This window comes from Pinus tabuliformis, chromosome 4_1 (genome assembly GCF_031772625.1).
Source record: "Pinus tabuliformis cultivar Carrire ecotype Pingquan chromosome 4_1, CPIR1, whole genome shotgun sequence".
Taxonomy (NCBI): domain Eukaryota; kingdom Viridiplantae; phylum Streptophyta; class Pinopsida; order Pinales; family Pinaceae; genus Pinus; species Pinus tabuliformis.
Genome location: NC_142303.1, coordinates 495,661,241 through 495,733,329, shown reverse-complemented (window position 1 = coordinate 495,733,329; position 72,089 = coordinate 495,661,241). Strand labels below are relative to the sequence as shown.

Here is a 72,089-nt window from a genome sequence, read left to right as displayed (position 1 = left end):
CTTTGTGTCGGCAGATGTTTCATCACTTCATCTTGCATCTCATTTATAATAAAAGGAGGGTGTTTTTAATGTGGTTGGAGAATAAAGACATTTTTTTTAGACATAAATAAATAGGTATTTCTAGTCTTAAGGTATTATTTGAGAGAAGATAGTAATACCTATATAATCATATTGCACCCTAAAAGAGTAAATTAGGTTGTATGTTGATGTTTTGCAAATGGGTTGTCCTATAATAGCCTGTGAGGATGAAATGAAATTCAATAGACATCAAGATTGCATATTCTTCTTCATTTGGTCTTCACATCACCAGGAAAGAATCTAATCATTGTCATCCCCAAGGTGGTAGAATCACAAAGTTTTGAATCTAAACTGAAATGTATACTTAGAATGAAATTGGAGATTATCTATTTACATGTATAGGCATTGTTTTAGTTTTAGATAACCCTTTTATGGGAGAAAGAAAAAAGATTTATGTGAATTGAATGGTACTTTTCTAGGAACTATTAGCTTGTAATTGTAATTAATATAATATTCTCTATTTCAAAATTAAGAAACTCATTGAGATATTTTGATGGCATCTAGATGCACACACCAAACATGTGACTTCCACTATCTATTTATTTAATTTTAATTTTTTATTTTAAATATAGTCTATATAATATAATTTTTTCATAAGTTATTTTTCTCCTCGCAAGGTAGGGATAAGGGATTTGAATGTGGTCTATAATTTCTTATATTCACAGGAAGGTTTGGTTGGTTTATAAAAGACAAGATAATGGACTATTAATTAAGGGAAGATATATTTATTATGTCATTGATAACATTTCTTATATTTAAGAGCTGAGTTTTGGGAGGAGTTATTACTTTAAAAGTCAAAGATATATTGGGAATGTTTTTGTTAGCCTCCCTGGATAAAAAAGTGAAGAAGATTTTTTAGGGCCTTTGAAGATGGTCTGTAGATTCTTGTTTTCACAAGAAGGTTTGGTTGGTTTATAAAAGATAGGATAATGGACTATCAATTAAGGGAGGACATGGTGTTTCCTTCATCTATGACATTGCTCACATAAGATTTTATTTATGGAATGAATTATTGTTTAAACTATCTGAGATATATTTGGAAGGCTATTGTTAGTCTCCTAGGCTATAGAAGAGAAGAAGATTTCCTAACACATGAGAATATGAGTAGATCTTGATTAGAGTGGGAATTTAGATATCACATTGAACCTAAAGTTATTATATCATACATGGTTCCAAGTAATTTATAATGAAAACCGAAGTTGCTAGGGTAAAGGTACATAGGAGAAGGTGTGAGTACAAATACTAGTAGTCTAGTTTTTGAAAGAAGCGATGAGTATGTCAGTGCCAGTGGTAAATATAAAAAATATTATATATACAATAATATCTAGTAAAAAAGAATTGAAATTGTAAATGGACAAAGATCGTGTTTAATTTTTGGATTCAAATCATTGTAGAATCAAGTCATTCCAGTGTGTATTCATCTATTGACATTAATGATTCAAGATTGAGCATTGAGATTACATTTCTTTCAAGACATAGTGTGGATATGATGAATAGAAAATTATGGAACTGAGATGTGAAGGGATTGAATTATTTCATGGATATCAATTTCGTACAATAAATGAAAGGGAACAATGGCTTACATCTCTTTTTTTCTGTTGGTCTCTTCCTTGCATACATAACCAAACCAAAAATGTAAAGTGAGGATAAAATTAATGTTTAAAGGTATTATAAAAGGGGGAAATAGCTACTCATTTTAGGGGTTTTTAAATGTTCCCACCCTAAATGCAACCTTATTGATACTTTTTAATTATTTAAAACATTTATATTTTCATGTTAAGATTAGTGCTTAAAAATCCAACCAAATTGGAATTGAAACTAACCAGTTTTACCCTAAAATCTGAGTGGGTGAACTAATGCTTGAACTAATTTAATGATAGGTTGTGTAGTCAACTAGCTAGTTAGTTATAGAACTAGTGAGTGTGACTGGTTCCTCTATGAACTAGTTTGGGTTGACCCGTGGCAAGAAAACTGGTTCAATAATAAAAAATACTTTTTGGTTCATGTATTTATTGGTAAATTGAGTTACTAGTTGATCCTAATGTAATTCTGATCTGATTCTGTTATGACCCTTTTCCAATTTTGAGTACAATTTTGAGTTTTAAGCAATAGGTTAAAATTGGTGATGCGCCCAGAATTTGGGTATGTTTATGAATATGAGTAGGGGAGGGAGGTGTACACAAATGTATTGCTAGGTACAGTGAGGTACGACATAGATATGGGTATGAATAATCCAAGCCCTAGGGTATGTGTTTTCATGTTACACAAATGAAAATATACCCTCTATGTGTAGGCTCTACTTCAAACATGCAATCTCTCTAAGGATTGCTTAAAAAAGAAAATCAATTCAAGGAAAAGCAATAAAAAAACATGGATGAAAATTTCAAAGAAAATAAAGTGGGAGGATGTAAGTAAGAAATAAAAGAGATGATCTTAGGTATTGATGGAGGCAAAAAGGATGGACCTAAACCATCCTCACAAACTATTAATTAATTTTTTAATAGCTACAAGTTCATCGGATATTTGATGAACCCATATCCATTGGATATTCAATGTAAATATTGGACTAATATCCAATGAGAATTCTATTCAATATTCAATGCAAAGTTTTGTCAATTATCTGATGAATTTCTGTCGGATTATCCAACGTTCTCTATTAGAAATTTGATTGAATTGTCTGACGGATGCCCAACACACTTTTGACAAACATTTATTAGATATATCATAATTATGTGTTGAAAATAATGATTGATTTCGAAGAGGATATCCAATGAAGGGGTGTTGGATATCCGATGACAACGTGTTCATCAGATTATCTCATAAAATTTCACCGTTGAAACTCTGAGCTATGTTTTTTCAAAGTACCTACATAATTTTTTCAAAAAAATAACAGATTATCATCGCATTTTAGTGCATCAGGTAATAGTGCATTGAAGTAAAAATATAAAAAATAAACTTAACTACGCTTAAACCTATTCTACTCTACAAGGATGACTATAACTAACCAAAATTAAACTTCGAATGATGTCATCCATGTGGATGTAAACCCAAATACATATATACATATAAAGTTACAAAAATAAATTATAAAAGAAAGAGACTAAGCAAGTTCAAGTAAGCTCAAAAATTTATTTATTAACAAAATGATTTAAAATAGGACCCTGAAATGTCAAAATCAAAACAAATGTAAACAAATATTATAACCATCATTCAAAATATAAAGGAGAAATTATATCCTTGGGGATAAGTTGAATTGTAAATTTGAACTCTTTCCCCTATTAAACCTTTCAATAATTTTTCATATAAATATGCCCTTTCATTAGGATGAATTAATTTTATCATTACATGAGATGTTGGCCTTCATGGATTGTTGGAAATAATACTGGGGGGGGGGAGCGGGGGGGTGGTGGGTGGGTGAATCAGTATTTACAATATATAACTTTTTCATTTCCATATTTTGATTTATATACGCTATTTCAATGAAGGTAACTTGTGTGTACACGCAACTGTATTTAAAGCAACCAGCATATATACCGAAAACTTATGATTCAGTTAATTCATCATATGTTGATCTTTAATCAGTGCATCAATACTTCATTAACCATATAAACAGTAACCAGGTGCAGTAATAATAGAACAAACCATCACACATAAGAAACACACATGAACACCAAGATTTAAGGTGAAAACCCAATGCAGGACAAAAACCACCTGTTGTTGTCTTCTTTTAATATAAGAAAAACTTGTTTACAATCTTGTACTGGTGCAGACTCATACCAGTACATAGGCACCCACCTGCAAAAGGCTACAACCTTCTCTCGTTCTCCAGCTTCTACTACAAGGGAGCTACAACACCCTAGTTTTTGTAAAAGATGATATGTTTACTAGTACATAGGCACCGATCTATAGAAGACTATAACCTTCTTTCTTCCTCCAGGGACCATGTTTCATAAATTTTCATACTGGATACTCCTAGAGTACAAAATCACAATATGAAGGCCACGTATCATCCAATTTTCATACTAGACCCATCAACAACATTGAAGCTCAAAATCAATCACCGTTGCAATACAACCATGAAATACATCCGCATTAACCAATCATTGAAACTCAATCATCAATCTCGAAATCACCCACAACTGAATCACTGAAAGCCCATCATCACTGAAGCAAATCACAATCAACCAATCTGAACATTCATAATACTGTCATCAAAACACAGTCACTAGAACATAGAGTAGAACCTAGAACTCTGCAACAACCACTAGAACCAACTGCAAATTTAAATATCATATTTCATAATGTATACACTACTTTGATTAGCCAAAATAGTGTGTATACACACTTTTACCAAAGCGAACCAGCGTACAGATATGAAAATATTAAATCATAACTTTGCAGCTATTCTAGACATTAGTCATACCCAGATCCTAACATTTATAGAATAAAACATGAGTGAGTAATTCAGATCTAGACTATACATGGTCAAACCACATAATGATAATTCATTTAAGGCCTCAATATCTCCATCCATCATTAGATCTTATCCGTCGTCAACCGCTAAGGTTCATCCTTAGTTCACATCAAGAAAAGCACCATAAGCCCATAACCTACATACTTGATCTCACACTTCATCAGATATTCAATAATTGCACACATGACCTAATGATCTTCTCATCCTTATATAGTTTTAGGCTTTTCCTCAGTACCTTGGACCAAAACCACTTAGGATCAATACCTTGGACAATATACCTAGGGTCAATACTTTGGACCAATACCTTCGATCAAAATACCTTGGACCAAATACCTCAGACCAAAAACTTGGTTTTCCAACATGTACGTGCTTTTCCTTCTGTGAAAGTGCTTGTATATGTTATACGCTCCTTTTGTTCAATTAACCCACGTGTATACGCTCCTTGGACAAAGTGAACCTTCATATACCTCTATTTCTTCATTCTTTGGAGTCTAGTCTATAATCCTTTATTGTTGTACTATGAACTATAATCTAAGTGAGTTTCCATCAAGGACAACACCTATATCATAATGCCAACAATCTCCCCCTTTGGACTGGATGGCAACAACAACACCAAGACACTCTCCCGCTTTGACATCAAGGGCAAAGGTTGGACCAAGATATCCTCCCCCTTTGATATACATTATGTTGTCCATGCTCCCCTTGAGTACATGATGAATTCTCTGATTGAGCTCCTACTGAGATGCGCTGAAACTATTCATGCTCCCCCTGATCACATAAAGAGTCTGCAAAAATATTCTCTAAGAGAATGAAATGACTCTATAACTCAACTATGTGAGTATGACCTTCCTATCACCAATGACTCATACATACATTCATCTCCCAACCAAGTCGGGATATACCAACTTTGACTTATCCACCAAACCAAGTGGGGATATACCAATTGTTTATACATTACTGAAATAGAAATTATTATGTCATCCTTCCCATGCATAGTGGGGTTACTAATTAGGTGTTTTCATAACATTTACATCAAATGATGAAATTTATAACAAGGACCAACAATCTAAACAAGACCATGATAGTCATCAGCAACTATCATACACCATGTATGATATGCACGATAAGCATCTGTCAACAACATCCAGACATGTAACCTGTATATGTCCATCATTAGTTCCGAAGACATGACAAAGTAAATATCATCAACCTGTGACTAAGTATGTCGTATATAGATATCAACTCATCCTCTTGATCCCATCAAGTTCAACTTGCCTCGTTTTCTTAGTAGAAAGAGCCTTATCATAACCTTCCATGAATAAACTAATCATATGTCATATCTCTAAGAAGTAACACAAAATCATTCACATCATATCATACATGCAAAGACCATAGTCATCACATCATCATCAAGAACTACATGATCTTTCACAAGAACCCTTAATATATCAACCATGTATCATCACTAAGGAACATCCCACATCTGATAAGCATAACATATGTGAGTATTAACATATCATCATAAGGTAAGAACTCATCATCATTATGTGTCTAAGTAAGCCATGTCTTCAAATATCCATGTCTTCAAATAGTTATGTCTTCATGTGACCTACAATAACACCATTCTCTTTGCCAACCAACAATATTTATCAATATTCAACTTAAGTAATCATCCATGTATCCAACATACTATATATCCGTCAAATAGATATCAATATGTATCTATCTTTCTTGATATTATCAACAGCAACAGTCCTCAACCATGTGAGAGCCAAGAACAATGGGAATCCTGCATCACAACTGCACCATATGAACTTGATGCATCTTTGAAGGCGTGATGACAGCAACATAAAAGAAATGAGTGGCATATCATCAAATAATGAAGTTGTGTACTCAAGCTTTGTACTTCTCCTTGTTCTTATGAAGATCACCATGTAAGAAACATATATGTACTATATGCATCATCAAAAAGTCATTCACAATCATCCATAAATCTGATCTGAATACCAACTATGTGACCTCAAGTATCATCTAAGATTTTATCATGGGCAACTCATAACCATAACGTAGCAAGATGTATCATTTAGCCACATAATCATCATCATCATTGATTAGGTACCAGAGACTTCTAAACATAATGCAAACAATGATTTATTAGAAGCATAGCATGTTCTCCTCCTGAACCTATTCCACCTGTTCACTATCAGATCTGATCATTGCATATATCTGTAAGAAGTATGAAGGCATCATCATCAATCAGATATACATCAAGTTATCAACAACTTGTGAGGATCAAAAGCACTTCTAAATAACATCCACATACTGTAGTCATCTATCATCACGACATAAAAGATAACTGATAATTGTTTGAATAATATCAAATCAGTTTTTCTGAGTCTGTCCCACTGCATTTTTCCTCAAACCAATATATATGCAACTATGTAGCTTCAAACTCACGTATAGACGTTACTTGTATTCATGGAACTTGTGTATGAGAGCTAGAACATTGAAGCTTCACACTTTCAGCTCCCCCTAAGTTTGTTATGTCTGTACACTGTGCCATGCCACATTTTTCTGATGGTACTCCCTTCTTCTTCCATATCTTCGATGATGATGTTTTCTCCTTTTGGTATGGTGTCCGAAATTTTCTCCTACATTCCTTTGCTATATGTCCAAACTTGTTACATGCATAACATCTTACATGTTTCATATTTCTTTTATAGTATTCAATGCCTTTGTGACCAAACATATTGCAAGAAAAACAATATCCCTTAAAGTACCTAGAAGCTGATGATCTTTCTATGTGATGGTCTTCAACCATTCTACTTTTGCATCTTGCTGCAACATATCCAATATTATGACATATAAAACATTCAACATTATTCATCGGAGGAAATAACTAACTATCACTTCCACAGTTAGGAGTAAAAGATTTTCTTTGAAGACTTCCTTTGCTTGGTTGTTGATGGGGTTGACCTCTAATCTCCTTGTTGACCATTTCAGATTTTGTATTAGAGTTCCTTGACTAGCTTGTGAGCTAGATTCACTTTCAACTGATTCATGAAAACCAAGACCAAATTCGATGGAAGGAGACCTTTGACTACTAATAATATCATCCAAAATCTTAGTACTATCTTGAAATCGTAAAAGCTTACCATTTTCTTCTAATTTACCTTTTAGTATATTTACCTCAACCTGATATTGCTCTTCCTTTTCAAGATACTGCTTCTTCATGATTTCTTCAGCTTTTCTTCCTTCTTCCACTTGTTTCCTTAATTCAAGAACTTCATTCTCTTGTTCTTTAACATCTTGGAGTAGTTCTTCATCCTGCTTCTTTGATTTTTCAAGATCTTCTTTTAGAGAGAGGATCTTAGCTTCAAGACCTTCATAGTAACTGGATCTATCTTTAAGTTTCTTGATTATTGTGCTTCTTTTATTCACTTCATTTCTTAATGATCTCACTTCATCCTGCATCTTTTGACATTGATCTTCCTTTTCCTTGTACGGCTCCCTTACTTTGTTTCCTTCCTCCAGTTGAGCTTTTAGTCTAGTATCTTCTTCTTTGGAGGCACACTCCCTTTTGTCCAATAGATCTTGTTAATCTCTAATTTTGTTTGTGATTTTTTTAAGTTTTGCCTCTATTTGATATCTTTCTCTTTCACCCATAAGAGAAAATTCAGTAGTTTCGATGTCACTTTCATCATCTTCAAATGGATAGAGAAATGTATCACCAGAGGATAATAAATTCATACCTGATGGTTCTTTTCCTTGTTCATCTTCATTCTAAGGTGATTCTGAATCTAAATAGTTGCTTCCACATAATCCCCAATTGACTCTCCTATTGTCATAGTTCCTTTGAGATGCCTTCTTCTTTTGAGGTGCTTTCTTCTTTCCCATTGTTTATACGGATCTCCTTCAAGCGATCAAGATTTTGCCAAAGGACCTGCTCTGCTACCAATTGTTGGAAATAATACTGAGAGGGGGGGGGGGGTGAATCAATATTAGTCAAATCAATAATATTTTTCTTTTCATACGCAAATTTATATAGGCTACTTTAATGAAGGTAACTCACATGTACACACAACTGTATTTAAGGCAACCAACGTATATCTAGCAAACTTATGATTCAGTTAATTCATCATATGTTGATCTTTAATCAGTGCATTAATTCTTCATTAACCATATAAATAGTAGCCATGTGCAGTAATAATAGAACAAACCATCACACATAAGAAACACACATGAACACCAAGATTTAAGGTGGAAACCCAATGTGACACAAAAACCACCTGTTGCTGTCTTCTTTTAATATAATAAAAACCTGTTTACAATCTTGTACTGGTGCAAACTCATACTAGTACACAGATACCCACCTGCAGAAGGCTACAACCTTCTCTCTTTCTCTAGCTTCTATTGCAAAGGGGCTACAACCCCCTAGCTCTTGTACTAGCCGATATGTTTACTAGTACATAGGCACCAACCTACAGAAGGCTATGACCTTCTTTCTTCCTACAGGGACCACATTTCATAAATTTTGCTACTGGTTACTCCTGGAGCACAACATCACAATCTGAAGGCCACGTTTCATCCAATTTTCATACTGGACCCATCAACAACATTGAATCTCAAAATCAATCCCCACTGCAATACAACCATCAAATACATTTGCATTAACCAATCATTGAAACTCAATCATCAATCTCTGAATCACCCACAACTGAATCACTGATAGCCCATCATCACTAAAGAAAATCACAATCAACCAATCTGAACATTCAGAATACTGTCATCAAAACACAGTCACTAGAACACAGAGCAGAACCCAAAACTCTGCAACAACCACTAGAACCAACTGCAAATTTAAATATCATATTTCATAATATATATGATACTTCGATGAGCCGAACCAACATGTATACGTTCTTTTACCAAAGTGAACCAGCGTATAGATCTGCAAATATTAACTCATAACTTTGCAGCTATTTTAGACATAAGTCATACCAAGATCATAACATTTATAGAATAAGACATGTGTCAGTAATTCACATCTAGACTATACATGGTCAAACCACATAATGATAATTCATTTTAGGCCTTAATATCTCGATCCATCATTAGATCTTATCCCTCATCAACATCTAAGGTTCATCCTTAGCTTAGATCAAGCAAAGCACCCTAAGCCCATAACCTGCATACTTAATGTCACACTTTATCAGATATTCAATACTTGCACACCTGGCGTAGTGATCTTCTCCTCCTTATATAGTTTTAGGCTTTTTCTCAATCCTTTGGACCAAAACCACTTAGGACCAATACCTTGGACCAAATACCTCAGATCAAATACCTTGGATCAAAATACCTTGGACCAAACATCTCGGACCAAAAACTTGGTTTTACAACATGTACGTGCTTTTCCTTCTATGAAACTCTGTGTATATGTTATACACTCCTTTTGTTATGTTAACCCGTGTGTATACACTCCTTGGACAAAGTGAACTTGTGTATACCTCTCTTTCTTCATTCTTTGGAGTGTGGTCTATAATCCTTTACTGATGTACTGTGAACTGTCATCTAAGTGAGTTACCATCAAGGAAAACACCTATATGATATTTCCAACATGATTTATTTGAAGCAAATAACATAAAGAGATATAAAATATAAAAATAAAATTCTTAAGCTAAATTCAGGGTTATGATATCAATGTTAACATCTTCATCAATTTAGTTACATCAATTTGTTCTCTTAAAATGATTCTTGCTTCACAATCTAAAAAATTAATCACACTAAGACTTTCATAAATAAGTCCTTATAATTCTTTGATAAAAATAAAAAGTGAAAGTTAGGACTTAGAAAGAGATATTTAACGAATGTAATTATGAGAAAGATAATAAATAACTAAGAGAGATTAATAGTTAAATTTAACTTCTCTAAAAACATCCTGATGATGTTTCATCTTTAGCTTGATACATCATTATCAAGAATGTCATTTGTATATGGAAAAAGAAAATAAGAAATTGACACAATACCAATGTTCCTTATTATCTTGAAATTAATATTCCAAATGATCAAGAGTTGAAATGATTCCAAAACCACCACTTCATATTTCTCATTTACAAATTTTATATCACTAATTGTCATCTCCTCATAAGAATATATAGTGCAGCTATCTACATATGAGAAGCATCAAACATAATAAGATATAAATAGTAATGGCTATTGGAAACCAGTGAAAGATGAGTATTATCCAATGAAAGAAATATCCTTTCCTAAATCATTATTATTTGTCAATGCATCATTGAAAAAAATTGATCTAGAAAACACATTAACATAATGAACCTTGTCAAAGTCAAGTTTACCTTCTCCTAAACAAGATATTTTTTTTAATATCATGTACATTTGAAATAACCTCTTTTTCTAACTAAATATTGTTGTCCGTGTGGTCTCTTAATACATTGGAATTCAAAAGGGTATCTATGTCAAGATTCTTATTCCTCGATAGTTAAAGAGGATAAAAGGATGTCGTCAAAGTTTTCTAAATAAGAAGGTCTGATAAACATATTGAAGTGACAATCATTAGAGAGGTTCATGACTATAAATTCAAAATTTTTATCTCCACTTACTATAATTAAAACAAAAAAATATTATTCTAAATTAGAATATTGATTACAAGAGAATGATTTTGTGTCAAAATTTTCCTAAGTGACTATCAAATCTTCAAAATGGTGACAACTTCCTTGATTCTTTAGGGAGAGGTTCCTCCTCCATTTTTCCCTCTAATATATGGATAAACGTGAATGATGAGAGCCTAAGGTAGCCACTCGTTGGAACCAAAGTGTCTCATAATCCATATGGATTAATATCCACAACTAGTTCTTGTAGAGGGATCTAAACAAACAAGTAGCTAAAACATTATGTGTAAGACATCTCTTTTTTATCAATAGGAAATATAGGTGGAGAAATAAGATAGGAACTCTCTTGTGAAGTACATATGACTTCATCATCAAAAAAAAAATATGATATTAAATCAACATTTTTTAACCAATCTTGCTCGAAAGAAAAAGAATTAAGATGTAAGAAATGTACAACAATCTGAATCATAGAAAGTTTATCAATTGAAGAAAATCTATGAAAAGTCGATAAAAGTATTTAGTCTATTCATCTTATCCTTTTTGAATATCTTGAATGTGTTCTAAACATATAACAAGATAGGTCATACCCACATATTTACAAAAAATATATTAAAACATAAACATGTTGAAACTATTAAAAACAAGAGTAACTAATATACTCATAAACCTATTCTATGTTATACTTTTTGAAAATGAATGAGGTGAAATCATAGTGTCAGTGTAGCCATTCAAGTGATTCTAAATCTGCAATCACATGTACATAGAACATCATAAACATAAACAGGAGTAATTTCAAACAATATGAAGAATTTTAAATATGTACATCTATATCAAGCATATTCAAGAAGAAGCCCTTCTTATTTATAGAAAAGCTTACACTAAAATACTCTTCTAACCATGCCTTTATCATATCCTGATATGTACAAGGGAAGAGATCAAAAGATGAAACATATGTAAGTAAATTATGAATAATTTGATAGAGCTTAGCAAGATCATGAAGCAAGAGTGCCTCGTTCCTTTTATAAGTCTCCAAAAAATTGCACTTTAACCAACTAACTAGTGGAAAATCCATAGAATCATATAATGTAAATAAAATGTCATACTTGTTCAATCCAAATTGTTAGATATAGAATGACAATTACTAGCATCATTTGATTGATTAAAAGTTTCAAGCACTAGATAATAAAATTTTCTCAACTAAATATAAGTGTAAATGAATCAACATAAAACATTATATTGAAAGATTGATCCATAAAATTTCCTTCCTCCCATATCTAAAATTTAAAACCAAATTTAAAACCAAAAGAGAAAATAGAAGTATGGTTCTTTTTACAAATTCCCTTATGTTTATCTCTCAAATTTGAAGAAATTTGGGAGTTAATTTGACTCATTTTCCATAATGGATCATCTTCCACTAACATATAAACGTGTAAGTAGCACTAATATAATTATTAATTAAGTGTTTATTTACAAAATATATAATACTTCCCAGAAGAGAAGGAAATTGTTTCAAAAAAATGGTTTAAAACAAGTATACAATGAAATTATTGAAATCAACATCTTAGGACACTTTCAATGAATTCCAAAGAGAAAAAAAATGCCATCATAACATAGAGTTGTAATCCTAGATTTGTGCTTATGTAAACATGATTTTATTAAATGTAAAATGATGAGAATTTATTATATCTAAATCAAGATGAGATATCACTTTGCAAGTTATGGGATTCAATGTTATCAACATAAGGATAATTATCATTTTTTTTTTCCCGCAGATTAGGAGAAATATTTGAATTTTCAAAATTATCAAATAGATAAGCAATATGCACAGTATTGATATGAACGAAATTATCTTTGATAGCTTCATAATCCTGAAATAAGTTGAAAGAAAACCTCATAATTTCATTCATTCACGACAATTACCTTTTTGCTAAAATCTGAACTAGTCAAAATAGGAATTTTAACACGAATGTGAAGAGAATCATTATTATATGAATATAATTTGGATAACAAATCCTAATACATAAAATAATGACTTCGAGAATCATTCTTATATGAATGTAATTTGGAAAAAAAATCTTAATACAAAAAATAATGACTTCGAGAGAATAAATTATTTTCACCACAATGAAATGAAACATCTTCCAAGATTATTAAATGAATTCTGATTAAAATATAGGTAGGTTGATAAAAGAATGGTAACTAGTTCTAAATTAGCTTCAGAAGAAGAAACATTATTGTCCTGTCCATTAGTTATATCTCGTGTTGGATCATCTTTAATATTGATTTCTATTGAACTTTTTTTTTCTCACAACCAACATTAAGAGGAGTTTCAAGAACATTTTTAGGGATGACATTTGAATACATGGAGTCATTTTATAATTTTTGAAAATGTGTAAAATATACACCTAATGTGTGTGGTTGAGGAAAAGTTTCAACATCATTAAGAGTTTCAACAACATTTTTAGGGATGACATTTGAATACATGGAGTCATTTTATAATTTTTAAAAATATGTAAAATATACACCTAATGTGTGTGGTGGAGGAAGAGTTTCAACATCATTCGTTTTTCAAGATTAACTAATGTTGTAATGTATTTATTACTATGCATATTTTAAGACATATATATCCTAAATTTATCATTACTTTTGTCATCATGTGTATTAATACAATGAACATGAGCACAAAATCATTTTATAAAAAACAATTTACAAGGTAAATCTTTAAAATAAAATATGCAACAAAGTAAGATAAATTTAGAATAAAATTTATTAACAGGTTCATTTTCTTGCATGTACAAATTATTCTTTTATAAACACATTTCATCATAATTATAATTATGATGAGCAATAAGAAAAACTTCCATGAATTGGTTCTATGAATGAATATATTTTATCAGTAATTCTTTTAACCATTTCTTAATTATTGCTTGAAAATTAAGAGTGAATAACTTTCATATCCATCATTATTAGATATTCCAAAAGTTTTACATTTACTAATAAAATGAAAAATATGATCAATAGTAGAAATTCTACTCTTACCATCAAATATTAATTTTGACAAGGAATCAACTATATTTTTGGGAATGCTTACAATAGTTTCGCATGATCTAAAATCATGTTCTAAAGCAAAGATTTGGATAGGAGACATGAGTAGTTAAATACATTCAAAATGAAAAACTTCATAGGGTCATTTTGGTTCAATCCCTCCTTCTAGCACCAATTGTTGACAAGTGATGAAATTCCAACTTCAATAGGGAGTTAACACCTGATCAGGGTCCCATTTAGACCCCAGTTCATTTGAGTTATGGGTGCCCAGTAAAATATAGGACCAATATTTTGTACTAATCTAGCTTAAAAATGCATAGATAAACATTAATCTGAAAAGGGAAATATATCACCTAACACTAATCTAATCTTATCTTATTATCCTAAATATTTACAAGTAGTTATTACTTAATCTAATCCTAACTACAGTATTTGATAGGTTATTTAGACCCCTATTCATTTGAGTTGTGGGTACTCAGTAAAATATAGGCCCAATTTTTTGTACTAATCTAGCCTAAAAATGCATAGATAAAGATTAATCTAAAAATGCATAGATAAACATTAATCTAATCTAATCTTATTGTCCTAAATATTTACAAGTAACCATTACTTAATCTAATCCTAACTACAGTATTTGACAGATTTTATATAACGAACAGTAGGATTGGAAAGATTACCAAAATGAAGACATGTAAGAGTTCTGTAGTTTTTTGGGATAAAAATCTTTTTGACATATGTGGGCTTAGTCATCCACCTGAAAAGTGATGGCTCAGTCATCCACCTGAAAAGTGTGGCTCTTGAAAAAGCTTAACATATTATATTTTCATGTTTATTTTTAGATTTATTTGGAACCAATGTCATCTAATTTTGTAAATTAAACTATCTCAAAAACAAGATAAAGTCTTGACACTAACCAAGTGAATATTCATTTCAATAGATGAATATATTAAAGGTTTATAAATAATACAACAATCTTTAAATAATTCAATAAACGATAGATAAATATCATTTTAAAGAAAAGACACAATGTGGGCCAAGATTTAGTTTTACGGAGAAATTCAATAAATATGAACTCATGTAAACAAAAAAAATAAAAGTGTATAAGAAATTATTTTACTTATACTGCATGGCATAGAGAAATGTTGCCGAATGACTCTCGGGGCTTCCAAAAATTAACCTCAACCTCTCATAAAACATATCAATCTTGATTAAGATACCATATTCTCAACCTATAATTCATTCTACAGACCTCTTAATTATAATCATACAGTTCAATTCAAAAATAGAAATATGTTTCATGATAGCTTCATGAATATTTGTTTTATGGTTTTTTGGGAGTTGGGGAATCATATTTCTCCATTTGAAATTCTAATCCGCAAATTTTGAAAATCAAGCTAGTAATTATCCTCCAAAATATATGCAAAAATATTAATGAAATTACCATTAAAATATATATCAAAATACAAAGCAAAATCCATATCTAAAATATTCAAAACTAATCTCTCTAAGAAAAACTCAATTCTTGTAAATTAGAAGCAAACCAAAACTCTAAGCCAAAATGTTTTTTTCTGTTGCAATTATAATAAATAGACAACATTATGATAAGATAAAATCAACAAAATTTTTTGAAATCAAGCATTATTTCCAAAAAATAATTTGGAAATATTGGTTTGATAAGATTTCGTAGCCCTTTATTTGTTGATTTTTGGGATGGTTGTCTTGTATATATATTGAAGTGAATGTTTCCCTATTTTTCTCTTCAATCTCCTCTTTCCAATGAGATATCATGGGCCTAATTTCTTGTACCATAGCTTGAGATATGTCCTCCAAAAATCAACAAATTATTAACCATTCATCAATTCATGGATAACTTTCATATATTGATTTAAATGCCAAAAGAGTTATACAACATGCAAAAGGTAGAATACAGTTCAAGTGTTTGTATAATTTATTGGGTTTTTCATATTGTATATTAAAGTAGAAAAGGATGCAACGGAGGGACGTATGAGTCATATTTTAACATGGAACACATTACTTTACACTTAATTAAAATAATATAAAACAAACCTTTGTGTTAAAAAAATGAAATGACATGACATACTTAAAAAGTAATGATTAAACTTTATTAAGACGAAATAAACCAACTCCCATATAACTAATAAAAGTAAATAACATATGGATTCATTTTTAAACTTTATTAAAACTAAACAAACCTTTGTGTTAAAAAAATGAAATGACATGAGACATACTTAAAAAGTAATGATTAAACTTTATTAAGACGAAATAAACCAACTCTCATAACAAAAATATAATAAAATCAACTCCTATATAACCATGTATAACCATAATAACAAATAAACCAACTCACATATAACTAATAAAAGTAAATAACATATGGATTCATTTTTAAACTTTATTAAAACTAAATAAACCAACTTGAAATGATTAAACTTTATTAAAACTAAATAAACCAACTCGCATAATAAAAATATAATAAAATCAACTCCGATATAACCATATATAACCATAATAATAAATAAACCAACTCCCATATAACTAATAAAAATAAATAACATATGGATTCATAATTTAGAACTGCCATATAACCATAATAATAAAGTTTAAAACTAAATAAACCAACTCCCATAATAAAAATATAATAAAATCAACTCCTATACAACCATATATAACCATAATAATAAATAAACCAACTCCCATATAACCATAATAATAAATAAATCAACTCCCATATAAGCATAATAAAAATAAATAACATAGCGATTCATAAGTTATAATGCATAACAAATATATATGATTAAACCAACTTGTTCTAGACTTTTAGACCAGATTAGAATTAAAATTAATAACAATAAATCAAACCAAATTGTTTTTAGTCTTTCGAACCGGATTAGAATTAAAAATAATAACAATAAATCGAGCCAACTTGTTCTAGACTTTCGAACCATATTAGAATTAAAAATATTAACAATAAATCAAACCAACTTGTTTCTAGACTTTCGAACTGGATTAGAATTAAAAATAATAACAATAAATCAAGCCAACTTGTTCTAGACTCTTGAACTAGATTAGAATTAAAAATAATAACAATAAATCAAACCAAATTGTTTCTAGACTTTCGAACCGGATTAGAATTAAAAATAATAACAATAAATCGAACCAACTTGATTCTAGACTTTCGAATTGGATTAGAATTTAAAATAATAGCAATAAATTGAACCAACTAGTTTCTAGAGTTTTGAACCGCATTAGAATTAAAAATAATAACAATAAATCGAACAAACTTGTTCTAGACTTTCGAACCAGATTAGAATTAAAAATAATAACAATAAATCAAACCAACTTGTTTCTAGACTTTCGAAATGGATTAGAATTAAAAATAATAACAATAAATCGAACCAACTTGTTCTAGACTTTCGAACCAAATTAGAATTAAAAGTAATAACAATAAACGAGATTAGAATTAAAAACAATAACAATAATGTGGATGTGGATGTGGGAACAATAAAGTAAATAATAACAATCAATAAATGGATCCATAAATTCAAAATTAAGTAATGATTAAACCTTATTAACCCTCATATAACCATAATAAAAATAAATAACATTTGGAGTCAGAAGCATAATGCATATCATTAAACCAAGTTGTTCTAGACTTTATAGCCGGATTAAAATTAAAAATAATAAAAATAAACCGAAATAAAATTAAAAATAATAAAAATAGATAAATGGATCCATAAATCTAGGATTTGATAGAATCTAAGGAAATAATAACAATAAATAAATGGATCCATAAATGTAGGATTTGATAGAATTTAAGGAGCAAAAAGATATAAAAATGAGGTTTTCCATGTGTTATCGATGCCATGTCATATGTCATATACCATATAGGGTGAAATGGCACACCATCAACCCATGTTAGTAATGCCACATCAACATGGCATGCAAGCTATTATGTGTCATGTCACCTCATCAAATGAGTGTAAAAATGCAAAAATTCAAATGATCTTAACTTTTTCCTTTAGGATTCGAAATGAGGCAAGCTTTATATCATTGTAAAGGTGTCAATGAGCTGGAAATGATGAAAATATAAAAATTGGAAGATTAAATGAATAAGAAATCACTCAAAATAGGGAACCAAATGCAAACTAAGATATTTCCAAAATTTTATATGGGGCCCTTTTATTTTTGATAAAAATTAAGGGGAGTATTAAGGCCTCAAAAAGAGTAAAGAGAGATAAAGATAGAGGAGGGATAACAAGGGGGGGAGGGAGAAGCGGCTGAGGACAGAGAGAGGTGGGCGAGAGTGAGAGAGGGATGGGAAGAGGGGAGGGGGAGAGATGTAGAGTGAGAAGGTAGAGAGAGATAGGTGAAGAATGGAAGAGGGGAGAGTGCATGGAAAGGAAAGATAAGAAGAGTAGGGGTGAGTACTAGTTTGTACATTGAAATGAATGCATTAGAAATTGACACATATGCTAAAATCAGTACATGTAAAAATTAACATGTACACTGAAATCAATGCATTAGAAATTGAATAGAAGTTCACACACACACACACATTTATTTAAATGTACATGTCAATTTCAACATGTCTTTCCATAATATGCACTACTAAAATTACCTTTTAATTTTGAAGGAAAGAACAATTTGGTTCCTATATGGTGGGTTTACCATAGACAACTTTATTTAAAATCAACATATAGTGTTTTGTTTCCATTTGGGAAGGCTCTAAGTACTTTATTATTTTTGGTTTTTTGTTCACTAAACTACTGCTAGCTCTCCTAGCTCTCTGTGATCATATTACACAAAGTTTCTCTTACTCCTATAGTCTATTTGATCATGTAAGTATGTACATTTTCTATATTAATAGGTTTAAAAATGACCATATTTAGACATATACATAATGCATAATTTTGATCATAACTGTACTAAAAACTAAAAAACACAGATTGTCATTGATCTTTCTCCATACTCTATACTTTGAACCAATTAAAGAAAGTGAGAAAATTTCAAATGGTTGAATTTATCTTAGACATACACATATACATAATTGCACCAAGAGACGCTCTACAACCCACTGTGAGGGAGATGTTGTCACATAATGTTATATTTTAAAATAATAAAGTAATACTTATATTAACGAATTGAAAAATACTAATAAAAAAATCAATGTCAGGTATAAATAAAATCCTTCAATTTCCACCTTAAATTTACATCAAACTTTGCATAGACAAATAAAATAATTGAAAATAAAAAGAAAAATTTACTTTTTAGTATATGAGAGATATATGTAATCTCTTAACTACTATATGGAATTTGACATGTAACATTTTGAAAAGTATTACTAATAAAAATAATTCTCTCTCTCTATGTATATAGAGAGAGATGTAACACTGTTAATAAGTTCTTTCTTCCTATGATAGAGAATAATAATTCCTTTGAAACAGAAAATTCTATATATGATACAAAACATGTGAAAATTAAAAAATTCTTGTAATTAAAGCCTTTTATTGTTCTGTTGTTCAAAACCACCATATATCCATGTTGACCCATATATATGAAGAGCCCATAGGAATCAAATCTCTCAAAGGTACAAATATTTCCTCAAGTTTCACACTAAAAAAGAGATTTATGTCTTGAGACATTTGATCCCTCTCAACAGTTGGTAGATCAGAAGTTAAAATGGATCTATGGTTGTATGGATCATTTATAAAAAAATTGGCAATCACCCATGACTAAAACTAGGCTAAATCCATCTTAAGCTTGGATATATAGGGTGGAGATCAAATCTGTAGAGGTACAAATCTTTCATCAAGCTTTGCACTAAAAAAACGAATTTACACCTAAAATTTTTTAATCAAAAGCTAGATTAACTTAAATTACATAACCCCTGTCCATAAAAATTTAAAAAACACGATCATTTGTTTTGCATCTCTTTATAACTAGATCTGACATTAACACAAATATAATTTATAATTAAATTATATTTTAAATATATATATATAATAAAAAAATAAATTTGTAATTAAAAAAATAAATTTCTATACACATGTTTTATATTTTTCTATTGACTATATTGAAAGAAATTTTACACAGAAAAATCGCATCTAATTACATAAAAATAATAACTAAAATTAAAAAACATAATTTCAAAATAAAAAAAAACTCCAAAAGTTAGATTTGAATTTCTTTAAGTTAATCACAGTGAAAAAATAAAAAGTTTATATCTCAATCACGAGGAAAAAAGGCAAAGTAGTGGATTGCACTCTCATGGAGATTCCTTACAAAACAATGGATGGCATCTTCATGGACCATCATTATTGAGTATTCAGTCATTGAAGTTGAAGAATTAAAAATGCCTCTCTTTGAGATAAGTTATGACACAGAATAAAGGGAGAAGAATACGTAAGTACTCAGAATTGTTCTTTGTCTTTTAGTCTAAGAAAAGTTCTGGATGCTTTTGTCAAGTTCTTCGTGACTTCGAAGCTTTTACTCTGGGACCATTATGTTACTATCGTGGCCTACATAACAATTCAACCACAAAACAATGCAGAATATTCCCACATAACCCGAAGAAACGCCGGTGCATATTACATGGGGGTATTTTACATTTCAAAGGCGAGTGCTCCAATGAAATTTCGAAGGAATCGAGGCTTTGTTAGACACAATATTCCGTAAAGGTGAAGGCGGTTTCAATTAACTATAAAATAATATACATATCAATGAAACCAATGTGGCGGCGAATTCAATGACCGCAAGTAACACAATAACTTCGCCTGAATTTACAACCTTTAAAAGAATATGACCGCAAAACGCCCTGGGGTTCTCTAGCTGAATGAGGAAAGATGGAGTTAGTGCACATCGTTAAACAGAGTGAGAACCATGAAGTGTGCTTATATTTTTCCACACTTTTGGGTATATATATATATATATATATATATATACACTATGTTTTTAGTCGAATGTATATATGCATTGTGCATGGGTTCTCTGGATCAATTCAAGACAAAACAACCAAACCCTAATTTGTTTTGGCTATTTCTGTAGTTTTTTCATTCCTTTCACATGTTTTATATTTGCGGATATTTTCAGTTTATGGGGAGCTCCCTTTATACGTAATATATATTGGTGTTGCACGTTTTTTAATAAATTAATAGGGTTTTGAATTGGAAATTTCTAGAAGCATAGGAAAGCAAAGATTCTTGTGCACATGTGTGACAATCACGACCACTTTTTCTTATGCGGTTCGAGGTCGTGCGACATTTTTTTCATTCTTGCATCGACTTGACAGTAGGATCATGTCAAATGTCTCTTGCTTTAAAAGAATAAAGGGTACTTATAGTTTCTAATGTTTGGCTGGAACACTAAAAGATGGCGCAAGTTGTGAGGATTAGTTGTCAGGATAAAAATGTCATAAGTTGTCATGTCGGATTGTTACATTGAACCTGGCATGAGTAGGTATTGATATTGTCTGGCCCATCTTTTTAGCTTTTCTACACATATTCATATATGTACATGAGCTTCTAGTTTTTATGGCAATTATTGCTGAGCGTCTTATCAACTTTTTATAATCTAAATCTTATTTAACATATCAATTCATTCATAAATAAAAGAATTTTAACTTTATCCTTTTTTGGATCAGAATCATGGATGTTTTTGTTGCTTTTCCTTATTTTCTTTCCATTTTCATTCATTTCTAGTTTAGAGAATTATTTTATTCATCCAATCTTATTCACATTTATTTTATTCTTATGTTATTTTTCATTTTTTTCATTTTTAGGACAATTTCATATCTCAAGTGGCATCTAATTTTCTTATTTATAATTTTAGAATGATTAATTTTTGTATGTTTTTATTGATTCATTTTTTTCAAAAGTAACTATATTTTTTTTCATCTCCATTTAGTATAATTTTGTTTTAATTTTTTTTTTTCTTTTCTATATATTTCAATACAAATATTAAGAATTTATTTTTTAGATAGATTTTTGGTTAGGTTTATAGTTTCTAAAAAAAGTATTATTTTTCAACATCTTCCTATTAAGTGTTTCTTTTAGAAATTAGACTCTACCAAGTATGGATATGCATAACATAATGTGTACTTAAATGCTATATTCATATTCCAATTTTTATTTCCATGTAATAATCAACTAACTTCTAGTAGGTATTCTTTCAATATATAAGCTTACAAAGCTTGTTACATGTCTTTCACCAAATACTATAAATAATAATTAAAATATCCTAAATCATTTGAAATGGATTCTATGAAACAAGGGCATAAAAAGTTTAAAGGAAAATTGAGGATCTTAACCTATGATGGAGTTAAGGCAAGAAAATTTGTGGATATGTTAAAAGAAAAAAAATATCTTATAAACATACACAAACACATTCCAAGAGCCAAGGATTGAACTAAGATGTGTTCCATATCATTCATATAATCCGATTCCTTATAAAATAATCATGACAACATACATGAATATATGTTTCTTCCAATATGAGAGGCACAAATCAACACATTCCAAGAACCATGGAATAAACTAAAAGATGTGTTCTTGATGTAGGAGCATTCAACCCAACAAAATCATTTTATTTTAGTAGACATAGGGGGTCTTGTGTTTTAAGGAATTTGGTTTCCTAAGTATTGACTTAATTTGAATATTTAGGCTTATGAGTGATTTTAATGATCATATGAATTAATTAGATATTAAGAGGCATATTTGTAAATGTTCTCGAATGTATGATAACATGAGAGGATAAGGATTAGTTAGGGACTACTTTGAGGAAACTGTTGAGCAACTGAAAATTAACTAAGGAACAGTTCCTCAACTGTAAAGAAACTCCTTCTAATGTATTGAAAATGAAAAAAGAGAGAGGTTGGATAGATTAGCTAGCCAGCCAGCCAGTCAGGGAGAGTGTGATTGTAAGCCTACGAGCAAGAGAGGAAGAGGCCAATGATATTGAAGATCAAGCCTGAGAGACAGAGTCTCAATATGTAACCATTTGTTTGATATTTAGATTTAGAGAATTCGATCCTGAGTGTAAGTGTGTGATTTTTAGTGTTGAATGATGTAATTAGAGATATGTATAGTTTATGTATACAGGCAGAGTCGAGGCAGAGAAAAATGGAGAAGAACGAGACAGAGGATTGAAATGGAACTTTGAATCATTCAAAGGACCAAAGTAATGTCCTGGAATGATAATGGTTAAAGAAACCCATAGAGGAAAGCTCAGGAGGGAGTTGCGCAGCAGGAGAGCGAAAGGACGAGAACTTTTTGAAGAAACTCAAACCATAAAGGGAAATTGAAGAAATAGTGTAAAAACATAATTAAACAAAGTAGCAGAGAAGTGAAGTATGGTTGCACATCAGTCGTTGGATCTTTAAGATCAACAGTCGAGATCAAATCAGAACCAAAAGGTCACATCATAGTCATCCAAAGGGGAGAATGAACCCTGAGCAAAGAAAAGAGCGATTTGCGATTTGGCAGCTAGACCCGAAACCTTATCAAACATAACCGATAATCTTATCAGGTCCGTGAGGCATATTGGATTAGCAATTTCAAGTGGAATATGTCAGACAGTGGATACGCCGATACACCAATAGCGATAAAGCACCGATCGATGATCGGAGGTCGGGGCGATCGGAGCAGCGCTGTAGAGTAGTTGGAAGTTGCGAACCCAATGGAGTGATAGTGGTGGGTGTATAATATTTGAGATCCACTATATGTGTTCAAAGCGAGTTTTGTGTGTGTTCTATGTATTTGCATTAAAGTGTTGTGTCAATCCTTTTAAGGCTAAAACATATATTATCGTTTCGATAGTCGCATATCAAAGGGAAAGGGGTGATGATATATATATATATATATGTATATATATATATATGTATATATATATATATATATATATGTATATATATATATATATATATATATGTATGTATATATATATATATATATATATATATATATATATATATATATATATATATATATATATCTATATATGTGGTGTGCCCACAGAGGAGAGATCCCCGATTGCGATAAAGGTAACCTCGGGATTTGTGCAAAGACCGTACTAAAGTGGAAAGGTTTGTGTTGTGAGCATTTCCTTTGTAATAGTTTATCAGGAAATGGCGTTGATGGAAGGTTTTATGTGTTAATTATATATAACCAATGTTAAGATAGGAAAAGGTTATATATATGCGGGTAAAGGGATAACGAAGGCTATGAGGAGGTTTAAAGTCCTGATAGGAGGTTTAAGCAGGGTGATTGAGTTTCGATATAAAGGAATTGATTAATAGGGCCTTAATCATTGATGGTTATAGATTTGACTCATTATAGAGTTAAATTCCTGGGATAGATATGTTTATGCATATAACATGGATACTGTGGGTATACGCAGGGGTAACCCTACGTCATTTTGGTATCAAAGAAAGTTAGCTCTTTGAGAAAACTTAGAACAGAGTTATGTCTTAAGATGTTTATGCAGGCAAGGGAGATCAAATTTTAATCTAAAAAACAGTAAGCACATAGAAGGTGATGTGTAGTAGAACTTGCAGATGCAAGAAGACAGAGAACAATCCATTCAAAGTGAAAGAGAATGGTGGAAGAAGATCATGCATAGATCTTGAAGGTGAGATGACATGTTTTGTTTTAAATTGATTTGAAGATTGGAGAATGTGTGTTTTACACCAATACACATGTAACAACATAAAAATATGAGAAGGTTGCAGTAATCTAGAGCAAGGAGTAACCAATTGATTCAAGAGGAAAGAACTAGAGAAATACTAATAGACTGAGCTAAGAGGAGAGAAGCTTAGTGGGGCATATGTAGCAAGGAAGAGACTTGTTACTGTAGAGGTATTGTTGCAGATCACAAAGGCAATTCCACAAAGGATGTGGGTAGAATTGCTAAAAGATGAAGAAGGCTGGTAAGAGTTTTTGAGTGAAAGAAGAGGTGTTTAGAACCTAGTATTTTATGGTGATTGAAGTACAAGAGAACAATTGTGTTCATGGAAGAGGTAGATGATTTGAATCCTAGAAGGAGCAAAGAGAAGTACTCAAAGGAGGTTCCAGAGATAGAGAAACAAGTACTTGCCAAAAGACCAAGTACAGACGGAAGCTTGGTGAGGTAGGTTGCAACAAGGAGGCCTTGTTGTTGCAAAGGCTTTAATACAAATCATAGTGAATGAATGAGGAACTTATAGATGTGGAGAAGAGGATGACTACTGATAGTCATAGCAAAGGTTCTGAGGAAGGCCACAATGGAAGAAATATGAAGACAGAGAATACCAAGGCAAATGGCAAGAGGATGAGTCAAGAGGAAATTGACAAGGAAATTGTTGAGTTAAATGAACAACTCAATATATTGAGGATGATGCTTGAGGAAAACCAAAGACTAGGTTGGGACTTGAGGAAAAAGGTAGTGAAATGGCATAAGTTGCAGAGGAGACTACAACAGAAACAAGTGATGAGCTTGGTGGAAGAACTCAGGGAGGTTGAGTTGGAAATGGAAGAATCCATTTGTGAACAGAATAGGGTGAAGTTTTGGGTGAAAAAGTAGATATCATTAATGATTTTCTGAACTATTGGACAGACCAATAGGAGGATGTAAAACCTTGTATTGTTGAATCTAATAATTTTGATGTGATTACAGATTTTACAAAGGAGGATGAGCAATACTTTGAAGCTATCAAAAGTATGGAAGAGCATCTTTTAGAAGATGAAAAACCTAAAGCAAAGAAGGATGGAGAATGTCTCTTAAATGAGAAGAATAGTGAATTATTATGGCAGAAAGAATTTAGTAATGCATTGACGTTTAAAGCTATGACAACATATGAATACTTTCTTGTGAAAGGAGGAGGAATCATAAGTAATGATGAAGTACTTATGAAGTGTCACAGAGAAATTGAGTTGTTGGAGTATTTACTAGGAAATTCAGAGTATGACTGTGATTGCAGAGGAAGGAGTTCACTACATTGAACAAAGATAGGAAGACATCATTGGAGCAGATGATATGGAGGAGAGACTAGCTGACAGTCCCATGAATTATATTGAGAATTCAAGACACAACACTGATGTGCTGATATAGGAGGAAGAATTAGAGCAGAAAACTAAGTTGTTGCCAAAGGAAGAAGAGGCAATGAGGCCTTATGTTTTTGATTTTAACAATTGTTTTGTGAGTGCAGGTATAGTTGTAGATGCCAGAGGAAATTTGGCACAGATGAGTAGCCAAATAAAAATGAAAGAAGAAGATTCTATGGAAGAATTTAATCCATGGAATAGAGAGGTTCAACTGTTGGAGAGAATGCTGGAAAGTAGGAATTCAGTGCATACAAAGATAACTATGAAGGAGGGTAAGGATGAAAGGGAGGCATCAAAAACAAGAAAGGAACAATTAAGGAACTAGGAACTACATGGTGGAAGTAACCAACAACAATTTGAAGAGTTACTGGACAACAACGACAACCTAAGGTAGAGATAAAGAAGAAAAAGTAAGTGGCAAAGTATGGACCAGCCAAAAGATGTGCTGGAAAAATAAATTGAAGAATTGTGGCAGCTGATGATGAAATAGGCCATAAGGAGAAAGTTGATGACAGTAGGAAGGATGATCAGTCAGAGTATGAACCTAATTGATAAGGAGAGGAAGATGGAACAAAGGACAACATGCATACAACAACAGCGAAGTCGTGAAGCATTTGGGCAGTTGCAAACTAAAGTTTGGTACCCTGGAGGTTTTTTTCTAACAACATATGTAGACACATGATCAGGAGATCATGATTATTTTCTACCTTGGGAGTCTGATGCATGAGCATTCAGCCCAACAATATCATTGTATTTTAGTAGACATAGGGGGTCTTGTGTTTTAATTAAGTTGGTTTCCTAAGTATTGAATTAATGTGAATATTTAGGCTTATGAGTGATTTTAATGAGATTAGGAATTAATTAGATATTAAGAGGCATATTTTTAAATGTTCTCGAAAGTAGGATAACATGAGAGGATTAGGATTAGTTAGGGACTAGTTTGAAGAAATTGTTGAGCAATTGAAAAGTAACTGAGGTACAATTCCTCAACTGTAAAGAAACTTCTTCTAATGTATTGAAAAGGAAAAAAGAGAGAGGTTGGATAGGTTAGCTAGCCAGCCATCCAGCTAGGGAGAGTGTGATTGTAAGCCTATGGGCAAGAGAGGAAGAGGCCACTGATATTGAAGATCAGGCCTGAGAGACAGAGTCTCAATATGTAACCATTTGTTTTATATTTAGATACAGAGAATTCGATCCTGAGTGTAAGTGTGTGTTTTTTAGTATTGAATGATGTAATCAGAGATATGCATAGTTTATGTATGCAGGCAGAGTCGAGGCGGAGCACAGTGGAGAAGAACGAGACAGAGGATTGAAATGGATCTTTGAATCCATTCGAAGGACCAAAGTAAAGTCCTGGAATGATAGTGGTTAAAGAAACCCACAGAGGAAAGCTTAGGAGGGAGTCACGTAGCAGGAGAGCAGAAGGATGAGAACTTTTTGAAGAAACCCAAACCACAAAGGGAAATTGAAGAAATAGCGTAAAAACATAAGTAAACAGAGTAGCGGAGAAGTGAAGTATGGTTGCACAACAGCCGTTGGATCTTTAAGATCAACGGTCGAGATCAAATCGGAACCAGAAGGTCACATCGCAATCATCCAAAGGGAAGAATGAACATTGGACAAAGGAAAGAGTGATTTTCAATTTGGTAGCTGGACCCGAAACCTTATCAAATGTAATCGATAATCTTATCAGGTCCGTAAGGCATATCGAATCAATGGTTTCAAGTGGAAGAGGTTGGAAAGTGGATACGTCGATACACCGATAACGATAAAGCGCCGATTGGCGATCGGAGGTTGGGGCGACTCGAGCAGCATTGTAGAATAGCTGGAAGGTGCGGACCCGATGGAGTGATAATGGAAAGTGTATAATATTTGAGATCTGCTATATGTGTTCGAAGCGGGTTTCCTATGTGTTCCATGTATTAGCGTTAAAGTGTTGTGTCGAGTCTTTTAAGGATAAAACATATATTATTGTTCTGATAGTCGCATATTGGAGGGAAATGGGTGATGATATATATATATCTATATATATATCTATATATGGTCTGCCACAGAGGAGCAATCCCCGATTGCGATAAAGTAAACCTCGAGATCCGTGCAAAGACCGTAATAAAGTGGAAATGTTTTTTTTGCGAGTATTTCCTTTGTAATGTTTTATAAGGAAACAGTGCTGATGGAAGGTTTTACGTGTTAATTATATATAAGCAATGTTAAGAAAGGAAAAGGTTATATATATGCGGGTAAAGGGATAATGAAGCCTATCAGGAGGTTTAAAGTCATCATATGATGTTTAAGTGGGGTGATTGGGTTCCGATATAAAGGAATTGATCAATAGGGCCTTAACCATTGATGGTTGTAGATTTGACTCCTTAGAGAGTTAAATTCCGGGGACATATGTGTTTATGCATATAACATGCATATTGTGGGTATACGCAAGGGTAACCCTGCATCAGTTCTAAATCATTCACGAATCAAATTCCTTGATAAAATAACCAAAACAACAAGGATGAATATATGCTTCTTCTAATATAAGAGACTTCTTGTTATTTATCTAAGTTTACACTATGAGACTATACTTTTGATCCTTGATATTAGTTCATGATCTTGGTAGAATATATTTACATCATATTAAATGAGGTAAGTTAGACATATTCCATAAGTAAATACAATTATTACACTTTTCATTCTTTTTTACATTCTTACTTCATCCAATTTCCCACCCTTCATCCCATTCTCATGTCTATGATTTGCTACATACGGATGTGCAACAGACTAAGGATGGATGGGTGTGTTGGAATAGGAATAAAAAAGAGGATGAACCTTAGTTAAGAGGTCAAACAATAAAAAAATATATAATAGAACCTTTATTTATATTTCCCCATTTAAATGTACATCTGTGGAGGAATAACAACGAAATATATTTTTGGAGCATATTGTGAGAAATTTTGAAGTATCTTGTAATGGCATAGAGCTTGGAAAAAATTGAGTTTTTTTTCTCAACTTAATGGTTGTCAACAAGATAATGTCATTTGATGCATCAATTTGTGGGATTCTACTTGAAAATAATGTAGATAATGTTTACCAGGATTTATAATATGTTTCCCTTCCAAATTCCAAAAGTAAGGTTTTCAATGATTTCTAAGTATCTAGATTGTTAACAAAAACTAACTACATTAAAATATTATTGATTTATTTTTTTATTTATCATTAGTTTGTATCGTCGACTTTGGGTGACAGTTGTGTTGTATTATCTCTTTCTAAGAAGGAAAATAACTCTGGCTTTGAATTTTAGTTAAATGCATAAAATAGTAGTTTGGATTTAAGATATAATGGATACATCTCTTATTTATCCCAATTCCTAAAGTAAAATATATAACGTTTTCAATAATTTAGCATCCACCTAAGAGATTTTGGTACTTGTGTTTGGGGAGAATTTAGGTCCTTTATCATATCAATAATAAAGAGGTGTTCATTTATGCGTCAAAAGTCATGGGAGCTTATGAATAGGGCAAAGAAACAATGAATTTTATCTCATTTAAATGAGACTTGAGAATCAATATCAAATTTATCCAATAGGGATATTCGAAGAGCTAGAGGACGATTCTTGCATCGTGAGAAAATATGTATAATTTGATAATTCATTGATATCCTAGAGGGAAAGAACATTTATCTAACATTATTGAGAATAAACTGATACTTTGATAATGATATCATTTTCAACATAAAGCACGTTAATTTGTATTCAATTTTATTTATATGGGATAAGAGTGGTGTAACTTTATAACCCTCTTGAGAAACCTAATATACGTACTGAACTAGTAGATGACCATGTGGAAGTTAGCTTGTTGAGCTAGTAGATGACCCTGTGGAAGGTAGCTTGTTGTAGACATATACGATTTCATATTTTTCTTTGAAAATACTACATAAACCCTAAATGAGAACACATTTGAGTTCTAGAAGTATTTTTCCCATAAGATATAAATACAAAAGTAGGTTTAAATAGATGTCAAAGTGATGAATATGAAGATTCAACAAGGTGATGTGAATTTGATTAAATAATTCTCTATTTGGGTAGAAATCTGTGACACTGTAATTTAGGATGGAATTAACGATTCCATTTTTTTTTAACTGAGATGTAAATAAATATCCTATAGAATTTATAGTCTATTCACCAAATGCCATAATGTAGGGAACAAATATATTGTAGTAGGTTAGTCATAGGGATGATTTCAAGAGGTTTATACCATATTGTACTTAATGTTTTTGGAAACAAATAAGGAAGAAAAACAATTGGTGTTTCATTGTCATGCAAATATGATAAAACATGTGTATAGGAATGAAACACATAGGAGAAAGTAAGAATAAAACAAAGTATTAAGATTTTTATGAAAATAATTTTGCATAATATTTAGTTTTATAGGAAGCGACTTTACACTAAATACAATTCTCAAAATTTAAAGAGAATTATTATTTAAAGAGATAAGTAGAAATGTTTGGGGTTTGAAAATGGTTTGTATATGTGGAGCATAAAGAGTCAATAATGGAAAAAGATCCATTACTTCTATTAAACATAGATAATAAATAAAATTAAATATATCCAAAAATATATTTTCCCTTATTAATATATAAGAGATAAAATTTAAAAATATATTAAATTGTGTTGAGGTAAAGTACCTAAATGCACTCTAAACATAAACCATATTAACATATGCATAGAATATGGAAAAAAATATTTATGATTAGAGCAATGTCAATTACTCAAATGCCACAGAAAAATCCTAGACTCAAAATGAAAGTTCAAAAAATACTACAAAGAATTCTTATGGAATACTTTAATTTTATATGGAAGAATTTGATTTGATTGTCCCTTATTTGTCACTCTAAAATAACCATATTGGAGACATTAATATGTCACTACTATAATATAGTTATTTTCACATCATTTTTATGTCCTTCTATCTTCAAATTTTAGAAAATTGTGCATGAGATTATTTTCTAGGTCTTTCATGGACACCCTTGTTTATATCATTTTATGTCAAATTTTACATAGTTTTGTCTATTTTTGTGTCTTAATTGCATCTATTTTTCATATCATTAGCATATTAATTTCATCCTTATAGAATCCAAAAACATCATCATACCTCCCCTTGGAGTCCTAGTAAAGTCCAAATAAGGCATGCAGATAACATACAAATAGCATCCACATAGAATCCCAAGTAATTTAATTAAGAGGTTTATGTGGGTTATGTTAGAAAAGTTATTGGATTTGAATAGGTTATATCAAATAGTGAGGTAGTGGTTTATTAAGTTAAGATATTAGTAGAATTGAATGTGGGGTAGTTTAGTAGCATATAGGGGTTTCATTAGTGGTGATATAGGTTAATGCATTACATAGGTTATTAAGTGGATATTAGAGTTGGAAAGGTAGGTTATGTACGCCTATTTTATAATTTATGTGGGTTAGATGGATATTTTCTAATTACAGGGCTTAGCTCTTGGTAGCTAATGTACTAGGTTAGTGGAGAAGGTATATTATATTGTATATGTTGGTAAGGTTAGTAAGCTAGGTTGATGGTTTAAGTTATAGGTTATATGAGTTAATAATTTATAAGTAGATTAGCAAGGTGGGTTTCGTAGATGAACAAGTAATGAAAGCTACATGGCTTGGTAGGATAGTCTACAGGGAAAAATTAAGTGTCTAAATTTCACCCATGGGACAATTTTCCATGGTTTTTTTTTCTTATGAAAAGAGTGCTCACTATTTTCCATTTTTGTCTAAAATGATTAACAAGATTCTATAGGATACAAATGTTCTACTCTAAAAATCATCAAAATTTTCTATTAATGATATAAAATCCTCATAAATTTGAATATTAAAAGAAGTGTCAAACATTTTCTACTTGGAATTTTAAGACTTCACAAGTTTGTTAAGGATTTTACACTTCAATATATGTATGTATTTCTAAAAATTCCCATAGTATATAAGGTTATTTAATTTATTTAATGAATTAGATAGGTTAATGGATTATATATATTATTGAAGTGGAGCAATGGATTAAGGAGATAGGTTAAGTATGCTAGGTTATGAGTGTGTTAATATACCAACCTATATCACACTAACCTGATAGTTCAGAGCATACATAACACACAATAGATTTATACTTAGAGACTTAGACGACAATAGCAAAGAATAATTTCAGAGACAAACAAATGGAGAAACAACAAGATTACTCAATCAGAAACAACGAAATAGATAAAACAATCACTGGAGAACAGAAATCACTTTGCATTACGTAACAGGCCTAGACCATGGCTTGCTTTCCTTGGATAGAGAAATTACAAAATTATAGAGGTTGAAGAAGGATCTAGAATCCTACATGTGATTTAGATGGACATCTAGAAACTAATGGCGGTGTAGAAGGATCTAGAATCATGCATGTGATTTAGATGGAGATCTAGAAACTAATGGCGGTGTAGAAGGATCTAGAATCCTGCATGAATTTGGCTTCACACTTAACATCATCCCACTTGAAGCCAGATAAGAGTCATGAATCAAGTCACATCGAGTCCTACCATGCCTCTACATAACTCATGTTTATTTCGTGGTAGAATCTTAGTGAGAATATCAGCAGGGTTCCTATCTATATGAATCTTTTCCAAGGATAATTGTTCTTCCTCCAATGCATGCCAGATCTAATGGTACCTTAAGTCAATGTGCTTGGTTTTTGAAATAAATGATGGGTTTTCCGAAAAGTGAATGGCACTCTGACTATCAAAATATAACAAATACTTGTCCTTCTTTATTCCTATCTCTCCTAAGAATTGCTGCATCCAAAACATCTCTTTACAAGCTTCTGTTGGAGCTATGTACTCTGCTTTTGTTGTACAAAGGGCTACTATTCTTTGTAGCCTTGACACCGAAGATATTGTTACACCTGCAAATATATACAAATAACCTATAGTGGACATTCTGGTGTCCATATCTCCATCCATATCTACATCTGTAAATCCTTCAAGCACAGTCTCACCATGACCAAAACATAAACAATAATGACTAGTAGCCTTGAGATACCTCAAAATCCATTTTACTACTTGCCAATGTTGTTTGCCTGGATTGGCAAGGAAACTACTCACTACTCCCACTGAATATGCAATGTCTGGTTGTGTGCATACCATGGCATACACCAAACTACCAACTGCTAAATCATAAGGAATCTTGATCATCTCTTCTTTCTCCTTGTCATCACTAGAACATAATTCAGTACTCAGCTTGAAGTGGGCTGCAAGGTTGTACCAACTAGCATGGCATCCTTCATATTAAACCTGTCAAGCACCTTCTTGATATATTTTTCTTGTGACAGCCACAACCTTTTGTTTTTCTTGTCACGCATAATCCGCATGCCCAATATCCATTGTGTTGGTCCCAAATCGTTCATTGCAAATTTTCTACCCAAATCTTTCTTCAACCTATTGATCTTATTCTTATCATACCCAACAATCAACATGTCATCCACATATAACAATAATATGATATAATTTCCTTGATCATACCTCTTGATATAGGGACAATGGTCAGCTTCCAACCTCTGAAAACCATGTTCCAACATGACTGAATCAAATTTCTTGTACCATTGTCGAGGTGCCTATTTCAACCCATAGAGACTCTTCTTCAACGTACAAATAAGGCCTTCTTTGAATTTTTATATGAAACCTTCTGGCTACTCCATATAAATTTCTTCCTCCAATTCACCATGAAGGAAAGAAATTTTTACATCTAATTGTTCATATTCTAAGTCTAAAGCAGCAATTAGACCAAGAATGACTCTAATGGATGACATTTTAACAACAGGAGAGAAAGTTTCAGTGAAGTCAATACCATCTTTTTGGGCAAAACCTTTCACCACTAGGCTTGCTTTATACCTCTCCTTGTTTTCATCACCTTCATGATTAATCCTGTAAGCCCATTTGTTTTGTAAAGCCTTTCTACCTTTTGGGAGGTTTACCAACTCTCAAATTTTATTTTCCAATAAAGATTTCATTTCTTCTTCCATTTCTTTCTTCCATTCTTCACTGTGCTCAACTTTACAGGCTTCTTGAAAACAATTAGGCTCACCTTCATCAGTCAATAAAATATAGTTTGAAGGAGGATACCTTTGTGAAGGCTTATGAGGCCTATAAGATCTGTGAACTAACTATGGTGGTGCATTATCAGGTTGAATCTCCTGTAAAGTTCCTGCAAGATTCCTTCTTCTTGTTGTTCATCATTTTCCACTTGTTGTTCTTCATGCACCTGAATTTTTTGTTCATTTTCGTGTATTGGTGGTATGTTATCCTGCTGCTCTTCAATCCTATCAATAACCTTCTTGACCTCCAACTCACCTACAGTCCTCTTGAACATTTCTAACTCATTAAATATAACATCCCTTCTTCTTATAATTTTATGTTTGACTGGATCCCATAAATGATAACCAAAATCTTCATCCGTATATCGCAAAAACCTGCATTTCATAGATATATCATCTAGCTTAGTTCTATTTTCTTTGGCAATATGTACAAATGCTTCACATCCAAAGATTTCCAAGTGAGAATAATTCAAATTCTTACCAGTCCAAACTTCTTCAGGGATACCACTATCCAAGGTTGTAGTTGGAGATCTATTTATGAGGTAGCAAGCTGTCCTAACTGCTTCAACCCAAAAATTCTTCTCCAAATCAAAATTGGACAACATACTTCGCACCTTTTCCATAATGGCGCGATTCATCCTTTCTGCAACACCATTCTATTGAGGAGTACCATGCATAGTCTTCTCATGCTTTATGCCAAACCTATTACAATATTCCTTAAATGCATTTGAGCAATATTCTCCACCATTATCTATTCTTAAACACTTGAGCAATTTGTTAGTCTCTCTTTCAACAACAACATGAAAATTTTGAAATATTCCAAACACTTCAATTTTACTTTTCATAGGATATGCCCAAATCTTCATAGATGCATCATCTATAAATGTTACAAAATATGATGCTCCTCCTAATGATTTGATGTTAACAGGCCCCAACACATCTGAGTGTACCAATTCTAATGCATTTTTCTTTCTGTCATGGCCACCTCTAAGGAATGAAACCCTTCTTTGTCTACCATATATACAATGTGCACAAAGATCAAGATTGTAGGATTTCAAACTTGGCAATAATTGTTTACCAACAAGGATTTTTAAGCCCTTCTCGCTCATGTTACTCAAACGCTTATGCCACAGATCTATTGAATTTCCTTCTTTTGTGATAGCAGCCAAATTTTATTTTCCCATCAGTGTCTTCAATGTGTCTAATGTTCCTATCTTGGGTCCTTTGGTCACAACCAATGCTCCTTCGCTAATTTTCGAGCCTCCTTTTCCAAAGCTTATCAAATAGCCTTTATCATCCAGTCGTCCCATAGAGATTAAACTCATGCGCATTTTTGGTACATGCTTGACCTATTTCAACAATATATCTTGTCCATATTTCATATTGATATGGACATCTCCCACTCCAACAATACTGCAAAAATGATTATTCCCCAAATGCACTCTACCATAATCATGAGGATTATATGAAACAAAACTATCTCTGCATGGGGTTACATGGTGAGATGCCCCAGAGTCAAGGATCCAATCAAAGCTACTACTAGATGTATATACACATGCATCCTCTACTAAAATAGTAAACAACACATCACCATCTGTGGCTACAGCAGTAGTCTCACCTTCATTTGTGCTGGATGACTTGTGATTTGTATTAGATGCTCTCTGATCCTTTTGTCCTTTCTTCCAAAATCGACATTCTTTCTTCATGTGCCCAGGTTTGCCACAATGAAACCAGATGATCCTTCCTCTCCTTGATTTTGATCTGCCTCTCAATCTTGATCACCCTTACTGACCTCAATCCATTCTCCTACCATGATCAGCTAGAGCTAGAGCTTCTCCTCCCTGGTTTTCCGCAATTTACATGCGTTGCAGCTCCTTATTCATTAAAATACTACTGACGTCATCAAACTTCAGGGTCCCTATAGTTGCTGAAGTGCTCATAGCTACAATTAAATTTTCCCAACTATCTGGCATAGAACACATTAGCAAAATGGCTCTAATTTCATCATCTAAAATGATTTTAACAGAGGCAAGTTGATTAGTAAAGTATTAAATGCATTCAAGTGCTAAGCAACTGAAGCACCCTCTTTCATCTTGAGATTATAAATCTTCCTCATCAAGAACAATTTGTTTGATGTCGTGTTCTTCTCATATAGATCATGGAGCTTCTTCCATAATCCTTCTGACATCTTTTCTCCAGACACATTGAAATAAGCATTCTTTGCTAAATGTTGGCAGATTGTTGCAATCGCCTTTCTATCTAGCTTATTCCACTCTTCATTTGTCATCAATGAGGGTTTCTTTATTGTGCCCTCAATTGGAAAATACTGATCCTTCAAAATCAATATATTCTCCATCTGTGATTTCCATAGGGCAAAATTAGCCCCGCTCAACTTCTACATATATGTAACTATTGTCTCCATTTTCAATATATTGATGCCCAAAAACAAAAACTCCACTTAAAAATAAAACTTTAATTATTACTCTTTAAAATTTAGTAATAATGACCTTCCTCCTTTTAAAATACCCTTTTCAAAATTCCTGCTCCTTTTTAAAATATACTTTTCAAAATTCCAACATATAATTATATAAATATAAAAAACATATATAATGTTTTAACCTTTTCACATTTCACACATACATATGTTGGTTTGTATACATGCAAGCTTGATGAAAAAAAACTTACGAACACCACGTTTCAACTCCAATCTCCATGGATCTCCATGTTTCAAACTCCAGCAATGCATTTCAACATAGGTCCACGACCTTGTTTTTCTTGCAGCAACTGTCTTAACGTTCCTCAGCTAGTTCCTTAGCTATTTCCTTAACAGATCCTTTTCCTGGACTCTCTTATTTGTAGCAATTTACTATTTCTTGGATAGATCCTTCAACAGTGTTAGAGGTAATAGCCAATTTTTTAATGAAAGCTGCCAGAGTAAGGCAATGGCACTAAGCGGCTTGCACGGTGGATATTCGACCTTAGCTCTGATACCAGTTGATTTTTTAGAGCATACATAGCACATAGTAGATTTATACTCAGAGAATTAGATGGCAATATCAAAGAATAATTTCAAAGACAGACAAATGGAGAAACAACAAGATTACTCAATGAGACACAACAGAATATATAAAATAATCACTAGAGAACATAAATAACTTTGCATTACGTAACAGGCTTAGACCTTGGCTTTCTTTCCTTGGCCAGAGAAATTACAAATTTATAGAGGCTAAAGAAGGATCTAGAATCCTGTATGTGATTTAGATGGAGATCTAGAAGCTAATGGCGGTGTAGAAGGATCTAGAATCATGCATGTGATTTATATGGAGATCTAGAAACTAATGGCGGTGTAGAAAGATATAGAATCCTACATGAATTTGGCTTCACACTTAACATAACCCATATTGACCCTGATCCTTAGAGATTAATTTAGCAAAACTCTTAACCTCTACTAAAAACTAACCACTCCAACTTATAAATAAAAAATACAAGTTCATTAAGACATTAATATAATATTAGCAAAATAATTTACACATCTATAGGGAACGCAACACCATCGTTGACCAACTTTCCAAAATGGCAACAATCAGTCCACGCAACATCTGGTTGATACAGGAGCAACCGGGAGATGAAAATTTCCAGTACTACCATCGGCTGTATATGGACCATGCAGAACAGGCTCAATAGGATCTTGAACTTATGAAAATCAAGTCTCTCTTATTTTGTCTATTTTGAACATGTATATACATAACAATCCATGTTTTTAGGAATACTCTCTGCGTAGAGTATGTTTAATTTTGATGTCAATTATGCAGTACTATTTAAAAGACTCTCCCCCTGCATGGAGAACTTATTTTGAGATCTCAAAATTTTGAATTGGCACACAGCCACATCTTATGCATATGCACTTTGCATCTACAGCATGTAATTTTCCGATTAATAAAGATTACGATTTTTCCAAGGGAAAAAAAAATAACCAAATAATAAGATAATTTCTTTTAATTTTAAATCAATTGGTATTTCAACCCTCACTATAAAAAATTATTAAAATAAAATCTCATTTTTCATAATAAAAAAAAACCAATTTTAGTGTGAGAATCATTATGCCCAAATAAGCTCTTTCATTAAAAAAAACCATGAAAAAATTAGTGCGATTTAATTTAGTCAAATTACTTTCAGTGATATATATGTTCTTTGATCCAATACAACAAATTCAATAAACATATTCTCAAAAGTCAAATTCAATAAACATATTCTCAAAAGTCAATTTTTATCTTCGAAAACAACGAAAAACAAACCACTAATTTTTAATCAGGACACCAAGATTTTATATATATATAGAAAAATATATAATTCAATATTTTTCACTAAAATTTATTTTAAAATGTCAAAATTATTTACCTGTGTCTAAAGATTATAAGTTACTATCCCATACATAAATAGCATATCTCCTATTAAAAATGATAACCATTTTGGATTGGAAAATAACACATTTCAATGACATTCAATCCAACCTAATAATATTCTCAAGGTTGTTAACATATTCAAGATAGACTCAATTTGAGATTTTGTCTTAAATGTGTACAAATCGCTTAATCAAATGCAAATAGCATTGTTTTATTATGATACGCACATTCGTTGAAAAATAGAACCATATTCATATGTAGTGGGATACGTCTATATCTTCATCAATAGAGATATATATTAAAAGCAATAATTTTAATCTTGAAACAATATTTCTATAATTTTATATATGAAAAATATATACATTAAAATGAAGTATTTTAACCTCGAAATAAAAGATAAATAATTATGAAGTTAATATCTGTAGTATCTATTACATACTACACGCTTGAATCAATTTCTATATTGAATGAATCTTTATATTTTTGGTCTGTTCAGATCCATTTTGCATTTTTTCTTCTTTATTCGCATGTTGGTCCACTCATCATTCTATTAATTAGCTAATTCTAAAGGGAATGGATATGAGTGTCTGAAATTTTAAGTGTAGGTATATATTTTTTACATTTCATAAAATACATATCTAATTATTTGGTTTATTTTGGTATGGAACAAAATTCATTTATTTATTTTTTCCAAATTGTAAATATCTATAATGTAATAGAAAATTTAATGTTAATAATTTAATGAATGTAAATTTGGAATGAAGAATGCATTTGAGAATAATATAAGTAAATAAGTATAATTTTCATTTGTCTGTCTTTTATTTTGGTTTTAGTGACCTATATTCTAGTCTCTTTTCACCATATTCATTATCCTACTTGACTGTAGCTTTTACATGGAATTTCTTTAGGAATTTGCACATAAAAAAGGGAGAATTTGTCACAATGTACTCTTCATATATGCACTCTTAATTTCTATTTCCTTAATAAAAATCAAGATTTTTTAATGTTTTTATTGAGAAAAAATTTCATTTACAACTCATTCAATCAACTAATTCAACATCTTCAACCAAATTTAGTAAACGGTGGAATTAAACATCCACAAAATTAATCAAATTTTCTTTTAAAAAAAAAACAATTTATGCTATTTCATCACACTTGTTCCCCATACTCATAACATATATCATTTTAGAGGTGATCCACAAAGTTTTAAGCTAGATACAAAATTAAATTTTAATTGCATTTATAAAATTGATGTTACCCATATAACTATAATAGAGAAATTTATCTAAATAAACTTATATAATTAACAATATCGTCCAATGGTTCAATACAATTATAATTTGAATATATTACAAACACACATTGTTATTGTAGAAATGTGATGAATATATCCATCATTAAAATAGTTATAATTTACTAATATCAAAAGGGAGAAATAATACATTAATGCTGGTAGCTACAAATATACAACATTTACATTAACTTGCTTGTGAAATGACCATCAACTATAAATCATTTACTGAAATAAGAGTCATATATCACTAGTGTTAGAATTTACAAATTAATTTATTCACAATTTCTAAAGCATCCTCAAACAATATCTTTAAACAATATACATAGGCCATTACAATGAATTATTTGGTTATTTGAAATCATTTTTTTTTTACTCATAATATGTATCCAAATATCTTCTAGATACACTTATATCTTTCATAATGGAAATAATATTATTCCCAATTGAATCTGACACATTCCTATAGGCATTCATTAAATAAGGTAAATGTGCCACTAAAAGTTCTTACTGACATGGGAGATCATAAAATTTATATTTGATGTTCACGTCTATTGGCATGTAATTTCAAGTAATTTTGATGTTATATAAATACTTGGGAGTTTCAACATCACCATTAATCATTTTCTCCCCACTATTTTCCTTGCATTATGAAATACTTCTTCCCTAACCTCTTGGAATCATGCTATGAAGAGGGAGATTTCCTATACATAACCATTAAAAATTATCTTTTATTCGACAAAAAAAACTTATTATTGTTATAAAAGCCTCATATTTCAAAATATATATTTATGACCGTGAACAAATTTTATGAACCCAATGTCAACAAGCAAATAATCCTTTGATTATTAGTTTTGAACTAAAATAGTAAGATAATTAATACATCAAAAGTATAATGGCATGAATTATTGATGTCGAAGAATCTTTTATTAATTTATTAAAATAATTTGAATTATTGTATAAATTCTAAATTTTTTATATGTGAGAGCATCTTTAGGGGCTTGAAAATTCATGGATGTTCCAACAATATACACAATACATCACAAATGGAATTTTAAGAGAAATCCATGTAATATCATACATTTGAATCAATTTAATAGTAACAACATATTCTATATCAAATTTTGAAATATACATCCATTTCATTGAGTGATGCTTTCCATGAACAATCTGAGGAATATTGTAATTGATTAATAGAATGGAACAATCAAATAAATTTTAGATTGGAAAGAGAATGGATTAACTCAATACTTCACTAGGCCAAGACTTACACTATGAAACTCACTTATATGTTTTTGTGTATCTATTATTTTTGTACATGATTGCATTGGAAGTACAAAAATTTAAATGACTGAAGTGGCTCACTTATATTCTTTGCATATCAATTCACATATTCAACTAATGCTTTTCCATGAACCATTTAAGTATATTATTAGAACATTGCATGTATTTTGTAATGTATGTTTTTACTAAAAAGTAAACTAGTAGTTAGGTTGTTGAGCATAACATAATGCATAAATTTGTTATAAATCTAAAATAGTGTATATTTTATATCTAACATAATGTTAGCACCTCATAAATTTCCCTAGGCCGAGGAGAGAAATTCTAGAGGTAACCACAAACCACTTAGAAGTTGGAATATATCTCTTCTAACTTTAGAGAGGGATCTCTCTCTTAGGTTGCTCAACTAATATGGTATTAGGCTAGGCATAGTGGCCAATAAGGTATGATTTTCAAAGGTTTTTTGGTAAGAAGAAAGAAAAATCCATTGAACTTGGATTCATGTCAAATTGATTATTTGTTTATTGATAAAATGAGGAGAGAAAGGGTTTTTTCACAGGGTAATGTAGGAAGTCTTGGTAATGGAATTAATTCATTGTAGGAGGGTATGTGATAAAAATATGGAAACAACATGAAGAGTATCAAAATACAGATAAATTCTAATTGTTGTTTGAAGAAGAAAACATAGATTGCCTGGGAAACTAAATCAAAGCAAATTTTAAATGAATTCTAAATAGATTTTCTTGTTCTTCCAAACATGAAGACATATATTTAAGGCATGCAAATAACATAAGTTAAAATTACAACAAGAAGGAATAACAACACCATCAATATTTGACACAAGAATCCCTACAAGTTGCCTTCAATCTTTCATTCACTCACAAGTATTTAGAACATTTACAACATACACAAGTCTCCTCCTCTCCAATCTGACCAGCTCCTTTTTCATTACAGACACATCATAAAATAGACGAAAATGAGTTAGTTTCCACCTCCAGGGGTTTAATCCTCATTAGGAATGTTGTTTCTAACTTTTGCAATGAAAATAGAACGAACTGCTAAAGACTAGGGACTACTTAACCAAATATTTTCTAAGTGTTTTTCATTAATTCCTCAGCCCCAAATCAAGCCTATGAGTTATTATATGCTTTATTTCAATTAATAAGACCATAAAACAAGTTACATAATATTTTTCCTTGGGTAATGTGGTAAAAAAGATGACTGTCGGGAAACGCAATGCCTCCCCTACAGTAAAAATGCAGCATCAAAACAGAGTGACTGTATTTTTCACATATCTCCTAAATTGTAAGTCATATTGAGTTGAATTTTTGACATAAAGTTAATATAATCATAAAACTTCTCCATAAAAGATTGAGCCAAATCTGACTCATGGATATCGATACTATCCAAAACTAGCTCTAGATGATGGTAGCCCATTTCTTGAATGCCGTTAATAATTTTAACCTAAAATTAAGTGTGATTATTCACCTAACCCCCATTCCTCTACTGTAAAAATTTCATGGATAATGGGTACAGGGTTTAGGATATATGGTGAAAATATGGTGACTATGTGAAATCACAACACTCGAAGATTATACTATCTCTGACCATCCTATGGCTTATGAATGTACTGGGATGGTGTGAAATGGTCCATATAATGCTTTAAACCTGTGATAAAACATCTAGATCAACCAAAATACTTCAAACCATAAAACTTCTTCTTGCATCCAAAAGTGCAACTCAGTTGCACAACGCACCTTCATCCACGTGACTTGACCAAATACTGACCTTCTGATTGAGACAAATGGCTTGGAGCGGATATTAACATTCAAAATAGCCACTTAATGTATTAATTTATGGACCAAATACTAAAAACCATGATTTCACCATCAAAATTTAGTGCCTTGGTAGAAATGCAACAGAGAAGCACAACGAATCCATGGTTGATGTAGCTCTGGTCACTCCTTGAGTTGCTTGATGTCTATTACACATGTGAAATTTCCTTTAAATAATAAAATTCCACTTTAGAAACCTTATTTGAATATGTAAATCTTTCATCTCTCAAACCTCCACCTACAACCAAAAGCGCAGTGCCTCCCCTACCTCCTTTGTGCAACAACCTCAAACAACCATACACTGAGCTTTCCGATGGAAAATGACAAGGAAAGAGATCTTGTATGAAGACAATGTTGGAATTAACATTCAAAAGTGACTAAGAATGAACTTGATGGCAATAATCACGATTTGAACTTAAATGACCAAAGCGCAACAATTTTCCTCTTAATTGTTGTATTGTTGCTGATGTCATGACCAATCATGATTTGACATGTAAACTGACTCAAGACATCTATAATTTTGTGCCCGTGATGACAAAGCATGGCAACACAATATTTCTCATGTTTACTTGATGTAACTTGACCCTACACCTACTTAAGTTGACCCCTTGGGATATAAAATAACATCTTTGTGACTCTTGACATATGTTGGCATATTTACAATGAATAATAAAAAAAATATTCCCACCTCAGACCTAAAGCTTGATCTTCCACAAGATCATAGCCACACCTTTATACTTTTGACAAAATTTGAAAGACAAAATTTATTTCTGACTACTATGACTATAGGATACTAACATGAGGCAAGTATAAGAACAAAAGCTCAAATGGTTATTATAGTAAGTTGTTTGAACTTCCATTTGCATATTGAATTGCATTTCTCATTATGCTAATGGACACTTATTTAAACTACAATATAGTCACACACATAGATAGTCACCATGAGAAGTTTTTTAGAGATTTATGGATTCATTTTGATGAAAATATCAAAACCCTCTATTTATGATGTGGTTTTATCTACATCTACAATATCACCATTATATATTCCCCCTTTTTCTCTCACCATTATATATTCCCCCATTTTCTCTCTCTGTGTCCACCTTACTTGACTCAAAATATTTCTCTTAGGCTGATATATTCATGTTACTATCAAGATGAAAATTGGTATTGTCAATGTTTACAACAAGAACTAGTGTATGATTATTTGAAATTTCTCACTGCTTTCTATGAAGATTCTTCAACGTCTCTAGCATGTGATCTCATGACTTTAATATTTTGACTTCATGTATAATATTTGATAGTTATACTAGCAAACTTATATTATTTTTGGATAGCAATGCGACTTTTAAGTAACGTTGACTATAGTAGTTGTTTAATCCCCTAATTTAATCTTCTTTAAAGCTTCCAAAATAATTCCTATGATATTAATAATAATTAGAAAATGTTCTTTTAGACATTATCTTTTTCTTAAAATAAAATATTTATTTAACTTCCACTAATATTCTTTTATAGGGAATCATTCCTTTCGCTTTATGAACAACACCAGAAAACTCCCCAAAAAAATGCCAATATCTCACTTTATTACTATAATTAAAAGAGAAAAATAGATATCAAAGTGAAGTATTATGCACATATCCAAAAACATATCCCCATAAATCTATCACATATACACATATTTAAAAAATTATTATAAACTTAACTATTAAAAACATAAACATGTTTTTAATAAATTGTAAAGTTCTCAAATGCATCATCTAATATACTAGCTTTATCGCATACATCCTAAAATATCTAATTTAACAAATTATGCATTTAATATACCAATTGATATTTTTAAACTAATACTATATTACATATAATTACATTGTTCACCCATAAAAAAAACTTGAAACCATAACCTCAGAAAAATATACGTGTAGATTATATCTAGATTATCTTTATTAATATACTGTGCTAAACATTTTCTAATTAAATAAAATAAACTATGTTCCATCACACATTTTACCTTCGGCGTTATTTGTTTTCTATCATTTCAATAACCTACTTCTATGTTAAAAAATATAAAAAAAAAGGATATTTTAACTTCATTAAATATGAAAAATAAAATTTATTTAATAAATAAATATTTTCGATAATTTTTGTTTTAGCTTTTTCTAAAATAACAACGCTTTGAAAACAAAGCATAATGGTAGATTGTTCGCAAAAGCAATAATATAAATAGCTTTACCATTATCTTGAAACCAAATATTTAAAAAAAAAAAAAACTTTTTACATTTCTAATCATTAATAACACACATAATTAGTTTTGTATATAATATTTTCATGTTATTTTTAATATTGTTTATATTTATAAATATCATATATTAAATATCTTAAAAAAATATTATTTTAACTAGTTTTAGAAATACATAAAGTAACACTAATAATGTAAAAATGATGAATCAATTGATATCTTTTTATATTTATCAATATCATATATTTAATAGATAAAAATTGTATTGTTTTAACCACCCTTAAAAGTAACCAAAACAACACTATTAATTCCGAAACCTCCTTATGCGATAGTGTAACAATGTTACCGATCTAACAAGTCAACATGATTATATAAACTAGTTATAGCTAGCCATTGCTTCAAAAAGTGTAAAGATAAGCCCATAAGATTGTTAAATTAGAAAAATATAGGAAAACTTATAATTTGATTTCATAGTCATATAAATGATATTGATTTATTAAATTATTTTAATATATATATTTTTTTTTAATATTTAGTGTATATTATACTATATATGTTTTAATTTTGTAACATTTTGGAAGTTCGAATTTAGAGATCTGGTAAAAATACCATGTTTTATATTGTAAATCAACATTGGTAAGCTTTGGCCGATTTTTTTTATTAAAAGGAAAGAACTTTTAACTAGCATTGGTTGAAGCTCTAACTGAATTTCTTGATTAAAAGGAAATAACTTTTAATAGAAATCCTCTCTAAACTTAACAATGTGGTAGTAACAACTACGAGTAGAAAGTGTGAGAGATGTTATGATTCTTGAATCATGACTTTTCAAGTTTGAAGTTTTCAAACATTTCGTTTGGAATATTCAAGATATAAAGCAGAGCTATAATAAACTTTATTTGCAATGTCCAACGTTGTGTTGATTATATTGTTTTCGTTGAAATAATAAATGTGGTTACATGTATAAACTTTTGTTTTTAAGAAGGTATTGTTGTTATTAGCAAAATAAACATGCTTGCATTTTTTATATTCTTAGGTTTTTATTGTAGAATATCGTTTCCATTATCTATGTGTATTACGTAGGTGAATTTTTTTGAGTCATCCATGAATTTCTAATTTAGAAGTGATAATCTTTGTAATGTGGGGGTTCTCTACTTACATATTTCCTTAGAGAGAAGGATCATTTTTGCCTAATGAAGAAGTTTGTTCAAGATTTAGAGAAGCGTTATTCAAAATATGTTCAATACTATAAGGATGTTTCTATTCATCATTCAAAGCAGCTATTTGAAATATATAAAATTCAAGAAGATCCAAATTTTCCATAGAGATGAAAATTGGCCAACTCTAAAACAATCAAAGATTTGGAGCAATTTCATTCCATTGTTAATGAAGATTTTTGTTAAATTAAACATATAGATTTGAGACTTTCAAAGTTTTGAAGAAAAATTTGCATCATGGAGAAATTTTAGATAAATGAGTAGAAGTTTCTACTTAGAAACGATTGATTACAGATTGCCTTTGTCCATAAATGAGAAAGGAAATCCTGGCAACCACTGCTTGGCCCCAGAAATTAGGTTAATTTCTCTACATCAAGTAGAATCAAATAATCAATTAGATTGGGAGGCCACAGGAAACAACAACAACAACAATAATAACAACAATATTAGCAAGAGCAATAACCAGGGAAAATCAGGTGGACACCATAGTATTCCATCTAATCCTTGCAAGGGATTGAGATGGGATGAACAACTACTAAATTGTTGTATAGTAGCTATAGCCAACAATTACATTGTTCACATTCAACATCTCATATGGGTCCTCCATGGTCTTGCATCAATCTCAGGTGATGCGATCAATGGGCTTGCAACACATGTGCTAAGATATTTCACTGCCAAGATCATGCATACTGGTGCATCTCTTCCTTTCTCAAAATTTCTCTCTTTAGATCCAAAGTTGTTTCACAAGGCACTCATCAAGTTTGGTAAGCTAATTCCATGGTATCATTATAGCTAATAAGTATCTGCTTGAAGCCTTTGAAGACCAGACCAATAAATCTCTCCATATAATAGATGTTGGTGTTTCTCATGGAATACAATGGCCCACATTCATGGAGGCATTGGCTATAAGACTAGTGAAGCCTCCTAGTCTCCTAAGGCTAAGTATCATAACAAACACTCTTGGGGCACCCTTTTTAGTAGGCCCTCCTTCATTGACTTCCCTAACCATTTGAACATATATGAAAAGAGTTTTAAACTTGATATGGAAGTCAACGTCATTACAAAACCCCTAGATTCCCTCACCAGGGAAAGCCCTAGGTGTCAAAGAAGAGGAGGAATTAGCTATATGTGCACAATTTCGTCTTCATCAACTCTTAGGGGACAACTTGGAAAAGAATGAAGGAAAAGACAATCGGTTAATATTAGTTCCACCTCGTGATAAGTTCATCAAATTCATAAAGGACCTAAATCCCCTATTATTGAGTGATAATGGTATAGACCATGCATCTCCTAATTTCATAGAAAGATTTAAGAACACTATAGATCATATATGTAGATTCTTGGATTCAACCAATGTATGTTTCAAGGGGACAGAGTGCAAGGATATGTGTATGGTTGAAGTTGAGGCTTCCATGGGCTTACTTATTAATGTAGCATATGCTGGTGCATCTTGTCTGGAGAGAAATGAGAGTCATTTGAACTAGGTTAGTAGAGTTAAGGAAGGGGGATTTGTGTGTGAAATACCTAGTGACAAAATAATTGACTATGCAAGAGCCATGCTTCATAAACATTATTCAAATTGGGATATGTGTTTGGAGGATGGGTGTATTTCTCTATGTTGGAAGATTCATCCTATCACCTTTTGTTCACTATGGAAGCCATATTTGAATGAGCCTACATGAGCAGACTCATTGTTTTACTCATATTCTACAAATGTTATGCATTTTCTTCATTGTGAACTTTTATATTATTGTTACATATGTATCATACATAGAAATGTACATTATACTTGGTCCCTTGAATTTGCACTTAGGCTCAAATTCAATTCTTATATTTAACTAATAACAAAAAGGTTACAAATAATAAAGAAAACATGAACATTACGTCCATTTATCATTTGATGCTCAATTAAAATCATTGTGTTGTAGTTTCAGATAAGAGTGTTAACATCACTGCCAATCATTTAAACTTTACTCTATATATACAAGCCGTAGTCTACCTATTATATGTTTCAGAGCTTTTATGGGGATATTTTCTAGTAGAATTTACATAGAGTCCATCAAAGATGTATTCCAAATATATGTGTGCGAATTGGTCCCATTCGAATAAGATAATTTAGTTTTCATCAACGTTCTTGAAGAGAAAATTACATCTTTTTATCCCAGTATAGTGCAAAAATAGGGGGACTCTTCTTTCCCACTACTAGTATGTTGGTGTAGGCTTGTTTGATGTTGATTTTGTGGTGAATCTCGAGGAGGGGTTTGAAAAACATCAAAACCATTTGAATCTACCATTTCCTGCAATGAAAATGCTTTTACGAGAGACAAAATACTTGCCAGGAACAACAACCATACTATTATCTGCAACATCTTGATAACCCCATCTGAAATTAGAATAACGAACAATACTAGTCATATTCCAACTTACAATCAAGTCTATTAACCCTGGAATAGTTTAAAAGATATACGATAGGAATCCCAAATAGTGAACTCATAGGAAATGTATTGTAGGATGCCTACAACTGTGATCAGTTCAACAACTGTTTTTTCCTTGCAACAATTTATGAAAAATAATTTTTCACATAAACACTTGAAAAACTTACTAACCTTTAAGATCAATCCATAGGAAATAGGAGCTTTGTTCTCATGCATATTTCTCTCTAGACGTCATGTTAGAACTAAAAATAGAACAAAATTTCTCACTTAGGTGTTTGGGATCATGTGTAAGTAGTAGATATTGAGTCCTAAATTAGTATGGTCCTTGGTCATTAGATCTAAAATTTAGAGTAATTTATCATGAATTATTTCTGGAAATAGAAGCACAAGATTAATATATAATTCCATGGTATGTTGGGATTACTATAAAACACAAAATGAGAATGATCGAGGTCATCAGGGCACACATGAGACTAATTATTAATGCATAGACCATGATGATAAAAAATTAGAAAACAATGAACTACTAGACCAAGCTTCCTAATAGATTTCCCAAACCACTATGAGAATGATGCTTATGGCGCAGAACTCCTAAGTCATGGTAAAAACTTAGGTGCCTCATAAGATTTGCAGCATTTTAAAAAAAATACGACATTTTAAATAACATAAAACAAATACTGATTTCTGTTCCTGCTGATCATTCAAAGGAGGTTCTTTGTCTTCAATATCAATGCAAGGTCTTCTTAAAGATACCCTGAATCATGCATACATTTTCATGTTGATGCCTTCTAATAATTTAATTAAAAAGTATCTCTCAGAAATACTGTAAATAGTTTCAATGACCACCCTTTGCTCTAGTTACCTATTCACATTTAAGGCTTCCTAATTCGTAGACAATTTGACCTTAATGAGCTATAGAATTCATTAGGAAGGTCAACTGTAATGTTTTGAAATGGTTAAAAAATACAACTAGAAAGAAGAACAACCAAGACATCACCTTATTTAATGTTTAGTTATGAGCACAAACTTCCTCCAGAATCTTTGGTGCACCAAAAGAAGCCTCAATTTGACCAATTTGGTTCAAATTTGAAGTAAACATTGTTTTCCCCTCGTATCTACACTTTGTAGCTAGTTTTGATTCTTTGTTATTGGCAACAATCAATTAACATACCGAACATTAATAATTTTCTAAGTTCAGTTATTCAAGAAGATTCAATCAATCTCAAAATGAACTCACAATACTAACAAACTTGCATTACAAATTTTGAAACTTTTGACTCGCATTTTCTAAACCACAAACCATATTAATATTCTTAAAGAGTGTTTCATTTGTAAATCCTTTACATGCTTAAATCCTTCAGTATACTTGAATAAATTATATTCAATGTATATCGAATATTTATGTGCATTCAGCAACATAGTTTTAATTAAAGTCTAAAAAATAGGTATATGTAATAGTTTCAATTGAAGTCAATATATATATGTGTGTGTGTGTGTGTGTGTGTGTGTGTGTGTGTGTGTGTGGAAGAAATTGATCTAATTTGAATCGTCAAATAGTTTCAACAGTGGAAAATATCTATTCTCTTGGGATAGAACCATGGAAGGAAATGATAACTGCAATAGGAATAATGGAACTCAGATAGTTGCAATAGTGGAACGATAGCTACAACAATGGAACAATGAAACTTATATGGCTGCAATAGTGGAACGATAGCTACAACAGTGGAAAAATGGTTAATTAGATAGTTTCCACACACTAAGCGGGAAGGAAATAGAGAAGTGGAAACTATCATTCACCCTATAGAACCATGGAATTTCGTAATTTTTTCAAAATAAAAAATAGGAAAGTTATGCTTATATATATTACATCTCTTGATTGAAAGATAGATAATTTATGCATCATACAAGAAAGAAGTTAGAACAAAATTTTCCTTGAAACATAAGCTCAAAGCCTTGCGAGCTTAGATGCAATCTCAGGGGAATGGATAGGATGACATATCTGTCATGTTTAGAAACCATAGACTTAATACTTTGAAAAAACAAATGAAATGGAAAAATATGAAGGAAAAAAATTCACAAGTTAAAGGACCATAACACACCCTATGACTTACCTCAATCTTTATTCAATAAGATTCAGTCAATGTCAAAATGAACTCACAATACTAACAAAATTAGAAACCAGAGTTTGAAGCTTGTGCAAGTCATTTTTCGTGTAGTATGGTCCATCAAAAGTATGCAACATGGGTACTCCTTGGACGGGGAATCAAATTTTGCATCCAACGAGTGTTGCGCTTTAAATTTGAGTAAACTGTTAGGAAGATACGTTGAAAATACAAGTTGGAAAAATAGTTTTTCCTTTCTTCCCTCTAAAATTTGATGATGTAATCTAATATTATTTTATTATTTCCACTATTATTTTATAATTTCCTTAGGAGGCCGATTTTAGACCTCAAACTTCCCTTAATGAGTTGCAACAATGGAACAATGGTTAATTAGATCAGTTTCCGCATACTAAATAGGATGGAAACAAAGGAGTGAAAATTATCGTTCACCATATAGAACCATGGAATTTCATAAATGTTTCAAAATGAAAAACAAGAAATTTATGCTTACATAAATTACCACAACTTATTGAAAGATAAATAATTTATGCATCATATAGGAAAGAGGTTAGAACAAAATTATCCTTGAAACAGAATCAGGCCTTGGGAGCTTAGTTGCAGTCTCAGTGGAATGGATAGGATGACATATCTATCATGTTTAGAAATCATAAAATTAATAATTGGAGAAAACAAATGGAATGGAAAAATATGAAGGAGAAAACTTCACAATTTAAAGGACCATGACGCACCCTATCACTTACCTCAAGCTTTACTAGGGTGTGCATGATGTCAAACATTTCTAAAAGCTTGGGAAATGAGATACTTGGAAGCTTCATCCTCTTTGTGAACTTCCATCATGTCATTGACTCCTTCTGATGGAAGATAGACTACCCTTAACATTATAATTAGGAATTTTCATTTAGCTTCCCAATCTATGCACACTTTCTTTAACACCAAACTAAAGCATCAAAAGCGTAATGTTTTCTTTTCTCTGGGGAACTTGCACAAATGGGGGCAATAATGGCATAAAAAAAACCCAAATCCACTCTGCCTGATCTTGTCCCATCCAATACACTTAACACTCTTTCATTCACTGCCTTGACATCTCCTTGGAATGTTTATGGCTTGAGAAAATGGAGCAATCTCTGTAAATTTGTTCAAGAGCTGCTTTGAGGATGGTTTTCTCAGATACATGACAAATTGAGAAATGCACACTTTTGTTTTAGTTAATTCCTTTTTCAGAAGATTTATATCACAAATATTCAATCTAGTTAGCCTTTGGAAGCTTTTGATATCTAGAGCGCGGGACAAGTATTGTCTAGGTGCGGTTTTTCCACTTGCTCTTGTAAACCTTCCTAGTTCAACAACCAATATTCCTTCTTCAAAGCTCGCATTACCAGTTCCCATCTGTACCTAAGCTTCAGAACCTCCATGTTTGTATGCTCTTCTAATCATTGAAGAAAGCCCTTTAGGCCTCTTCTCAAGATGCTTTAAATGCATAATATCATCATATAATTCCACCCTATTTGTCATTTTGAAAGCCTCTTTCAAAGCTTTCTTAGCTTCTATAGTTTCTCCAACACCCAACTATGCCACCACGTTTTTGAGTTGAGCACGCTAGTGATTAGGCTAGATAAAAGACACCTTTTTGTACATTTCTACAACTGTTTGTTACATACCAACATCTCTAAACAACCATCCAATAGTATACAAAGCATCCATATGATTTGGCTTCAGGTCTATGGTTTTTTGAAACTCTTATATGAATCTCTCTTCCTCGCCCATGGCATGCATCACCAACCCAATATCACAATGTGCATCAGCATAATCAACCTTAAAAAATATATCCTCGTCTAGAGCCTTTTCTGCAGCTCTATACCCACCTAGCCCAAAATGTGCACTACCAAGAAGCTACAGTTCCCTGTCATGGGTTGAGTAAATAATTGTTGACTCTCTATAACTAGACTATTCATCTCACATCATATTTTATAATCCACCTTTTTATTTTCCATATTAAATGCACAATGACATTCTTCCTAAGAAAAACAACAGATATGCCCACACCAGAGAACCAACATTACCCTATTTCCTATTGCCTATAAAAGAAAAATAAATGCCCAAGTATAGGGTAAGAACATACCAAAAGTGATTTCTTATAAAAAAAGAACATTTCTCAGTGAGGTACGAAGTGAAGATATGAGTCATGTCCTTTGTTTATGTTGTCTTTGCCCTGCGCTTCGACAACAAAACAAAGATCCCATCCGAGTTGGATGAAGGGTGGTGAGGAAATCTTTAGGGGCAGAGGCTCGTCGGAGGCCGTTGAGGGTTTGATCCCAAATGATTTGAATGAAAGGGCTCATTGTGGGTTTGATCCCTGGCGGGGCAAAGACAAGGGGTGTAATAGAGGCGAGAGGGGCGTAGGTGCAAGACATTGAACTATAAGCATGATTCCACATGTAATTTTTTTATTTGATGGAGGAGGACAAAAGTAGAGCCTTGTAATTGGCTAGATTTGCTCAATCCAACCTCGTAAGGGAATGTGGCATAATTATAATATCTTTTACTCTATATCAAAATAAAAATAAATTATAACTAGTTATAAAATTTATATTATATTTTCTAAATTGTTTTTCCATATTTTTTTATATTATTTGGTTAGAAAATTTTTATTAGATTTCATTAAATTAGATTTGAATGTTTTATTTCACATTTTTAATTAGAGAAATATTTTTAATTATTAATAACTAGTGGGTTTAATTTTTTGACATGTTAATTTATGTGACAAAAATTGAATAAGTTTAAATTAGTGATGAGTAATTCCTTCTTAATATATATGGAAAAATTTAAACAAGTTGAAATTGGTGATAAATAATTCTTATAAGTACAATAAGGTAGGAAATTTTGAATGTTTTGGTATTAAAATAAATAGTGGCCACCATTGTGGTTTGATTTTAGGTCCCCAAAACCGTACTAAAAAATAACCAATCTACCCAGAATCATGAAAAAGAGATTATGTTTTTATTCTTTAAATTAGTTAATATAATCTGTGTTTATGCTTATTCGATAGAGACAATGACAATTTAACCAAGGTCATCCTATAACTGAACTTGAAGTTGTAACCTCAGTGGTGAACATTCCATAAAAATCATTCTACCATGGATTGAGGTTCATATATATATATATATATTTATTGCAGTCATTTCTATTTGAAGAAATAATTTTTCTTCCATTTCCGATTTCGAAAATTGTAAATATTATTTCGACAGAATCCCTGTCCCTGTATTGTGTCTCCGGCACGTGTCTATGTCCCATCGTGATGTCCTTGGAACTACAAGAAGATGCACTTGAAGCTGAATAAGTTTATATTGTTAAGTTTACATTGTTGTGTGATGAGGAGGTCACTTCAAGCACATTATGTAAGTATTATTCTCTAATAATGTTCATGAATTTTGTACCTGCGAACAATGAAAATGTTCAGATTCTAATATTTTTGAACAAATTTGATAAATTCAAGTATTCCTTTCCATTAGTTTAATTCTGTCCCCTCCACAACAATGCACTGTAGATATGACCAATAAACACTGAATGGTATCTCAGCGGTTTCTCACGAGATTATATTTTAAAGATCATTCATGGAAGAAAAAACAATAATTAATTTTATAAGTAGATAGTCCATAGGCTCATTTGTTGCAGTAAAGAACAGAAAACATGTGCATAAGTGAGCTGTTCTAAGAGCCTGGGTGCAGAAGAGGTAGTTGGTTTTTTATTTATATACACACGAAACAGGAAATATTATATTAGCAAAGATTATTGTGTTTCTGGACTCTCCGCTATGTAAAATCTATCTTTTAAAGTATCTGCTGTGATGATGTCTCTGTCAGGACAAGTTTTAAGACTCGGGCTTCTAATAGGGTGAAATTAATTTCCAAACAAAGACTGATAATGGCCTGAATTTTCAATTTCTAAGTGTTTGACTTGATAAAATTAATCTAGAGCTTCCCATGTACAACAGACATAATATAATTCCCCTTCCATATGAAAACAAATATTATATTGCTGAAGCGCTACATGTTTACAAGCTTCGATGCACATGGCTAATTTCAGAACCTGACTTTTAAAATACTTACCCACATGCAAGTCTTAGATTCCTTATTTATAACTGCTGCATCCTACCTCTCACTGACTTCTACAAAGACACTCCTCCATATAAGCTGAAGCACTCAAAAGCTAAGCCAATAATCAATCCATATTTTACAGCATGAAATATGGAGAATCGGATGTATACACAGGCACACATGGGCTCAGGAATTATTGAAATATTTTTTGATATCTCTGACATTTGCACTGATTCTTTTCTCCTCGGCTTTGCCTTTGCCCGACATGGTAACCACATCTCTCATGGAATGCCTCTCTGTGGGCAGTCTACTGGTGCACACCGACGCTTCTCCATACAAGCTGAAGCACCCAAAAGTAAAACCAATAATCACTGCATATTGTATAGCATGAAAGTTGGAGAATCTGGTGTATATCTAGGCACACATAGTATCAGGAATTAATCTCTAACATTTGTACTAATTTTTTTCCTCGGCTTTGCCTCGCTCAACATGGTAACCACGTCTCTCATGGAAGGCCTGTCGGTGGGCAGTCTGCTGGTGCACACCAACGCTATTCGCAGCACTAGCATCATCTCTTCTTTCACCGAGTTCGAAGAAGCTGCGACGTTATGATCCAAAGCTTCCTCTTTTTCATCCTTGACTCTAAACTTTGATCTCACCCACTCTACAATATTCATGGCCTCTCCAAATTCGGGCTCAACAGGCCTTTTACCTGTCAGAAGTTCCATAAGCACAACCCCAAAGCTGTATATATCACTCTTTTCATCTACCTTTAGAGTGTATGCATACTCTGCATTCAAAAAACCGATAATTTCAATATTAATAATTTTTTTGTTCAGAAGAAAAAAAAACGCTGTTATTTTATATATTTATAAAAAGAGAGTACAAGTACATAGTTCTTTGACCTTTCTTCTCATCCTGACTCTTAGAAAAAATAAGCATTCATCCTGGCTCTTACATGTAACATAGTGGTAAAAATCCAAAAAAACTATAGATTGCATTCATTATTAGTCTTTCATGACAACTGATTGTCCATCATATTGCCAATGAATGCTAAAAAGAAGAAAAAAAATAGAAATTAAGATAAAGATATATGCCAGTGTCAACCCTATTGTCATGTTTGTATGCATAGTGAATGACCCTAAGTATTTCTGTTACTCCTCTTTTGAAAAGCATGTGAGCAATATTAATACCTATGCAAGACAATTAGAGATGGGTAATTTATACATCAATACGTCCGAAATACAATCGGAGATCAGTGGTTCAACATTACAAATATAACGATATTAATAGTGGAGTGATAACTCGAACATCAGTACTTCTGAAATACAATTGGAAATCAGATATTAACTATATAATATAAAAATATTAATAACTAAAATAAATTTAAATTTATTTTAATTATAAATATAGTTTAATGAAAAATAAAAATACTTTCCATGAAAAATAACAATACTCTGAATATATTTAATTTTAGTTTCAAATTTAATTATATAAATTTATGTTTTGTTAAGTGAGAATATTTTTTTAACAGTGAGAATGTTATTCCTCAATTTTATAAACTATTTCAGTTAAATAATTTATAAAAACTATTTTTTATATAAATTAAATAGTTTGGAAAATAATTTATAATAGATATTAACCTACTTACCTCGTAATACATATTATTACAATAAATAAATAAAATTACAAAAATTAATTATATTATAAATTATTAAAATTAATTATAAAAAAAATAATATATAATCAAATATATATAAATTTTAAATTATATATATAATAAATAAAAATATTATAAAATAATATTAATAAATAAAAGTTTAATGTACTACATCAAAATCAAAATAAATTTTATAATAACCATTTAGATATTTTTCAAGGTAAAAAATACATAATTACCTTTTTATTTATTTATGATTATTATTAAAAATATTTCATATAAATTAAATCTTTACTATTCATTTAATAATTATTAATAATTGAATGATAATGATGAAGAAGTAAAAGATACATAGTTATTTTTTATTTATAATTATTATTAAAAGCATTGGGTGTGGTGGTGGTGGTTCTTCTTCTTGAGAATCTTATTTTTATATATACTTAAAAAGAAGGGAAATGAGCCTACCAAGATCAAGATTGGAAGTGTGAAAGATGTTAGGGAAATGAGAGCTCACTTGAGTAATGGAAACACAATCTAAAATAAAATGCGTTTCATCCTCCACCCTCTTGGTATGATGGTTACAAATTCTATGCTCCCAAGGAGTCTTGAGAGTAGACCACCATCGGGTTTGGCTTCAAAGCTCATGTGAATTAGTCATGTTCATATTTTTCTTAAAGTTGATCAAAACAAAAAGATAATTCTGGTTAGCAAGAATGATAATGGTCACCTCTTTGTAATATCTAAACTTCCTTTTATCCTCCAACCTTTATCATCACATAACTTATTCTTAAATTTGAAAGTAATATATATATATATAGATATATAATTAATTGAAATCGACACCAAAAATATATATATTATTTGTATATTCCAACTTAAAAAACTTACGGAAACAAACATCCACCCCCAGAAATATTACAGAAACAAGTACAACTAATCGATCATTACTGTTTTTCAAACATCCACAGAAAAAGTCTAATCTATCTTGTAATCAATGATTCCATTATCGATATCTATACTGTTTTTCAAACATCCACAGAAAAAGTCTAATCTATCTTGTAATCAATGATTCCATTATCGATATCTATACGAATGAAAATTTAGTAATATAAAAATATTAAATCTTAAAAAGAATAGAAATAAATATAAATAAACCTACACTTCGCAGATACTCAGACCGAAAGGAGATTTTATAAGAACATAACTCATTTCTAATCACCACAAAATACAATTATTTTACACATACATCCTATTAACTATTTGCTGATTAAAACACTGCAGCCCTTTACCGCAACTACAGCTATTGACATAAAAAAAATAGCTGATCTCTATGTGCGAGGATGAACGAGTTAATATCGAAAAGAGTATGCATATCTGAATCTAACCTGGAGCGATGTATCCGTATGAGCCAGCAACAGTGGACATTGCTTCATTGGACTCAACGAGCTTTGCAACTCCAAAGTCAGCAACCCTAGCATCAAGATTGGAGTCAAGCAGAATATTGCTTGATTTGACGTCCCTGTGTATGACCGAAGGGGAACAATCATGGTGGAGATAACACAAGCCCTGTGCAATTCCCACTGCAATATTATACCTCGTGACCCAGTCTGCCAATAAATTGTTAAGTGACTTCTTCCCATGCAAAGCATCTGCAAGGCTTCCATTTGGCATGTATTCATAGATAAGCATGGGATTAGAATAGTTGTAACAGTAGCCAAGCAGTCTCACTATATTTCTATGTCTCAGCCTTCCCAAGACATCTACCTCTGCTAGGAAGCCAGGCTTTTTTTTATCCATGTTGTAGAGCTTTTTCACTGCTACAATTTCACCACTGGGCATCTCGGCCTTGTAGACAGTACCAGTCCCACCCATTCCTATGATATTACTTTCTTCTATGCAGGCCAGTATGTCCATGCTTGTGAAACTTAGTCTCTGAAATGCAGTGAGCTGCCATGGCCAGTCTTCATTGAGGTAGTTGTCCTTGAGACTGACTTTCCTGCAGAAGAACCCGTTTTGGGACTTGATGCAAAGCAAACGCCCTCCTAATAGGAAAATTGCCATTGCCAATGAAACTGCACATATTACTCCAACCATCCATGCCAAAGGCCTGGGTCCCTTTTTATCTAAAGTACTGGGAGGTAGCAGGCTGTCTGTAATGAAGTGGCAGTTAGTCAAAATACCTCCACAGAGATTTGGGTTACCAACAAAAGCATCTGGGTTGGCAGACCTGAATATCCCTTGAATTGGAAGTGGACCAGAGAGATTGTTGTATGACACATTGAAAATCTCAAGGGCCGTGGCATTTCCAAATTCAGGAGATATAATGCCTGTCAGAGCGTTTTGAGATAGATCCAACATGGCTAAAGCAGACATAGCTGCAAGTTCAGAAGGAATGGCTCCACTCAGTTCATTTTGCTTCAAATCCAAGCTTACCAGTTTCTCACATATTCTAATGCTTCTGGGAATTGTCCCTGAAAGATGATTCTCAGACAGGTCCAAAACTGAGAGGCTCGAACAGCCTCCAAAATCTGTTGGAATTTTGCCAACTAAATTGTTGTTGGAGGCATAGAAATTCTCCAAACTGACCATTTTAGAAATATTCCCTGGAAGACTTCCTTCAAACTCATTATAGGAGAGATCCAGAAATGAAAGCTTTGAGGATAGGCTGAGATCAAATGGGATACTGCCATTTAGCATGTTTTTTGCCAATTCAAACCTGTTAAGATTTGGCAGCAATCCAAATCCTGCAGGGATCGCACCAGAGAGTTGATTTTTCTGCATTCTTACTCTCCGAAGAGATGGGCAATTAGCCAAGCTGTTGGGAATGGGTCCTGAGAAATGGTTATTAAAAAGAATGACTTTGGTAAGATTGCCTCCTCTACACAACTGAGGAGGTATTGGACCTGTGAAAGAATTAGAAGAGACATCTAACCATTGGAGAGCCGAATTTATGCCAAGTGCTTGAGGAAGTATACCTGAAAATGAATTATTCCATATCTCCAAAGTTACAAGGTTAGGAAGATCACATATACTGTCCGGGACACGACCACTCATGTGGTTGAACATAACACTGAAAAGTGTCAAACTCTTCAGCATACCTATTTCATCAGGAATGGTGCCTGAGAGAAAATTATCAGAAAGATCAAGAGACATGAGTGAACTCATATTACCAATATCCCGAGGAATAATTCCTGTAAGGCTGTTCCTATACAAAAACAATGTTCTAAGCATACTTAGCTTGGTCAGCTCTGCTGGAATACTTGCAGAAATATTAGAGCAAGCCAGATCTAAATACTCCAACCTACTAAGATTTCCCAGCTCTGAAGGGATTCGACCCTCCAACTTATTATACCCTAATAGCAACGTCTGCAACATGGAAAGCTTACCTAGCTCTGGAGGAATAAGCCCTGTGAGATTATTTCCCGAGAGACCTAAAAACTTGAGCTGGGACAAACCTCCATATGAGGACGGAATACTTCCATCAAAAAAACTTCCTCTGAAGTCTAGATGCTCAAGCTGGGACAATAAGCCTATGTCCTCAGGCAAAGGTCCTGTGAAGTTGTTGCTGTAAGCAGAAACGTTCATGAGACCCTTAGCTCTAGACAATCCGGTGGGGAAGTTACTAACAAAGAAATTTCGACTTATGTCTAAAACAACCAGTTCTGTCATATTGGCTATGGATCCTGGCAGTGGCCCAGAGAAACCATTGGAGGCCAATTTTAAGCTTTTGAGCTTTGAAAGCAAATATATATCATCAGAAATATTTCCAGTGAGATTCATTCCAGAGAGATCAAGGCCTGTCACTCGACCCATACCAACACCATCACAGGTCACTCCTGACCATGTACAATGAGACTCTAATCCATCTGATCTCCAGTCATGTAGGTAGCCCACGGAGTCAACTATACTCGATTTGAGTCTCAAGAGCACTGTTCCATCTTCAGTACCCCTGGCAGAAATGCACAAGAGTAATAATATAAGCAGAGGGTAGTAAGCTAAGGCAAACACCATACTTGAAACTGATTTCTTTTAACTCCTTCACAGGTCAGGGCCACTAGTATGGATCACAGTTCTTGAAAGGTTACAGCACATACAAGAATGGGCTGGGTTCAACCTGGGTTCACAGCTATGTTAAACTTGCACCGATCTATTAGCCCGAAGCCCAGCTTACTAGCACCAATTTATGGACCATAGAGAGCCAAAAAAGGATGTGAAGGACTGTTATTACTGACTTAATATCGACTGGAATGGTAAAACTGAGAACGGAAAATGTTTTGCTTGGTCGTTGAAGCAGGCTGCAGACATGGCGCATGGTTTAAATCGTATGAAAAAGCACACCAATTTCCTTTGGTTACAACAGAAGCACGAGATCCCATGCGTTTTGGATTGACCAACAGAATTTCTTCATGCTTTCAAATCATTCAATCACTAAAATCTCCATCATCAATCCCAAGTGCTCACCCGTCGGGATGAGGGCATCTGCTACCCTTGCAAGGTGAGCCCACTATTCGACAAGTTATTATCACAAACTTTCAAACTCCTCACAGAGTTTATTCCACGTAGATACTACATTGCGAATGTTTCTGGGTTCGCAGCATAATTACAATAATTTAATATAAGTTGACACTTTGGTCACGTATTAATTACTTTCTTGTGGTATGTAAAGAAAAAATGGATGTTTTAAACTATCACACTCACAACATTTAATATGTTTTAAATGATCTTAAGTGAAATTATTTTGAGTAAGTTGGGGTCTATATTCAACTATTTATATTTGAAATTTTAAATAAAAAAATGTTTTAAAATGTATCTATTTGCATAAAAAGTGAGCTACTTTTTTTCCTATTATAAAATGTTATTATATCAATCAAAATTTCCCCCTACCTTATCCTAACTATAAATTTTCCAAAGATTATAGAGTTCAGGGTTCTGTGATCCATATCAAGTTTATGAGAGATTTTTCGGCCAAAATTACATGGAATACCATTTGTCAACGCGTTTCGAACCAACTAGTGTGGTTCATCGTCAGGACAAGTTGAAGAAACAGATCCAACTTAGCATGATAAATAGTCTGAGCAGAGTCTCCAACGGCTAAATTGACTAACGGTTAATTTTGGCCTTAGGACCTAGGTCAAATTCTTATTGATTAATTTAATGTTATTATTATAATTATAATTATAATTATTTTTCTTATGGAAATAAGTTAAATTAGCTAAAATGGTTGATTTTAAAAAGGGAATTTATTTATTTAATTAAATTAAAATTAATATATATATATATATATTAGGTTATTAAGGTAGGATTAATAATTTTAATGGTTGGTTTGATAATTTATTTATTCAAATTATTAAATAATTATTATTGGTATTCTACACACACACACATATATATATATATATTAATCATAGGTTGAAAAATAATAATAATAATAATAATTATAATAATAACATTAAATTAATAAATAAGAATTTGACCTGGGTCCTAAGGTCAAAAGTAGTCGTTAGTCAATTTATCATGCTAAGCTGGATCGGTTTCTTCAACTTGTCTTGACGATGAACCACACTAGTTGGTTCGAAACGCGTCGACAAATGGTATTCCATGTGATTTTCGCCGAAAAATCTCTCATAATCTTGCAAAGATGTCAAAAAAGAGAAATAAAGACCATCGGCTCACAAGAACTACTAAGTAAACAGAGATCAGGGACCTCATCCAACTGACCAAAAAATATTGAAAACTCCCTACATATGGCAGTGGAAGATCTAGAGAGGCGGGTCAAATTCCAAGAAGAATACCAAAAAAACATGGTTGGGAGGCATAGATGCAAACCATCATGCAAAAATGAAGAATCGTGAACCAAACATATGTAATGAAAATACCCAAGAAGTGTCTATGCCCCAGGCTTGGAGAGTTGATCTGCCATTGTGTTTTGCTCCCTAAAAATGTAGCGAAAGGACAAAGAGCATAAACTATCCCTCATAGTGTTAATCTGCCCCAATTAGTGACCCAAAGCTGGAACATCAAGAGAGCCGGAACCTAATGCCTAGTTCCAATTCCAGAAATCATTAGCTACTTTTTGACTAAAAGGGTTTGCCTAATTACAAATAAAAGAAATTTAGTGAAAGTTATAATTCCACCTTGATCTAAATTTTATTCATCCGAAAATGAGGCAAATGAAGTGGTATGGAGGGGTTTTATTCGATTTGTGATGGAATAATGTAACTATTTCCAAGGACTTAGTTAATTGATTAAGTTGAGTTGTTTTTTGTTTAGACATTCCTAGATTGATGTGGTCTCTATACATTTCACGGTTGTTAGATCTAGATAGTTTTTAGCTTTTAGTTGTTTCTAAAGAGGTCATTTTCGATGTATTTTATATCATTTCATGAAGTAATGGAACGTATGTGAAAGAGAGTAAGGGCTCAACAATGAATAATTATTTAAATTATTTGGTTGTAGTAACTATGAGAGTGTTCATGTGTTTCATTGTTTTCCCTACCCCATTTCATCAAATTGGTATCAACGCAAGATTGCAACCATCCTTAAGTCAAGTGAAGGGTCTCTGCATGATCTGGCATTTAGTGGAGCATATAGTGAGAGAAGAAGTCATATTTAGGTAAGTCTCTCAATAGAAAGAAGAAGCATGGAAGAATTTAGGCAGGAAACTTGGTTTGCTAGAAATCCAATTCATATAATAGCATTCTCTCTCAATGGCAGAGGGTTTAATAATCCATGGTGTTAATATGGTTAGTAATTGTTCAACTATGAAGGAATACAAAGACATAATGATAAGGAGAAGGTTGAGTAGATAATGGTGATGATGGGGAGAAGGTTGAGTATATCAATTCCATAAGTTGATCCATCATACAATATTCCAAGTCATTTAGTTTGCTATATATTTATGGCAATTAAGGATTTTCTTTTGGGATTTATGATAGTACGTTTAAAATTATTTAACATCACATTTTTAGGATTAAATTAATAAATCTATGAGATCTCTAGCGAGGGTTGATGGATTCTAGCACCAAAGACTTATATTACAAAATCTTTGGTATGAATAGTAAATAATGATGAACATTGTTTAAATTGACATTTCAACTTGATAATCAAGACTGATAGAGTTGGATAATAGAAAATGATAATAAATTAATGGCATCTAGAAACAATCTAAGACAATCTTAAGGACCAATTTTGATGGGTAAAAATATGAAGTGTTTCCAATAAAGATGAAGAACTTTCTTTGCTTTGGGGATTCTTAACATGTAGTTGCAAATGGTTTCACAAAATCAAATGAAGAAACCATACATGCTATGAAAAATACTCAAAATAATTAATTAATTGAAAATAAAAAGAGTGATTAAAAAGTAGTGTGGGTTATTAAGCAAGGATTAGAAGACAATTTTTTTCCAAAAGTCACAACAACAAATTATTCCAAGATATTATTTAATCAGTGACTCCTTCTGAGATTTATTTTTCTTTCTCAGCCTTTCAATTTCTTCAAGTGCACTTACCAACTGTCCTTCTAGGTCCACTTCATTCTCTTCATCATTAAAATTGATAGCTTCAACTTGCAGATTGTCTATGGCCATCAACATGAATTATTTTGGACTTTCATCATGTGTGTCATCATATGAGGGTTGGCTAGCTTCACTTTTAGAGGGGTTGTCTTATTGAACATATAGACCCCTCTTTTTATCCTTCTTTCTATCTTTTTGTACTTTCTTAAACTTTTTTGTTGGATCATAATCTTCTCTCCTCTTTTCAAAACATTTTGAGGCATAGTGACCAACTATCCCATTATTTAAACACTTAAGAGATAACTTATTTCTTCCTCAAAAAATAGGCTTCTCCTTCATTTGATTCACAACATGAGTCATCATGCTATTCCTTAGGCTTCTTATCTACTTTAAAGGTTGATTCTTTTGTTGCAGGGTTGTCACTTGATATTCTCATCTCATAGGCAATGAGGATGCCAAGTAATGGTCTACAGTGAGAATATTCATATTGGTAATTTCTTCGATGGCTAAAACCTTGGGATTAAATCTCTGAGGAAGAGATCTCAACATATTTTGAACTACTACAACTTCATCTAGCTTCTCATTAAGGCCTCTTATGGTGTTGATAACTTTATTAATTCTTAAAAAATATTTTGCAATATCTTCATCATCATGCATACTAAAAGACTAGAATTTCGTTCTAAAACCATGAAGTTTAGCTTTTTTTACCTTATTGTCACCTTCATAGAAGCTACTCATCTTGTCCCAAATAGCTCTAGCAATTGTACAGACCATCACTTTGACAAGTTTTGATTTAGGTCGGCCAACAAGAAGGGCATTCATGGCTTTAGCATTGCATGTGAACTCCTTATTTTGATCTTTATTAATTGTTGCTGGAGGGTTTTGATATTCTTCTTCCACAACATCCCATAAAGCAACTCCAAGCGATTGAATGTAGGTCTTCATCCTTACTTTCCAAAACACATAGTTTGTTCCATTAAACATATGTACCCTATTAGTAAATCTTTGTTCCTAGTTTTCCATGGTCCTTGGTCCTTATTCTAGTTGTTATACTAATATGAAGTAACTTGGCTCTAATACCAATTGTTAGAAACCATAAAAATACAGAGAAGGGGGGTGAATTAGTATTATAGGAATTTTAAAACTTTCTTTCACTTGAAATAATATTCGGATGCCAGGAAATATTTAAACAATTAATACATATGAGCATGACAAGAAATAATATCAGTAACACAAATAACACACAAATTCTTCAAATTGTTCTTCAATTGCTTCACAAGGAAAGCTACAACTTGTTGTTACAAATTTCTCTCTCTAAAACGAGCATGAAGCTACATGATAAATCTCCCTGATTTATCAGCTACAACTTAGTGGATCAACAACCCAAAACATTTATTAGAAGCTACTGGAAGGATCTATAACCCCTGATATGCAAGCTACAACTTCCTTAACATGAATGATTCATTTTTCATCCATTTTCACACTAGAACCATGAATGCCAACTCAAAAATAAGTCAATTTATCGCTAAGAAACTCATCAACACACCTTTAGAAACATTTTATTATTAAACACAAGATCAACATTAATTCACCTATACTCACACCCTACTCAAAAACTTCTCACAGAAAAATCCATCTAACTTGCTCAATCTATAATGCTTATAAAGAAAATTGACTCATAATTTTGGCTTTTTTGCTTTTTAGTTAACTTCCCTTGAATCCTTGAATGAGTCTTTAATTTTTTCCTTTGTCCTATTCATTTTAGTCTTCTCAATATTAATATTAATTTACCAAGCTATAATCCACTGTTTAAAAGTCAAATTGTGAGTTAAATTGCTAAGTCGGGCTATTCAAGCTCTTTTACATGGTATAGCAATGACTTTACCATTAGTTCTAAGTTCATTCGATTAATATTTGTGGCCAAACTACCACATTTCCTGCTAAAACTTTTCCATGTTGTTGATGATCACCTCTAGCCCCTTTTCACTTCTTTTATTTTGAAAACCCTTCTTCATGCTATTGTTTTTCTTATTGCATGGGACCAAGGGCTAATGCTTGGTTCGCGAAACCTTTACCCCGATGCTTTCCTTATGCACCCTTTTAAACCTTCCAGGGTTATGTGAATGGGATGAGTCATCATGTCAGGCCACTTTCCCTCTCTTCTCTTTGGTTGTTTCTACCACCTTGTTATTGTCATGTCTCGATGCATGTATCTCAATGTTTCTTCTCTATGCCAATAATTTACCTTCAGGATCAAGCCTACGGGATGAGTTGTCTTGGTGGGACCTATGTTGTACCTACGCTCAATCAATTTCACACCTATGTTGATCTGTCACTAGCTCCAACCACATCCACTTGACTCCCAGTCAACCCAATGACTCTTATTTTCATTGTTCCAAAACCTTCCAGGGTCGTCCTAGTGGCATGACATCATAATATCAACATCAGGGATACCTGAAACCTCTAGAGTGGAAAAAATGTCGCCCAGAAATGTACCATTTGGGTACTTGAAACCTCAAATTTACATGACACGTGTCGACCCCTGATTGGCCCTGTGTTGACATCATTATCGACCATTCGCATGTTGTCATATCACCTGCCTGTTTCATCCCGACACTTAAGTTCTCTGCAATCTTTTAACTTTCTGGACTCACTTAGTGGGATGAGTTATCATGGGCTCCACCATTCAACCAATAATCTACTTCCATGTGTCCTCTTGTCAGAGGAGAGAGAAAATGGGTCCTGAGACCTTTGTTTTTCATTGAATTCCTTTGTTAACAAAAGCACCTATTTTGACACCCCTTTAGTGTGGTTTGTGAAATTTGGAAGGGATTTTGAGAATGAACCTTTGTTGTCAATCTAATGATCAATAGTTTGGTATAATAGACTATTTCAACACCACCCAACATTTTTAACAATTAACAATGTGGACGTGCCTAGAACAAACTCTAATGCACCATGAGGACACATGGGCCCCTATCTACAGATTGATATGTTGTGTGTTTATTTGTCACTCATCAAAACCATTTGTGGCCCCCCCCCCACCAGGCTTCTTTGTGGTATAGAAGGGAGGAGGTCTCTAATTCATCTCTTCCATTGATCTACTGATCAATAATTTGGGAGAAACTACCCCCACACTTTTGATGATGTGTTAGTGGGGATGCGTGGCACGTGATATGTCACTAAATTTTCCCACCTTTTAACCAAATCCTTTGCTAACTATTTCGTCAACTGCTTCACTAGGTTTGGTCGTTTTCCAAACTTAACTACATCTAAGACCTACTCCAAATATCCTTGAACAACTTTGGCCGTAAATCCTTTGTATTTTTGGAGTTACACTTTGACTGACCACAAATTTTGATCCAAGAGGCCATCTTTAATATTCCACATACCACTATAAAGATCTTTTAGATCTCTCTCCATCTACTTGGGTTCAAACTACTCATGAGGAGAACTACTCCCTTCAAGATCTCTGCACCATTCTCCATTAATGTTTATCTTCATTCTTCATCATGTTCCGAACCCTGAACACCTGTGTCCTCCCTTGACATCTTTGAAATCTTTTGACATTTGATGACATCAATGACATCAAAATTCTAACATCTAATAAGGGTTTGTTTTTAATGAAACCATCAATTATGCTTTTAAATATTGGTTGGGATTTCTAGCCCTTGATTGAGGACCTAGAACAACAATTGAGGATATTATTCAATCAAGGGTCTATGGAGATAATTTTCTACCCTACTTTCCAAAAGGAATGAACCACCTTCATGGATACACCTAGGTGCATAACATGAAAGACAAAATTTCCCTCCTTAATCAACCCAAAATTTTATGAAATTCAATTCCAAATAAGTTCTGCAAATATGGGGCTAGAAAACTCAAAACATACTACTAAAAAATAGATAACACTATATAAAGGGACCAAGTGTACAATGTTGACATGTGACACATATTGCATTTACCATTGTCCTCCTACTCATCTACATTGCTGACATGAGTTCCATTTGAGAAAACCTAAGTAGTCGACATATCACGTAAGTTTTTGAATCTACATAGTCACCTAGAGTTGAAAGGATTTAAAAATATTCAAGTACACCATTGATCAATGGAAATATATTTATAACTTAAAAACATGGAGGATATATATTTATTTTCTTAGTAAACACAAAAATTTATGATATTTAATTAAATCCTTTCTTCAAATACAAGATGACGAATGTTGGCCCATAGAAATTCGCCCTTTAACATCTTTATTTCACTATTTTTTGGTCCCTTTTCACTTGCCTATGATCCTATATAAGTTTATTTTAATGTTTATGTGTGATATTTAGAACAAAAGTGTTTTTCATTGCATTTCCTTAATATTTCATGTGAAATATCACTAAATATTAGATAAATAACATATTTTTCATTTATCTTTGAAAAATAAATTAGTTTGTTGATTGGTACAAAACTAGTTGTCACTTTCTACTACTCCTATAATAGAAAATAGATGAAGTGGTACTTGAGATTTTTTATATGAGGCATCATTATGTAAACATAATGTTGTTCTCAAAATATCCCAACAATGCATATTGTACTTTTTAAGAAATCGCCATTTTATTTATTTCTATAACACAAAATGCTTGCACACCTTTGCTACAACATAGAATCCATGTTGCGCCATCAGATCCTTGAACACATTTGTTATAACAATGCACCTTTGTTGCATCTCTATCATGCTACTACATTGATGTTTTTACACCATTGTTACCACACTAATGTTGCTATATCATCATTGCTATATTGATGCTTCTACACCATTGGTGCTTGTTAAAATTGGAAACTAGGGCCAAATTCCACCTTAGGACAACTCATATAATGGAAATTATTATTGCATTGGATCGCTCTTTTAGAGAGGTCCAATTTTTATATAAAGATCATCTCATTCTGACAAGCATAAATGGAATTTTGAATTTATTCTTTCTCATGCACAAATTGTCAAGGTCAGTGTCAGTGAAATGTAGGCTCATGAAGTGCAATATATGTGTCTACTCACCCTTAACAAACTGCATAAATAGAAGTGACCTCTCTCTCATTTGTACATCACTCATCTCATCTCATATCTCTCTCCCTCCTCTCTTGATTGCTTGCTACATCTTGGAGTCTTACCTACTTCACATGTGTGAAAGGAGGATGGATTTCAGGACTGTTTTGGAGGCTGAAAATTTCAAGAAATAGGACACATTGACCAGCATTAACTTGGGTGAATTTGAAATGCATTTACTTTGTTCTTGTGAGAATAATTATGAATTTTGAAGGTCGCATTGATTGGCATGATTTTCAAGGTGATTGGGATAGTTTGACTGGTTTGACTTTAGGGTTGACTTTAGCCTTTGACTACAAAAATTACAACAACGTTTGACTAGGTTGACCGAATTGTTCTTGGGCTAACTTTGACCCTCTTGGACGGATCAATTCTTCTGCTGCTATTGACCAAGCTTCTTGGTGGACATTTTGGAGTTTCTTTGACAACCGTTGACCTTTTTCTTTGGGCTGCTATTGCCTATTGTGGACTGTTGATTTGTCAGGATGGTTTTTGTGCAAGTTAATTTGATATTTGTACTCTCTCCCTCTCCCTTTGTTGAACTATTGAAGAATAAGAAGAAGATTTGATTAAATGGTTTCCCCACATTGTGGTTTTTCACTGACATCCACCATATCTTGTGTCCTCTTATCTTGGCTTGTCTTTTGCAGGTGTTTTTATGCTCTATCTATATTTACTATCAATTGTTGAAGTTAATATGATTTCTACTGAATAAAACTGGAAATTGTCATTGGGATAATAAGGAACATTGAAGTAAATTGTGCTAAAGCATAGAACATACTATTCTTATATAAAATTAATATTGGAGCTCAGATGAAGACAAATACCAAGAAAGAGAGGAAAATAAATCACTAAGAGAAGTTGTTGAACAAGGACTTGGAACTAGTCCCAATCATGACTACATCTTTCTTCAAATCTGAGGACAAGATTAAGGAAAACTTTGACTATCATGCATGGAAGATGAATATAAATTTGACATTGGAAGAAAATCATGCCATGGACTATGTCAAAGGAAGAATAATAGAGCCTCCTTCAAATGCATCCGCAACTGCACAAACAAAGTAAAAGAAAGGCGAGGTTAAAGATAAGAAGATTATTGTTGATTCTATTCACAAGCCTTTGGTTGCCTATATTTCTGATTTAGAAACATCTAAGGAGATGTATGACAAGTTAGTTTGGATGTTCATAGTAAATAATTCAAATCAAGTTCTCTTTCTGAAGAACAAGTTGAAAGACATCAAGTTGGATAGAGGAGAATCCATCCAATCCTACTTCATGAGGATTACCGAGATCAAGAATTATCTCCTATCTATTAGAGAAGCCATTATTGATAGTGAGATTACACTTACCGCACTTGGGGGCCTTACAAGAGAATGGGATTTGTTCAACACTACCATCCTCAACAATGACAAGATTATTGGATTTGATGAATTATTGGCTAGATGCAAATAAGAAGAAATAAGGATGATGGAAAGAGAAAAGCCCTCAAATGGAAACAATCCTACTACCTTTCCCACTCATTCTAAGAGGAGGAACAATCTTGGTCCAAGGAATGAAGGATAAGGGTTGAAGACATGATTCAAAGAAGGAAAAAAAGGAAGATTCTTAAATTGTAACAGGTTTGGACACTTCGCTAGAGAGTGTCCTCATAAGCAGGATACTCTAAAAGATGATGATCATAGTAACAACAACTACGAAGGAAATGGAAATCAAAGCAACAAGTTCAATAACAAAGGAAATAGGAATGATATGACTACTCGAAGTGGAAATGGTCATCCTCCCAAGAAATTTAGAAAATCTAGTTATGAAGAAGTTAATGTTGTAAATCAAAAGTAATTTTATCTCATTTCTGCCCTCACCACAACCTCTCCTTTGGATACATTGAATCATTGCTTGATTGATAGTGGTGCCTAATGGCACTTCACTGGGTACAAGGTGACCCTCTCAAACTTGGTTGAAAAGAAGACGAATACAGAGATTATACTTGGGATAATGCCATGTATCCCATTAAAGGAATTGGATTTTTTACTCTTCACTTAAATCAAGGTCAAACTCTTCATTTACAAAACCTTAGTTTCTATTTTTGTGAGGGAAGATAAATATTTTAAGGTGACATTCATTGATGGGAAGGTTCATGTTTGAGCAACAACTTGTGATAATTCACTTCAATGTCAATTATGGCATTGAATATTTTCCCACCTTCATTTCAAATCCTTACCTGATGTAAGGAAGATGGTCACAGGTATGCCTGAATTTAACTTAAATCATGAAGGTGTTTGTCAGGGATGTGAAGCTCGAAAGCATACAAGGGGACCATTCCCCTCAAGTGAAAATCAAACCACCAATATTCTTCAATTGGTCCATTCTAATCTAGCAGGTATGTTTCCCATGACATCTTTGGGGGGATATTTTTATTATGCTATTTCTGTGGATGACTTCTCTTGCAAAAAATGGATCGATTTCTTAAATAAGA

The 72,089-nt window shown here is 32.2% G+C and overlaps 1 protein-coding gene and 2 pseudogenes across 1 annotated transcript; 1 reads left to right on the top strand and 2 right to left on the bottom strand.

Annotated features, from left to right (window-relative positions):
- The first annotated feature begins 46,957 nt into the window (after positions 1 to 46,957).
- On the top strand, positions 46,958 to 48,383 carry LOC149176688 (protein NODULATION SIGNALING PATHWAY 1-like; annotated as a pseudogene).
- Positions 48,384 to 51,081: 2,698 nt separating this feature from the next.
- Positions 51,082 to 55,620, bottom strand: LOC149176687 (putative TPR repeat-containing protein At2g32450; annotated as a pseudogene).
- LOC149176686 (uncharacterized) lies at positions 55,273 to 61,502 on the bottom strand. Its single transcript, XM_089419951.1, has 2 exons — positions 58,399 to 61,502; positions 55,273 to 56,143 (listed from the first exon to the last, which is right to left on the bottom strand). Exons 1-2 carry the CDS (start codon positions 61,022 to 61,024, stop codon positions 55,791 to 55,793), a joined length of 2,979 nt encoding a protein of 992 aa, XP_089276077.1. The 5' UTR covers positions 61,025 to 61,502; the 3' UTR covers positions 55,273 to 55,790.
- Positions 61,503 to 72,089: the final 10,587 nt, after the last annotated feature.

Bases quoted from the DNA above. Each gene is read 5' to 3' on its own strand.
- LOC149176686 (XM_089419951.1), bottom strand. From the start codon at position 61,024: ATGGTGTTTGCCTTAGCTTACTACCCTCTGCTTATATTATTACTCTTG. The intron at 56,144-58,398 runs GTTAGATTCAGA...TTTTGAATGCAG, and splicing joins ATACGGATACATCGCTCCAG to AGTATGCATACACTCTAAAG.